Consider the following 69377-nt stretch of genomic DNA (forward strand, 5'->3'; position numbering starts at 1 on the left):
TCAGGTTTTGGAGACGTTTAATCCACGCAAGAGCCAACATAGAGAAGCCAATTACACGCCATAGATATTGCAGCTCGTGTGTCCTTTGCCCCATGAACAATCTGCGTGTAACATTTCTGAGGCCTCCACAGTGGCTGACATCAAGGGCCGCAGGAGGAAGGTGGCCAGCCGGGGCCCTGCCCTGCCCTGCCCACTGATCCTTGCAGAACTTTGCTGCCCTCGCTAGGGTGGAGGGCCGCTTTCCCCGTCAGAATAGGCTGCCACCTGCCTTCCAGGCGTGAGGGGGAGAGTGGGAGGACCCTGCCCGGAGCATCTCCCCAGGGGATGCCTGAGCCCTCCAGCCTTGCCTCAGTTTTGAGAGTTTTGTTGGCTCTGCTCAGACCAGTCGTTCAGAGAAAGAAAGAAAATCCCCGAATGTCAGGGCTGGAGGGGCCTTCAGAGGCCACCTGATAACAATCCTTTCAGTTTATGGGAGAGGAGAGACACAGGCTGCAAAGAGGTGAGAGGCCCTGCCTGGGGTGGCAGAGTGGCTGCGGATGAGCCAGAGCCAGGCCCCAGTCCCGGAACGGCCAGTTCCTTCTGCTGCGCAGATCGAGGCTGGACTCACCTGGGCTCCATTCCTCACTCTGCCGTTTCCTGGGGACGTGACTATGGATGGGCATCTTAACCTCACTGGGCCTCAGCTTCCTTATCTGTGAAATGGAGATCATTTTTTTTGGACTGTTGTGATGTTTCAGTGATATGATGCAAATAAAAAGCCTTTAGCAGTGCATCATGCAAGATTGGCCCAAATTTTGAGTATTGTTATTTTAACTTTTATATTTTAGAGACAGGGTCATGCTCTGTTGCCCAGGCTGGATTGCAGTGGCACAGCCATGGCTCACTGCAGGACTCAAGTGATCCTCCTGCCTCCGCTGTCTAAGGACATAGGATGATGGGTATGCACCACTATGGACTTTTTTGTAGAGTTGGGATCTCACTTTGTTGCCCAGGCTGATCTGGAACTCTTGGGCTCAAGGAATCCTCCTGCCCCGGCCTCCCAAAGGGCTGGGATTACAGGCATGAGCCACTGCACTTGGCCTAATTTTTTTTTTTTTTTTTTTTTTTGAGACAGAGTGTCTATCTGTCATCCAGGCTGGAGTGCAGTGGCACTATCTCCACTCACTGCAACTGCAACCTCCACCTCCTGGGTTCAAGAGATTCTTCTGCCACAGTCTCCCGAGTAGCTGGGACTACAGGTGCTCACCACCGTGCCCAGTTAATGTTTGTATTTTTAGTAGAGACGGGGTTTCACCATATTGGCCAAGCTGGTCTCGAGCTCCTGACCTCGTGATCAGCCTCCCAAAGTGTTGGGATTACAGGCATGAGCCACTGCACCCAGCCTGGCCTATTATCTTTAATAACATGGGTCTTGGGCTCTGGAAGTGGAAGTGAGGTTGCCATACTTTCTAACTCTGATTTCAGACTCATGTCTTGACGTGGTTGTGTCATGGGGCTCAGAATATTTGAATCTGGGATTGTTCCCCCCAATCCACAACATACGTAAATTGCTGTGGGAGTAGAAGGTAGGAGAGATTGATCTACTTGCCATGGGGGTGGAGTGCAGGCCTCCTAGGGGAGAGGGCATCCAAGTGAGGCCTTGAAGGCGTCCCGTAGTAGTGTCCAAGCAGAGAAGTGAATGAAGGGAACAGCAAGGGGAACAGCATCCACAAAGGCCCAGAGGCCTCGAAGAGCGTGGCATTTTCAGAAGGCTTCAAGGTGGCTGGGGTGGGAGCGGGAACGGAGGCAGGTAGAAGGAGGATACCTCGTCTCTCCTCCCTCTCCAGGCATGCCCATTTCAGCTGAGGCCAGGACTGCAGCCCTTTGCCAAGTCAACACTTCGGCAAGTCCATAGCTCACATGGACTTTTCCTCATTTCACAGATGAGGGCTTGGAAGCCCACAGAGGGAGCGGCCCCCTAGGGACACCCAGCTGGAGACGGGGAGAGCCAGGTGGGGACCCAGAGGCGCAGACTCTCCTGCTGGGGTTGGACTTTCAGGCGTGGGTGGTGGGAGCTGGGGAGGATTAACTTGGGAATGGGGAGGCGCAAGGCAGCATCTCTCTGCTGGAAGGAAGGTGCAGGGCTGGGGCCGTGAGTGCTGGCCACGGATGACAGCCTGGGGGGCGGCTGCGCGTGTTGTTTATGGCTGTTTATTTGAGAGTCCTTCAGGGCTGCTACAGTAATTGAATAAGTGAGGGTGAGCAAATGTGGGCGATCATTTAATTGTGGCAGAAAATGAAGTTGGTTGCAGCTGGGGGCTGCCAGCCCATTACCGCCGGCCCTGGTTTCTGCTGAGCTGGGCTGGCGGGGCTGGAGCTGCCATCCATCCTTGGCCTGCCCACACGCTGTCCCCTGACAGCTGGCCTGGCACCTGGGCAGGTTGATGGTCAGGGAATTTGTTCTCTGGGCAGCCCACTCCCTGTGGCCCCATCTCTGCCCCAGGAAGGCCCGGGAGGCTGCTGTGGACAGTGGAGGGGTCTGGGAAGACCCAGGAGGACAGTGAATGCTTGGAGCCTGGTGGCAAGAGCAGGGGTTCAGATCCCGACATCTGTAACAGCAACACCAGCAGACACATATAAAGCCCTTATTATTTTTTATTTATTTATTTTTAAGACAGGGTTTCACCGTATTGGCCAGGCTAGTCTTGAACTCCTGACCTCGTGATCCACCTGCCTCAGCCTCCCTAAGTGCTGGGATTACAGGCATGAGCCACCACGCCCAGCTATAAAGCCCTTATTATGTGCCAGGCCCTGTTATAACCATGAATATGCATCAACTCTGTCAATCTTCCAGTAACTTTGTGGGAAAAGTGCCATTATTATCCCTTGATTGCACAGATGAGGAAACTGAGGCACGGGCTTCTGACTTCTCACACTGGGTTGAGAATCCCCTGGGAGGCTCTGAGATTCTGGGGCACCCCTGGGAAGCTGCAGCAGCCATCAGGTGAGACATAGTGAGGCCTGGCCACGAGAGTCCACAGGGCCGTGGGGCCCTCCTGAGCCCTGGAGACCTGAAGGCCATGCAAGCATTCTCCCTCACACTGCTCTCTTATTTTTGCCTAACTGCTCCCCAGCTGCCTGCACCCCTGGTCAAGGCCAGGGCAGAAACCCAGACCCCTGGTGATCCACCAGCCCTGGCCTCCCAAAGGGCTGGGATTACAGGCGTGAGTCACCACACCCAGCCTAAGTTCTGAGGCCGCTTGCAGGCCTGGGCCTGCTCAGTCCCCAGAGCTCCTCTGGCGCAGTTTCCAGCCCCTGCAGATGCAGATAAAATTAGGCCTGGAAGGCGAGAAGCCAGTTCACCTTCCCAGACTGGGGTAGTGACAGTGGCCCCAAGGCAGTGCTGGGAAGGGCAGCTCCGAGTAGATGGGGAGCTGGGGCCAGAGGTGGGGGCCTGGGTCTAGACTGAATTGTCTAGGCTGAATTGTAGGTGACCTCAGGCAAGTCCCTGTAGTTCAGGTGGCCAGAGAGCAAATGAAATACCAGACACCCAGTTACATTTGAATTTAATCCCATGCGACTCAAATCTCAGTGGGGTCCTGTGTTTTGTGTGGCAGCCCTCCCTGCCACACAACAGCTCCAGGCCTGTTTCTTCACCTGTCAAATCGGGTGTACATGCTGCCTGCCACATTCACTGGGGGGTCCCCCCTGCTGTGAGGCTCTGGGGCGACATCACTGCATCACTCATTCCACACACACGGCTGCGCTCCCTGTCTGGGCCAGGCACAGACCTGGCTAGTGGGGTGAAGCAGGGATCAAAACCAACAAAAAACCCTTAATGGTAACTGGTAGACAGCTAAAATTTTTTATCTTTTATTTTTTGAGACGGAGTCTCACTCCTGTCACTCAGGCTGCCGTGCAATGGCGCGATCTCGGCTCTCACTGCAACCTTCGCCTCCCAGGTTCAAGCAATTCTTCCTCAGCCTCCCGGGTAGCTGGGATGACAGGCATGCACCACCACGCCCTGCTAATTTTGTATTTTTAGTAGAGAGGGGGTTTCCTCATGTTGGTCGGGCTGGTCTCGAACTCCTGACTTCAGGTGATCCACCTGCCCTGGCCTCCCAAAGTGCTGGGATTACAGGAGTGAGTCACCATGCCTGGCCTAAAAATTTTTTTTGAAAAGTAAAACAAGTAGAAGGTAGATGGTAGTGTGGTAGAGAAAAAAATACAGCAAATTAATGGTGGGGTGTGATGGGGGTTTCAGTGTTAAAGAAGCGGGTCGGGGAAGTCCTGGCTGAGGTGTCTTTTGAGCAGAGGCGTGAGGAGGTGGGATTGCCAGTGTGTAGATGTGGGAAGAGGAAACCAGAAAGAGGCGCTGTGAGTGCAAAGGCCCTGGGGCAGGAGCCAGGAGGCCAGTGTGGCTGGAGCAGAGGAAGCCACGGAAGAGAGGCAGAGAAGAGGGTCAGAAGTGTGTGTGTCTGTGTGTGTGTGTGTGTGTGTGTGTGTGTGTGTGTGTGTGTGACAGAGAAAGAGAGAGAGAGAAAGAGAGAGAGAGAAAGAGAGAGAGAGAGAGAGACTCTGGCTTCTCCTTTGAGTGGATAGGCGTTAATCCTAATCTAAACAATCTATGAAGCCCAGTGCAAAATGAAATACTAGGGCCCTTCTGAGCATGGGACTGATTTTGTGTATCATGAAGCCAGCCTTGGGTCAAGGAAGGGAACGAGGCCAGTGAGGATGTTTTGTGTTTTGTCAGGCCGGAGGTGATGGTGTGGACGGTGGAGGTAGAGAGATGTGGCTACACTATCCTCATTTTATAAATGGACAAACTGAGTCCTAAGGACCATGAGTCACTAGCCTAAGAGCGCACAGCTAGTCAGTGACCAAACCAGGAAGAAAACCCAGTTTAAGGCATGTCCCCTGCTGTGTTTGCAGCACCATTTTGGTCTCCAGTCCCACTGCCCTCTGTGGGGCACTATGGGTTCATGCTGGCTGTCCTTTCACAGTACGGGGGCCACTGGTACCCCCAGCTCGTCCTCTTCTAACTTCTCTTTCCTGGTCTTCACTGCACTGCTGCTCGCCTGCTGTGGGGTCCCTCCGGCCACTGCTCAGCCTTCACCTCTCATGTGGAGGACACCCTTTCCTCTGCACACCTGGCCTCTCTGAGGCACAGCCTTCTGCACGATCCTACCCAGCCTGTGGCAGTTCCCCTAGTGATGGGGCGACTCTGCGTCAGTCTGAGAGCCCCTCCTCCCTCACCTCTCCACCTGCTCCCTGAGCTTGGCTGCCCAGATAACCTTGTTCAGCGACTCCCTCCATCTACCAATCACCTCTTCTTGGCATTCCCGTATCTTACCCTGATCAGCAGGCCGTCTCCTTCAGGGAGCCCTCCCTGCTTGTGCAGCCGATGTACGTGCCCTCTGCTGAGTTCCAAAAGTGCCATGGTGCCACAGCCACCTACAGCACCCGCCCCACACTGAGTTCTGGCAAGCCTCTCAGCACGTTCGTTTCCCCTTCCTTCCAACCTGCATCCGCCACCCAACTGGGCTGTGAGCCTTTTGAGGGTAGAGGATTGTCTCTTTGTCATTTCTTCATTTGTTCCTTTATCCATCCATGCAGCGCCTGCTAGGTACCAGGCACCGCGCTAGGTCTCGTGGGATTTATAAGAAGAAATCAGAGACGTGCTTCCGGTTCATCCCCACTGTGAACTAAACACTGTAGCCAAGAACCCAAGTAAATGATAGCAAAGGAGGAAAAGGTGTGTGCCTGCAAGCGCAGGGAGAACCAGCCGGAGAGGACTGCAGACGAGAGAGCGCAGCGCAGCGAGGTGAAGAGTGACAGGCAGGTGGGAACTAGCTCCCCTCCAGCTTTCTCCGCTTAGGGACGGGCTGACTGTCAAGGGATCCAACAAGGAACAAGGTAAAAGTCTCTGAAACTGGAGGTTCCATGAACATCTAAGGCAGGGGGATCAACTGAAAGCTCTCAGGTAATGCCCTCCACCAAAATGAGGACAGAAGCCAAGAAAGAGAATGGCATGACGTTTGGGAGGCCGGGAGGCCGGGTGGCCGATGCTGGAGAGTGGTGGAGGGGAGTCCCAGGGCTTCAGGGCTCTGCAGGCCTACACAGTGCTCCAGGGAGGGGAGAACAAAGGAAGAACAGACTGATCAGATTACCAGAGGTATGTGACTGCCTAGAGAGGAGGTTTAAAGTCTGGTCAGAGAGTTTGAGGATAAACTGATGAAGGTGCATAGAAGTCTCAGGGGCCGAGCTTGGTGGCTCAGGACTGTAAATCCTAACACTTTGGGAGGCTAAGGTGGGAGGGTCACTTGAGCCCAGGATTTTGAGACCAGCAGCCTGGGCAATTTAAGGAGACCCATCTCTTAAAAAAAAAAAAAAAAAAAAAAAAAAAAAACAAAAACTGGCTAGGTGTGGTGGTGCGCACCTGTAGTCCCAGCTACTTGGGAGAATCTCTTGAGCCCAAGAGGTTGAGGCTATAGCAAACCATGATGGCGCCACCACACTCCAACCTGGGTGACAGAGTGAGACCCTATCTCGAAAACAGACAAACAAAAAACCTCAGGGAATAAACAACAACCAACCAAGTTAAAATTAACTTTAAGAACCATTTTTTTTTTTTTTTTTTTTTGAGATGGCGTCTCACTCTGTCACCCAGGCTGGAGTGCAATGGTGCCATCTCGGCTCACTGCAACCTCAGCCTTCTGGGTTCAAGCGATTCTCTTGCCTAAGCCTCCCGAGCAGTTGGGATTACAGGCATGTGCCACCACACCTGGCTAATTTTTTTATTTTTAGTAGAGATGAAGTTTCACCATGTTGGTCAGGCTGGTTTTGAACTCCTAACCTCGTGATCTGCCCACCTCAACCTCTCAAAGTGCTGGCATTACAGGCGTGAGCCACTGCGCCCTGCCCAGAAAGTTTTACATTAAAGGACTATAATCCTAATATGCGGTATGGTGTAGCTAGAATAATATTTACATGTTGTAACACTAATGTAAACATGGGATGCTGAGTGAATAAAAATTGTAGTGTAAGTATAGAGGCAGGATGGGGAGGGGAGGGGGCAATGGGCCAGTTAAATCCTCCTAATGGGAAGTTAAAACACAATCTTTGATAAGTCGATAGATAAAACCCAAAGTGAAAGAAGCATGAATTTGTTGTGTATGCAGGCTGCGCAGAACTCAGTCAGCCAACAGAGGCGAAAGTAGGCCTGGGGGTGGGGCTGGGACAGATGTTCTTTCTCCGCAGCCATGAGGTCCTATTTGAATTTAAAAAATTATGTCCATGTCACTTTTTTGTTTTTTGAGACAGAGTCTCCCTCTGTCACACGAGCTGAAGTGCAGTGGTGTGATCTTGGCTCAGTGCCTCCTCTGCCTCCCGCAGAGAGACTACAGGCACACACCACCATGCCTGACTAATTTTTTGTAGAGATGGGTTTTTGTCATGTTGACCTGGTCTTGAACTCCTGAGCTCAAGCAATCCACCCGCCTTGGCCTCCTAAAGTGTGGGAATTACAGGTGTGAGTCACTGCGCCCAGCCATGTGTCACTTTTATAACAAACTTACCTTTAAAAAAAGAAGGGGCCAGGAGCAGTGGCTCACCCCCGTAATCCCAGCACTTTGGGAAGCCAAGGTGGGAGGATCACGAGGTCAGAAGATCGAGACTATCCTGGCTAACACGGTGAAACCCCATCTCTACTAAAAATACAAAAAAATCAGCTGGGTGTGGCAGCATGTGCCTATAATCCCAGCTACTCAGGTGGCTGAGGCAGGAGAATTGTTTGAACCCGGGAGGCAGAGGTTGCGGTGAGCCAAGATTTTTGCCACTGCACTCCAGCCTGGACGACAGAGCGAGACTCTGTCTCAAAAAAAAGGGGGGGGAGGGGGGAGGAAAAAAGGAAGCCCCTAGTATATGGGCTCATGCACCAGTGCGGACCCCCCACCTTGCCCTGCTGAAGTGCCCAAGGATGCAGGTGGATCAGCACAGGTGGCATGGCTAAGGGCTCAGAGAGGGACCGAGCCTGTGGAGTCAGAGACAGATGCTGATGGGGTAAACTAATTCCCTCTAAGGGTTAATTGCTCCACCTCTCAGCTATCACAAGGCTCTTCAGCAGCTTCCTGACGCTCGTAAATATTCACTGGCTGGAAGCTTTGACCCTACGTTAGAAAGCAACCCCTGGACGGGATGTTGGCTCACAGCAGCCACCCCCGAGAGATATTAGGAGCATGCAGTGGAGACTCTACCCCCTCCCTTCCCCCATGGGTCATCTGGCCTCGGGGTCTTATGTTTCTTGGGTTCCATGTGAATGCATGACCTGGAGGGTGAGGGTGCAGGTTTGCATATATAGTTTCTCATATGCACGTGTGTGCACAGGTGTGCACGTTTCCGTGCATGTGAGGGCATGTGCCTGTGTGAATGGTATCTTCACTGGAGGGGCGTGAGTCTGTTCACTCCCTGCACACAGGAGCAGAACAGGGAGACTCAGAACCTCCTTCTCCGGCAGGCGTTTTTAGAGCTGGCCGTTAGCCAGAGCTGGGTAGCCCACAAGGAAGTCCTGGGAGCCCCCGCCTGCCCTCTCGCTGGGCCTCTGCCATTTTTCTTCACCACGAGGCTACGCATCCTGTCTCTTCTCTCCTTTGACAAACCTACTTATAGGTGAGGCTCTGAGAGGTTTGCATTTTTAAAAAGGACAAAGTGTTAAGCTAAAAGAGTGAATCTGTAATGGTGGGATTTCAGGCTCTTCCTCTTAGGAGAGGTTTTGTTTGTTTTGGCTCTGGCTTGGTTTTGGCAGGGAACCTTCCCTATGTCCCTGGAGCCACCCTGAAGCCCCAAGATCCCTCCTGGGCACTGTCAGCTGGGTCACTCTCCCCTTTCAGCAGAGCCTTTCCTGGGGTGGGAGTGGCGGTGGGGGACATCAGCTTCCTTTAGCTCCAAAATAGTCCACCTGCCAGGAACCCATGCCCTTTCTGCTCAGCCTTCAGCCTGCCCCCTTTCCTCCTGCCTGCCCTGCTCTGACTCAGCATCCCCCAGGGGAGGCCAGGAGGGACCTACCCCCATTCCTGAGGGGCTGGGCTGGCCAGGCCCCAGTGGGCAGAGGGCATCTCAGCCACCTCTGCGTCAGACTCCACAGATGTGAGACAGTGCCCGCTCCTACCTGGACCTAGCTTCCCTGCCTCAGTCCCTGGGGCTGCAGCTGCCCTCTCTGAATGGGAGCCTCAGAGAGTCAGATACAGTAATAAGTCCCTCATCTCCTGCTGGGACCCCCAACAGCCGGCTCCGGGGGCTTTGTACACTAGGGCAGGCGGCAGGAATAATGCGTCAGGCGCTCCCCTCCTCTCCAGAGTGGGGGACAGCCGCATGCTCTGCCTGCCACACCCCCTTCTCTCCAGGGCAGCCTGGTCTCGGGCTCCGTGCTCTGTGGCCCTGGAGGGCCAAAGAGGGAGAAGCCTGGGTGTCTCTGTTTGGCTGTGCCAGCTGGGATGAAGGTCTGGGGACAGGGTTGCATCCCTGGCCTTCCCGGGGCCCGGTCTCCTCATCCTCGTTCTCCTGGCCCCAGGAGACCCCCAGTGGAGCTGAGAGGGCTCGGTGCTGGGGGTGGGGCTCGATGGACCCTGGCAGGCTGCTCTGTGGTGCGCAGGAGGCGAAGACAATCTCAACTCTCCACACGAGGCCTGGGAGACTCAGGCACAGAGAACCTGATCAGCAGGCCCCATGTTGGCCATACAAGTGACCCTTCTGAGGGCTTGTACCAGAGCTCTGTCTTCTGGGACTCCAGCACCCCTGCTCCAGCCCCACAACCTGCCCGGAGCCCCTGTGTGTTCAGCCTGGGGCTCCTCACTGGAGGCCTCAGAGCTCCCCTCTCCCGTGGCCCCAGCCCAGCCTGGCTCCTGTCTGTGCCCTGGCCTGACCCCTGCAAGACACTTGTCAGAGCTCTCAGCCTGGGCTTAGGGCCAGTGGCTGGGGACTCTGCCCTGAAGCAAGGCAGCCTGGTCCTGGTGTCACCCCTGTCCCCAGAACTGGTGGGGAGGTTGGCCTCCCTACCCTCCTGCTGCACCACTGACCCCTGCTGGCCACCCTCGCACACCCTCCCCCACAGGCATTTCTCTACCACGACCTGGTGCTTGAATGCTCCCGGCACGGGGGGCTCAGCACCTTGCAGGGGCTGCTCCAGGCAGAGACGCTTCTGCCTCTGAGAAGTTCCTTAGCATTACCCAAAGCCTGAATATTGGTTACTTCTATCTGTTTATTCTTAGTTATTCTCTCTGCAGCCACACATTTTCTTAATAATGAGAACAGCAACAACAGATACCCTGGGGCCAGGCGTGGTCCACTCTGCCATTTAATCTATCCAACAGTTGCGAGGTTGGTGCCTGTGTCATTCCCATTATACAGATGGGAATGGGAGGCTCAGAGAAAATGTGTCATCTAAGGCCACCCAGCCAGGAAGTCAGGAAGCCGCTGAGCCTGGGACTGGAATGCAGGGCCCAGGCCTTGCCAGCTGTGCTGTAGAAGGTGCTGCCATCCGCCCCCACCACCTGCTCGTCCCTCTCTGGCTGGTTCTTATTTCCCCACCAGGCCCTGCAGCCCCACATGGACGTACTCCTTCTCCTCCAGACTCGGCAGCTGGATGGACTCCGCCTCCTGGAAGCCCTCTAGGGATAGCAAAGTGTGAGGAGTGAGCCACCTGCCCCCTCCCACCTTATCTTCTAACAGGGATGGGAAAGGAGGGCAGGGGATAATGGGGTGTGATAATATCTGTGTGTGGTGTGAGTGGGGCTTCAGTGCAGATGGGTCTGATCCCATTGCGCCCCTCCCCTCCAGATCTGAGGCCCTCACTCAGAGCCTGGCAGGGCCCCAGGAGTCTGCATTTGGGGGGCTGGTCTGGGCCTAGTCCCACACTGACCCTTGGCAGGATGGCCAGGGTTGGGGGAGTGGGGGTGACATCTTCCTACAGGTTCGTGCGCGGCCCTGCCCAGCAGATACCAAGTTCTGTTGGGTTCTCAGTAGTGCTGAGAGGCAGGGCTGGGGTTCAGACCTCATTGCCCCTCAAAGGACAAGGAGCAGGGAAGACCATGGCAGGGCTTCCTAGGTTCCAGCCTCCCTGGAGCACAAGGCCACATGCGGGGTGAGGAGCTGTGCGGGAGCATGAGGAGCGGGGACTCAGGGCCGTTCTGGTTCCCAGAGGTCTAGAGTCCCCCCTCCTTTGGTGACCCTTGGCCACACTCCAGGGTCCCAGCGCCCCACTCAAGCTCAGGAACCCCAGCCCTGGCTGCTACCTCAAACTCCTTCCATTTCTCAATTTACGGAGACCCGGCAAACAGCTCCCCAGGGAGAGGAACCACGTTCAGGAGGATCTGGATTCCTGTGGGTGAGAAGCTCGGCCCAGCTTTCATCAAAGCTTGCCTAGAACCACACCGTCTCGGCGTGGGGCAAGACCAGCACAGCCAGTTCTGTCCGCCCGTTCAGGGCTAGCATTCCTGCTCAGTGTCCATGTAGCCTCTGCTTACATACCTCCAGGGACAGAAGCCTCACTACCTCTTGGGGCAGCCCAAGGCCTTCCTCCTCCTGCAGAGCTGGGGTTTGTTTTCAGAGGCTTCGCTCACAAAGCCCAGTGCTGCCCGCTTAGGTGTCCTCAGAACCAGCCTAGCCCTCCTTCCTATGATGTTTAGAGCAAGTGACTGACTTCCTGCTGAATCTTCTTCCCAACCAGAGCCCAGAGAGAGGCCCAGTAAGAACCCCCTTGGAGCACTGGGAGGTGCCTTCCAGAAGGGAGAGAGGTCCCTAACTGCCAACCCTCAGCTGCTGCTGAAACTCCAAGCCCGGCCCTGTCAGCTTTGGTGAGAGAGTGGAGAGAGAATTCTTGCAAAACTAACCTGTTTTCCCTGCACTTTGGCAGATCTCAGAGGCCCCGGCCATACTTGCCGGGAGGGGCTGGTGGCTCCCTGGTCACAGGGAAGGAGAGACAGGGTGTGGAGGAGGCTGGGTCTCTGCCCAACAGGCCCTGGGCTTCAAACCCTGGTGCCCTGGCTCCTGAGCCCCTACTGCCCTCCCCAGCTTGGATGCTGCACCTTTATTAATATTGCAAACCAACCCCACCCCTGCCAGCCCCCAACCAGCCACTGTTGCCCATAGACCTGACCATCATCATTAAACCCCTAAGCCCACGCGGGACCCCCGCCGCCCAGCCCTCCCCACCCCAGGCCTGTGCAGTCAGGTCTGCGGCCCCCACCGCGGCGGTTCTTTCCCTTTTTATCTACTTCGAGCCTCGTTCCTCCCAATTCCTCGGGAGGCAGGACACAAATAAATAAATAAGGTGAAATCAACACGTTTGTCCCTATTAAGTTTCATTTCATGAGATTCACCCCGTCACTCCGGCCTGTCAGCTTCTCTTTAGATCCCAGCTCTGTCATCTGGAATATTTGCCATCATTCCTCCCAGCCGTGTGGCATCTGCAAATTCGATAAGGTACATGGAGCGTGTTTGTCTCAGAGGAAGCCCCCTCCCTCCACGGGGTGGCTGGAGCACAGGCGTGCACGTGCGTCTCAGCACACACACATGTGAGCACACACCCACACACGCACGCCCACACACGCACACGCACACACTTCCCTCTCTCTGGCCCAGGCTCCTCACTCCCGTCCAGTCACCTTCAAGATCCCGGTGGGGATCGTGGGCACCTGCCCCACACAGGGCCTGCACTCAGCAGCAGTGTGCTACGCTCGTGAGTCCCTGTGTGGGATGGGACCCTCTGGGGTGTCCACTCTACCTCCCTTCCGCTGACTGCCCTTTATACAGTCTCTGACTTGGTTGGGCCCTGCTGGTTTCTTCCACCAAACTTTGGTCAAGGCTGACTAGCGGGCATGGGCCCCGGCTCTCCTGGTACTGCTGTGTGGCCCTCCCCCCACTGCTACCCTGCCCATGCAGCGGCCGAATGTGCGCCTCATCCTCCTGTCCGCTGTGGCTCTGGCTGCTGCTAGTGGAGCCGGCGTGTCTGCGTGGCATGAGGACTCCTTGCCTGTGCACCTACTGTGTACCGCTTCCTTCATCTTTCTCTTCAGGGAACCCCAGACCTTGCCTAGGTGGTAACTGCACAGCAGGGGTAGTCAGCCTGGAGAGATCAGCTGCAGCACCTCACTACAGAGTCTGACAGACGCTGCCCTGGTCTCTGCACCAAAGCTTAGCAGAGCCAAAATATCCCAGGGCCTGGATAGACCTTCCAGAGCCTTCTCATCCGTTCCCCACCTTCCAGGTGCTAGATGTTGGAGGGTAAAGGACTCAGGTGTTCCCCTGCCTCCCCTACTGCAATGTGAGGGTGTGTCTTCCCCTCAGGGAAGATGGCGATGGCTATTATCTGAACCAGTCAGCACAGGCCAGCAGATGCTGCAGTGAGACCCCTGATTCTTGGTGGCTTATGTTCCAAAGCCTCAGGCCAGAACTGGCCAGTGTCCTTCTCACCGTATTCCACTGGTCAATGCAGTCATGGGGCCAATGCAGATTTGAGGGAGACGAACTAGACTCCACTTCTTGATGAAAGGAGTGGCAAGGATCGTGTGGCATCTGTTGGTTTCTCGGTCACACTGCACACTGTGGGGCAGCGGGAGCTTCTGCTCCACGTCGCTGTTGCTCTGGGACCCAGGCTGAGGGGCAGCCCCAGCTGCAGCACCACACCATGGCAGAGGAAAAGAAGGGGCTCTTGCGGGTTCTGTCTTGAAGCGCCGTTCGCCACTTCCATTCACATTTCATTGGCTAAAGCAAGTCATATGGCCACGCCTACTTTCAAAGGGGTGGGGAAGTCTGACCTTTTCTGGCGCCAGAATTTTGGCAAATGATCTCAGTGACTACTCTCCATATGAGTCGTTCTTATCCCTCAGGGCCACCCCCAGTTCCCATAGCACCTCTTGGATGCTCATTCTGGGTCCAGTGTGGAATGTCCTTCCCCTGCCACCTAGGGTCTGTGTGCCCGGGGCTTGCCCTGGCTGCTCTCCTTTGCTCTGCAATGTATGTCTCTCCTCTCTTTTTCTGGTCCCAGTGGCCAGCCCTTCCTCTGAGGGTTGCTCCTCTTCCCTGCGCCCTTGTGATTCTGACCAGTCGCCAAGCATGGTTCTGTGCCCTGACCCAACGGGATGGGGCTCTGCCCCACTCCTTGCCCCTGCCCCACCATGGTGCTTCCTCCCAGGGATTGGTTGGGAGGTGGGTCCCTTCTTCCTCTCAGATGTGTCCTCTAGAGAGGCCCTCTGCTTCCCTTGCTCCTAGGTGGAGCTGCTCTGAGGCCTGCCACCCTGACATTTCATAAAGGTGCGCGCACGCGCACACACACACACGTAAAATTGGTAACACCCAAATACAGCCTCTGCCTAAGTTAATAGGATTGTATCAAGGTCAGTTTCCTTGTTTTGATACTGTGCTGTGGTTATGTTGGATATATCACTGTGGGAAGCTAGGTGAAGGGTACACATGAACTCTCTATACTATTTTTGCATCATCTTGTGAGTCGTAAATGATTTCAAGTTACAAAGTTATAATAACAGGAATTTGGTGGCCTAAGACGCCGTCATTTACTCCTGCGTCCACCCTTTGGGCAGCATGTGGTGGGAGCAACTTCTCTGTTCACATGGTGCAGCTGGGGCTGCACTCATGCATCTGGTGTGTCAGCTGGGATGCTGGAACCGGGGGGCTGGCCCGGCATCTCTCCCCGATAGGTTTCTCCAGCAGGGCGGCTGGACCTCTTTCTGTGGAGGCTCAGGACCAAAGACGGCAAAAGGGGAGGCAGCGAGCCCTCCTGAGGCCTTGGACCAGATCTGGCCAGTGTCCTTCTCACCTTATTCCACTGGTCAATGCAGTCGTGAGGCCAGTGCAGATTTGAGGGAGATGAAGTAGACTCCACTTGCTGATGAAAGGAGTGGCAAGGAACATGTGGCATCTTCAACCCATTGCCATCGCCAAGCATGTCAGAGACCTCTGAGTCTGTCAGCTCAGATCTAGTCCAACTTTCCCAGTTTGGATGAGGAGATGGCAGCTGGAGACAGGAAGAGGGTCAGCCACAGGAAGAGTGTTGTGGACTTAGGGACAGAGCTGGACTCCCAGCCAGGGTGTATCTACCCTCACTCTGTTCAAGCCCTCGGCTCCACCGGCAGGGCGGCCTCACCAGCCTGGCGTAGCTGCCGGATTCTGTTTTGCACATGCTGGTGTTTGCAATCAAAAAGTTCAGCGGTCTTTCCAGCATGCTCAAATTAGTCCCCATGAAAACCAAATCATTTCATTTGCAGAGAAGGGCTTAATTGCAAGGGGAACGAGGCAAAGGGAATTCTGTTGCCTGTTTTCATTGAAGAAAATTACTGTACTTTCCCCTGTCTCCTTACTAAACAGAAGCAGCTTAGAAATTGCGCTGTAATCACCAGTGATACCTCCCCTACCTTTTCTTCTCAGAGCTCGTTGTTCAGTTCTTTCCCCGTTCTGAGCCTCTGCTCGGGACTGTTCCTGCTTACCTGCCCGGCCGGGGCAGCCCAGTCCTGGTCCCTTAGTGGGCAGCACTTTCACGGTTTGCAAAGTAGCCATCCATACCTGGAGTCTCGCCACACGCTTGCAATGCTGAGACAGTCACCCTGACTTCATGGAGGAGCCTCGGTGATGAACTGGGCCACACTCTTGGCAGGAAGAAACATCCCATCGCTTTCTTCAGAGACCAAGTTAAACCTGCCTCCAGTTCTCACTCATGGGTCTGGTGAGAAGTCATGTTTTGGAGGGCCTCCTGGCCAGCGTCTTATGCAAGCCCTGGGGTTTGTGTGGTTCTGTGACTGGCAGAGGGGCATCTTCCGCCCGGCCTCTAGACCATCTTCACAGCTGCTTCTCTCATGTGATGCTGGGGGTTGGGCAGGTCCTCGGTGCTCCCCTGGTTGTCCCACTCGAGGAAATGCAAGTAAACACAGCTGCTCCTGGCCGATTTGTCTGGCCAGTCTGGGAGCCTCGTCCCACATCAGACAGTCCAGCCCGGTCCCCTCTGTGGCCAGAACAAGGCTGCCTTCCCAGAGGCAGCCTGCAGGGGGGAGGTGCGTGCTGCAAGGCAGCCGGAGGGCTGGGGCTGTGGCAGATCAGTCACTCAGATTGGAAAAAGAAACATGAGCAGACAAAACCAGCCTGAAAGGAAACCAACCAGAAGAATCCAGACCTTAGAAACCCAGTGCCAGGCGGGGCATGGCGGCTCGCTTCTGCAATTCTAGCACTTTGGGAGGCCAAGGCAGGAGGACTTCTTGAGCCCCGGAGTCGAGACCAGCCTGGGAAGTGTGGTGAAACCCCGTCTCTACAAAAAGACATTAGTCAGGCAGGTGGCGTGTGCCTGTGATCCCAGCTCTCCAGGCAGCTGAGGTGGGTGGGAGGATCACTTGAGCCATGGAGTGGAGGCTGCAGTGAGCTGTGATTGCACCACTGCGCTCCAGCCTGGGCAACAGAGCGAGTCTGTCTCAGAAACAAAAGAGAAAACCTCAGTACCAGGCTCTCCTCCTTCTGGGATTGAGGTTTCCATTCATCTATTTATTGAATATTTATTGAGTGCCTCCTGTGGGCCTGTCAGTGTTCTGATTGCTGGGGGACACATCAGTGAATGAACCAAAGTCTCAAATAGTAACTTGCCTAGATACAGGGATAAAGTGGTTTGCTCAAGATCCCCAGCCACTGAAGGACAGAGCTGAGGATGCTGAGCCCCAGGCCTCCACCCCCACCCGGGTGCAGCATCACCCCTGGGAAAACATGGGGATGCCAGGTGGCACGGTGCCCACAGAGACCTCCTGCCTGCCCTCACCCCCTGCCTCTGTCCCTGAACATCATGGGACCCTCTGTTCAGACTCTGTCTCTAGAACTTTCTCTGGGGACGGGTGGAGAGGCTGGCCTGGCTGCCCAGGAGAACTGTTTTGGAACAGCTGGGTAACTTACTGTATAACCACTCTCCTGTGCCTTCCTTTTGGGGGAGGCTGACAGGATAATGGATTTGAGTCCACACACCTGCCTCAACAAAGGGATTTTTTTTTTTTTTGAGGCTCAAAGTCAATGGTGTATTAATTAAGGGGGAACAGCTGCTACCGCATTTCTTATAAGTCAGTGACAAATGGCCATGTTTACCATCTTCCTGAGTCGAGACTCCGGAAGGTGGCCGGGAGCTCCTGGGTGGATGTCCATGGCTGAGATTTGTGGGGTACAGCCTCCCCTTTCCTGGCCCTGAAGCTTCTTTATCGGTGTCCACTGTGGCCGGAGAGGGCTGTTTGTCACCTAGAAAAGACAGGTCTGCAGCCCAGGGAGCACTCAGAAGGGATCTGGGCAGAGCAACTGGGACTTCTCAGCAATTGCTCCCGCCCAAAGATGCCCTGGGAACCCCACCTGGGAAGTGCCCCGCACTGTCTCTTGTGATATAAGAGCTGCTTGAAAGGCGGACTTGGCCCTGAGAAGCTGAGGAAGGTGGGAGAGCCTGCTCTGAAATGTCTGCAGCCTGGGCGAAGCCAAGGACACACCTCGGGGCCTCTGTGCCAAGGCGCTCCGTGTTCCAGAAAGGAAGGAGCTGGGCTGGCGGGGGCCTTTTGTTATTTAGTTTATTTTGATCTCACTCCTGCTCTCCAAACAGCTTCACAGAAATCGAGTCCTGCATTAGCTCCCTTCTTGGCTTAAGACAAAACGTGGCAGAGGGCGAGTCTGCCATGAAGAACAGAAAAGGGAAAGACAGGCTCACTTTTTCCCCCGAGTTGCGCCTCCAGGTCCTTTGCTTTGACTATGGACCCAACTGTTTGACTCTAGCAATGAGGGTAACCGGCGGGTGCTCACTGTGAACGGAGAGGTGACCACCGCAGGCTGCAAGCTCTATGGGGCACGGCAGGACTGGCTGCCTTCTCGGAGTGACTCACCTTGGGGCCTCCGCAAAAGGAAGAGCAGTGGGATCCCAAAGCACACTCAGCAGCCCAGGCAAGGGAGCCCCCACATGCCTGCCAGACTGCATGGGTGGGCAACGAGGGTCTTCCCAATGGTTGGACTTCAGAGGAGACAGGATGTGGGCCTCATTAACGGATGCTACCAGCTGCTGGGAAGCCCCATCCAACCTCACCCTGCTCTTTCTTCCTCCTCCTCCCAGTGCTGGTGGTGGGTGCCCGAGGGGAACCTCTGGGTCTTGAGGGGAGGCAGAAATGGAGCCACAGGAAAAAGGCACCCACTTCTGGCCACCCACTGAGACCAGGCAGGCACCCTGCTCTGCTTGTTGCAATTCTCATAGCCACTCTGCAGGACAGGGTCATTACACCGTTACAAATGTGGAAACTGAGGCCGTGAGAGTTACGCAGCCTGCTGGAGAACTAGTCACTGAGTGGCAGAGGCCAGAGGTCTGCGAGGAACTGCAGAGCCCACGTCCTGCTGCCTCTCCCACCTTCCCTTCCGGCCATCTCTCCCAGGGCTGGTGCTTAAGCAGCCCACGCATTGCCATTCCTTCGACATAGCTTTGGGGGGGGAAGGGAAAGAACCATGGGCGAGAAACATCCATTTTTAATAAATAGTTTATTCATCCAGCAGTTTCAACCCTGATACTGAAGCCTGTTGCGGTGTTTCTTATTTTTCTGGCTGGAGCCTGATTATGAGAACATGGCCTCACCACGGGGCCAGCGCTCAGATTCCAGCCCTGCCGATCATCCAGACATCAGAGGAAATGAGAGAGTATTGCTCAAATGAGGGAGACTGGCGCTTTATTAAGGAAACAAAAAATACCAATACGACCAGAGAGGGGGTGGTTTAATGTTTCTGGAGGCAGCTGTGGCATCTCTTGTTTGCTCCCCCTCTCCTGCTTCCTGCAGATGACGACACACGGGGAAGAGACTCGCTGGAGAGGCCTCTCGCACTTAACTAAGGCCCCCCGCCGGGGTGTTTCTGGAGCCTGCCTCCCGGGGAGCGGGCTGAGGAGAGGCGGGAGGGCCGGTGGGCGGCGGTGCGGGCGCTGCTCCCGTGTGGCCGGCAGGGGGCAGCCTGCCGCCACCGCGCCTAGCCCGATCCAGGAGCTGCGGCTGGGGTAACAGAAATGCCAGCTGCGCTGCTGAAGTTCTGGTTAAGCAGCCCCGCGTGGGGGCTGTGGTCACAGTAAAGCAAGGCGATCTTCGCACACAGCACGTGGGGCTCTCGGCCCTGACGCAGGGCTCCCAAGCTCCCTGAATCGGAGTTCTGGTTGCAGACCTGGTCTAGAGTCGCAGCTTCTGTGAGAAGCAACACTGAGGCGCGCCCACCCTGGGGCTGCCCTGGAGACCGCAGCTGCACGGCTACCCGGCCCTCCTCTCGGCTCTCGGCCCGTCCACACTAAGGGCTCCTCCCAGGAGGCTGCACCAGCTGCTCACTCCTCCTGACCCGAGGGCCCTGTGTCAGGGCGCGGTGTTTCTAGGTGGTACCCCTACAGTCACTGTTGTAATTTCTAGCACCTTCCCCTTCAGGATGAAGAGGCCGGCCAGCGCACAGGCTTTCTCCCCTCACCCTTGAGCTCCCAGATAACATCCCCTGAAGGCACATGGACCAAGCTGCTCCCCATCCCCTGCCACCCAAACTGCCATCCCTGTCTGCCTCCCAGGCGACAAGCCAGGCATGGCCACGCCCCAGCCCACCAGCCCCACGCTTGTCTGCTGGGCCTGTCAGCTGCTGCTTGTTTTCTGTTCACCAAAAGCAAACCCTTCTCCCCTCTTCTGCCAGCAAAACAGGGCAGAGTCTGGGCCATCACCCTGGCTTTTCCCCTCCCTTTAAAGGAAGCCCACATTTTCCCAGCAAGCCAAGTTCCTTTAAGAGTCTAGCAGACCTTTGGAATCGTGTCAGGACGAGGCCGAAAGTCAAGGCAAGTGTGAATTCAGCACCAGCAGGCCTGGTGACCCTCTCGCATCCCTGGAGTGGACTGTCCTGGGACAGGCTGACCGGGAACAAGTCCCTGCCCGGGCTTATCGTTCTGAGTCGGAGAAGGAAGAGGGCTTAGTCCATCTCCACACCAACATGTCCTCTCCGGCCACGCGGTGGGACTCCGTCTGGATCCGGGATTCATTGGAGGCCAGGAACTCCACAGCTCGATCCCAGACACGCTTCATGCGCCTCCTGCAACAACAGGGACAGGGCTCTGCCTGTCACTGCCGAGGTAAGCCGGCCTGTGAATGCCCTTCCTACAAAGGGGACCCATTTCTAAGCTCCAGCATGCAATTTATGGAGGAGAGGAAAAGCTGGCAGGTACTAACATGACAACCGCAGAGAAAAACGTCTTGGGCCATGAAGAAATGATTCCTCAACCTTTGCTGATCCAAACACATTCAATTAAAGGGAGCTAAAGGGCCGAGGTGTCTGGAGCACCCCCAGGTCTCCAGCTGCGCAGGGCTCCTTGCCAGGCCAGTTCCACTACCCCCGCCACTGCATCTGGATGCACCAGGTGGGTTCATTAAAGAGTGAGCACTGGGCTGCTGCATCTACGCTCCACAGCACACCAGGGGATGGGATGAGCTAAGCATCACACTGGGGAGGCCAAGAAGCTGGAGCTGCTCTAGGGAACCAGAGCCACAGTGAGGGCTCCTTCAGTGGGCCAGAGTCCATTCTCTAGTGGGTCTCTAGGGCCTTGTACCCTGCTGGACAGCCTCTCCCTCATCCCTTCTTCGCTCCTTCCAGACTGGACGGGAAGGTTCCAAAGCCATGAGGGAAGGTCATTTTGATCTTTTCCCTTTGTGAAGCATAGTACCGCACAGCCCTACAACCCCACATGTGGAGAGAGTGAATGTGAGCGTGTACGCATGGAGCAGAAGGGGAGGACAAATGGAGGTGGCCAGTGAGTCAGGAGGCAGGGCAGGGCTAGGGCTTCACCAGGGGCCACGCCCTGCCATCAACCAAATCCCATGGGCCTATTCAGCAGCCCCCACTTGGCTGGTCTAGCTGAGGCCACACACTCCCTGGAGACTGAGCTCCAAGGTACTGGCTCCCTGAGCAGGTGGCCCACGCTGAGTGGGCGGTGCCTCACTCCAGCCCCTCCTTCCCAGGCCAGCTGCTCCAATCAGCTGCACGCTTTTCCCAAGGAAGCGGCTCTTCCCATTGCCCTGTCATTCCCAAGCAGGCCCTCATCTATAGGGCAGACCTGACTGGCTAGCCAATGTCTCCTGACATGGGTAGCTTGACCTGGATCGACTGGGTGGCTTGGGAGGTGAGTCAAGAGACACAGCAAGCAGGGCGTGGATGTCTGGGGTTCACGGGGCTCCGACGCTGAGAGCCAGCTACTTGAGTGGCAGCAGCTCTGGGCATCTATGCTAATGCACAAAGGCCTGGGTGGTGGCTCCGGCTGCAGGCAAGCTGCAATGCCGTCTCCTGCTCTTATTTAAGCGAATGTGTATGTGGAATATCATTTAAGCCCAAGCCATAATGGATGCCCTTGGATGATGCCCACGTGCTAGACATTGACTTTTTTTTTTTTTTTTTTTTTGAGACAGTGTTTCACTCGTTACCCAGGCTGGAGTGCAATGGCGCGATCTCGGCTCACCGCAACCTCCGCCTCCTGGGTTCGGGCAATTCTCCTGTCTCAGCCTCCTGAGTAGCTGGGATTACAGGCACGCGCCACCATGCCCAGCTAATTTTTTGTATTTTTAGTAGAGACGGGGTTTCACCATGTTGACCAGGATGGTCTCGATCTCTTGACCTCGTGATCCACCCGCCTTGGCCTCCCAAAGTGCTGGGATTACAGGCTTGAGCCACCACGCCCGGCTGACTTTTTTTTTTTTTTTTTTTTTGAGACAGGGTCTCACTCTGTCACCAGGCTGGAATGCAATGGCACGATCTCGGCTCACTACCTCTGCCTCCCGGGTTCAAGTGATTCTTATGTCTTGGCCTCCCAAGTAGCTAGGATTACGGGCACATACCACCATGCCTGGCTAATTTTTGTATTTTTAGTAAAGACGGGGTTTCGCCATGTTTCCCAGGCTGGTCTTGAACTCCTAGCCTCATGTGATCTACCCATCTTGGCCTCCCAAAGTACTGGGATTACAGATGTGAGCCACCGCACCCGGCTGCTAGGCACTGACTTAATGAACTTTGAGGCCATCTCCCTGGTACCAACCCTCCTTCCCTTAGGGCTTGTCACTACCTAATATCACATCTTTTCCTTATGCATCTAGTCATCTGTCTTCCTTCCTGAGAACAAATGATCCAGCTGGGCAGGGATTTTTGTTTCTTCCACTTCCTGCTGTCTCCCTGTGACCTAGTAGAATATCTGGCATGTAGCAGGTGCTCAATAAACATTTGTGGAGAAAGTGAATGAATGAATAACAGTCTCTTCATCACAGCCCTCTGCAAGGCAGCAGGATCACCTGCATCTTAGAATGAGAAAACTGTGGCACAGGGTGACTAAGATGCTCATGATCACATGATACTCCTCCCAGGTCCAGGAATTAGGTGGGAGTTCTAGTACCGTAAGTGGCCTTTCCTGGGAGACAGAAGAGCTGGGACCAATAGCAAGCACTCCTCAGAGCAAGCACAGCCCACACTGCTGGGAGTCTGCTCGCCCTACACTTCCTGCCTGCCACCTTTCCAGGGGTGGGGTGAGCATGACAGGCACCAAGCACCTTCATGTCCAAAATGGACCCTTTTTATTTTTGTAAGAGATAGGGTCTTGCTCTGTTGTCCAGGCTGATATACAGTAGCACAGTTACACCTCACTGTAGCCTTGACCTCCTGGGTTCAAGTGATCCTCCTGCCTCGGCCTCCTGAGTAGCTGAGACTACAGGCATGTGTCACCATGCTCCACTAAACTTTTACTTTTTGTAGCGATGGGGTTTCACTATGTTGTCCAGGCTGGTCTTGAACTCCTGGGCTCAAGCAATCCTCTGACCTTGGCCTCCCACAGTGCTGGGATTACATGCATGAGCCTCTGTGCCTGACTTAACATGGACTGCTAACGGCTGTATTTTTCTGACCTCGTGGGTTGCAGGTAGGGATGATGTTGACAGTAGAGCCTGGTGGTGGAACCACAGAAACACCGCTAGCCATGGGACTCCTGAGCACGTTCTTTCACTTCCCTGTGCCTCAGTTTCCTTATATATCAAATGGGGGCACTCCTGTTATGTGCGTGAGCCATGGTGAGGACCTCATGAGTCCTCACCATGTGGAGTCCTGCACCCGTGGAGAGCTCCGAGCAGTGCCTGGCCCCCAGCGAGCACTCAGCAAGGGTGAGCTCTCAGCATCACCCAGCAGATGACAGCATCTGGCCAGAAAACAGCAGAGTCTGCTGGGGAGGGACCCCAACCAGAGCTAACACGAGGGGCCCTGCTGGCTATCTCCTGCAACTCTGTCCCCTTCTCCAACCTGGTTTTGTCAGACCCCAGTGTATAACTCTGGCAGTCACAGCTCCTGTGGAAGGTGCCCTGCAGCTAAGCTTCCTTCTGTAGAGCTCACTGGGGTCAGACCCCGCCTCCCCCCATGCCCAGTGCCCCAGCCAGGGACTCACCGGCTCTGTGGAGGGATCAAGGTGTCACGCACATGCAGGATGCCTACATATGGGTAGCGCTCCATGTCCTGCTCCCAGTCCACATAATGGTCCTGGACCACGTCTGCAGGAGAGAGCACACCGTTTAGGGCAAGGACCTTCCAGCTGGCACTGGCAGCCCTTTTCTCACCAGGAGGCCACACACCTATAATCTTCTTCACCATCTCATACATGGCCTGTTCCTCTTCTTCCAACTTCCGCCACCGATATTTCAGGAGAATCAGGAGTCCCCACAAAAAAGCCAAGCCTGTGGGGGAACAAAACACCATTACTCCCTCACCTCCTTTGGAAGTGGGTCTCACCACGGACAAGACGCTGTGATGGAGGCCATCGGGGATCCGCCACATGGGTTTGGGTGCCTACTACGTGTCAGGCTCAGGGCCAGCATGCAGGAAACAAAGGACGCAGAAATGCAGAAGGAGGACAGACTATTAAGTGATCATCTTCCTTCCGACGGCTGTCACCACAGCGGCATCCCCAGCCATCCAGATCTCGGCTCCTCCCAGCCTCATTCCGGAGCTTTCATCTCCTCCCTTGTGAACCAGAACAGGGTGTTTCATACATATATACATGCCGGGGCCCTTTGTATTCCGAGATGCTGCTGCCGATAATGATTTCTGTGCCTGATGGCGTGGGGGAGGGAGCTGTGTGTACACTGAGGCGGTCTGTGATTTGCAGCTCCGACTAGCTCTGGAGAGCAGTGGTTTCTGTGACTTGGCCTTTCGCCTTCAGAGACGCCCTGAGGTCTCTGCTCAAAGGCGGCCCCTGATGTCAGGAGATAAGACTGGTGCTCTCCTTTCAGCTCAGCACCCGGAGTCCTTCTTGCTTTCATCAGGTATCTGTAGCTCTCCAGGAGATGTTTACGTTTTTCAAGGAGTAAAATTAGGCCAAGCCCCAACTGTGCGTCCTGCTGGAAGCTGGTTCACACTGGGATTCCTGCAGAGCCCAGAAGGGGTGGGGGCCCCGCTCCTGCCCAGGCCTGGCTCCCACTCAGGAAATCTGACAGTCCCCTGCCCTGAATCAAGGACATTTTCTACTTATCCTCACGTTCCTGCCACCAATCTCCAAAGGTAAAGACAACCCAGGGCAGAGGCTGACTTGTTCATCTCCTCTGTTTTATGAGACAGACCTCAGGTTCACTAGACAGAAATGAACCCTCCGGGCCTGGAATTTCTATAGCTCATCACTCATGCCCAGGAGTGCACCTGACTGCACAGAAGGGGAGGGAAAGCGACCGGAGACTTACACCAGAAGAAGATGAGCACATTGGTAACAGCAGTGAGCAGGGCGCGGCTCAGGCGGCAGCCGACACCCATGCGGGGACGGGCAGATTCCAGGCAGACCACCTTGTCCACGGTCGTCACCAATTCAGACTGGTCTTCTCCTTTCAACCTGCAAAGGACACAGGATTCTAAACATGTTCAAAAGCTCCAAAGAGAAGCGCTTCAAACAGGAGGAATGGAAGGAAGGAGGGGACGCAAGGCCTCTACTTGCTTATAGAATAGTCTTGGTATCCTGGCTGCACTCTTTCCAGAAATTTCCCACACTGGCTACTTAGAATGAATAAAACTTTAAAGACGGCAGCAGGTTTGAACCCCTACCACTAAAGCGACGTCACCCTCTGTGGGGTCTTTGACAGCCTCTCTCAGCGTGCAGGAGATTAAACTGTAAATTGGATTCCCACCTCCCAGCATAGAGAAATGGAAATGTTTACTGAATCGCTAGCTTTGCAATTGCATGGCAAGAACTGAAAGAATCTGGGAGGTTGCGCTTTTCCTCCGTGACGAGGAGGCACAGAAGCTGTTTAAGCGTAAAGATCACGGGGCATCCGTGAGGCTCATGGGGAATGAAAACCACCGGGCTCTCCGAGGCCAGACTCCAGCCACAGCGCCACCATGGTCTCCGGCCAGGTGGTGTCAGGCCCTGCAGAGATGTGGACACCAGAGCCTTCTTCCAGCTAGGTGGCCCAGGGTGAGAATATCATGCTCTTGATGTTGCACGCTGGAAGGGCTGGCATCCCAAGTGTCCTGATTTCTCGGGACCCACTTTCGACATGGTCATCCTGAGCGGCTCAGCCGCCCTCCAGGCTGCCTTTCCCAACATGAAAAGGCGAGTGTCATCATTCTTCTGTGTTAGCAGCTTCAGTGAGCACTGCTGCTGAGGATAAAATCCGTATTCTTCTCCACCTTTTCTAACACAGGAAAATTGCTCAGCTACTCAGGGCAGCTTTTTTTTTTTTAAAGTCAACGAACTTTAATCATGCCATGCATCCAGTTATCCAGCTTGAGGCTGAGCTGCCCGAGGGGCTTCTGCTGGATGCAGTGCTGATGGAATTAGTAATTTGGGTGGATTAGATAGGAAGAGAACAAAACTCTAGAGAGCGTTTTTAACACCAAGAGTTGAAACCTAAACAGAGATCCCACAAACACAGAGTGGGAATCGGGTAGGTGACACAGCTCTTCCAGCAGGGGATGGGTCTCTTGAGGCTGCCCAGCTATTTGGCTGGCACGTCCCTCCCCCTGGGCTGAGCTGCCAGATAAGAGCCTTCAGCCTCACGAAAGGGTTTGCTATCTTTCCTAACAGCGCTCACCAGTGGTAAAAATGAAGCAGAAACTGCCTGGTCAGAATAAAATCCAGTATTTCCTTATGCGATTTCCATAGCGAATAAAACCAACATATAGGAAGAATCACTTCATCTACAAATAACAACTAGCTCCTGAGGAGGAGAAGTGCAGAAAAATGCCTTCCCCAGCAAATCATGTGGGGTTGGTGAATGAGAAAGGCACAGACTGAGTTACTTGAGACAGGATTTAGCTGGAACACCAGGCTAACACCCTAACACCTGGATTTTGGTCTCATCTTGAAGCTACTCCTGACACTTCATTCCAAATGCTGCTTGCTTCTGTTGCCCCACTTCCATCCGAGCCCACACAACTCAGCTGGGAGACCCAGCTTTCAGCTTCAGACCTGAGACAGCTCTGTCGGAGCACAGGTGTCAGCTGATGAGCAAGGACAGTGGCTGCAGGCACCCATGCTGCGCCACCACCCGGCCCACACTCACCAGATGCCCACGTCCTTGTTACTGCTCAGTATCCAGGTCAGTGCAGCTTCAAACTTGGCGGAGGAGCTGCTGGTCACATTCTGTGGGAGAGTGCGGGAGAAGATTAGTTATGTGTCTGGGCAGAGCAGCTGCAACATTATTCTGCTGCTGGATTAAGGAAGCCCTCTCCCGTGTCCTCCACAGCCTGAAAACCCTGTTCTGCTAAAACCACAGCAGACTGGCAAGAAGGAAATTTGGGGTTGGTGAAAGCCAAGGAAGAGGCTATAACCAGAGGAGGTGATATGGAAGCACACACAGGAAAACAGTTCTGGTCTGAGGCGGCCAAAAGAATATGATTCTCTTGAGGACAGAAGCATAAGGCCAGAGAGCTGGCAGCTCATCTTGGGGTAAAGTGAATAAAACGGTTTTGGGGGTGGGGGTGGGTAAGCCCAGTGGCCGGTGCAACCTGTCTGACCTCAGGCAAGTCCCTGAACCTCTCCAGGCCTCAGTTTCTTCATCTGTGAACTGCAAATGGAACCAGATGACCTCTAAGTTCCTGGACAGGCAGGCGACCTGGAATGCCAGCTCCATGGATCTATAATCTACCATCCTGAGCCACACAGGAAATCAAACGGCCCCTGGGCAGTCTGAATGGTAATCATAAGGCAGAGAACGGACAGCATGTTTCTCCCGAAAGGAGAGGGCAAGGGGAGCAACGCGAACCAAGGGAGAAGCAGGTAACAGGCCCACCTACAGTGCAGCAGGAGTGAGCCGCCCCCTGCGCATGGCGGCCTGGCTCTGGGGCAGTCACTACCACAGCTGCCTTAACTTAAGGCACAAAAAGCCATAAAGCAAACCTTAACTTAAGGTAGCCTAGTAAAAAAGCCACAAAGCAAGCAAAAAACAAAAACCCCTGCAGGGCTTGAAAGAGCAATAGGAAAGCACCAGGCCCCCCTAGGAATGGATAAGCACTGAAGCCTACTTACGGCTATATATTCCTGGGCTTCCATAACAGGAATGCATTTGCTTTTTAGCTTCTCTGGATTTCCACACTCAAAATTACCTAGGAAAAAAAAAAAAAAAAAAACCCACACATTCAAACACAAAGAGGTGAAAAAAAAATCACTCTGAAACAGACTAAAAAATGCAGCAAGAATCAAGCCATCAGCTCTAATAAGGAGCATGTGGCCCGGCGGCTCCTGGCTTCTGTGGGGCATCTTCACTCTGCAGCAAGATCAAAAGCCACTTAGCTTGGATCGATTCCAGATCATTAAAACCTGACCTGCAAAGCAGTGTGGCGATTTGCATTAAATGACTAAAAAGCTGCCCAATACCAAGGTCTCTTTGCAATTGATCCCTAAAAGGATCAGACGGATAGCTTCGGAAGGTACTGGAATGGGACTATAAATAAACAGAGCCTGAGAAAAAAGAAAGGCAGGGAGGGTGTGGGCACCACAGGGATTCTGACTCATGACACGGGCAGGCAACCTAGAACGCCAGGCCTATTGTCTTGAGGGGCCCCTTGGAGGAAGAGGACGTCTGTGTGCTGGGCAGTGGGGCCTCAGCGTGGCACGCCAAGGGGCAGCTCCCCTAAGCGGCTTTGGAGGCCTGCTCCCATAGGATGGGGCTGGCAGCCTCCTGCTTAGTCCTGCCCAACCTCTCCGGTCCAGTCCAGGGGTCATTTCCTCCGGGAAGCCCTCAGCCCTTGGGGGCCTTTCGTTTAGTGAAATGACCCCAGACATGGTGGCCTGCCACAGCCCTCAGCCCTCGCTCCTGTGCTGTGGTTTGCCTGACTCCCCGAGAGCAGGGAGGGCACAGGGCCAAGCACACACACACTCCTTAACACGTGTGTGGCCTGACTGCCTTGACCCAGCACAGCCTGGGGGGCTCCGGGTGACAAGTGTCTGTGTATCTGCATGCTGGGGGCAGTGAGCAGCTGAAAGTCGTATTTTAAAATCCTGAAACTGAACTGAACCTGTCCCCCACCTGCAAGACAGCCAAATCCTCCTACTTCAAAGTTGATCTTGACCCCAGGGGTCCCCGGAGACGGAGTTGTCGTCTAGCATCCTCCTGTTCCCACCAGGACTCTTCCTGCCCTTGCCAGGCCTGCCTGGACCACCTAGATGGCTTCCCAATTCGGTTCCTCCTCTCCCCTTTCCAATCCAGTTGCTTTGTCAGTAACGCTTGAAAGTGATTCTGCTTAAATGACACGGCACCACTCAAGCTGCCGCCGCATCTGCCTTCCTGGCATCTGGCTCTCAGCAGGGACACGCCCTCGCTCAAAGCCTCTCCGGCCCTCCCTGCCTGCCAGATCAAGCTCTGATGGCCTGGCATCCAAGGCCTTCTATGGGGAGGTGCAACCAACACTTCCAAACTTCATTCCCTCATTGTCCCCTTCCTCCATGAAGGTGCTGCTTCCCACGCGACATGCCTTCACGCATTCCCTGCTGCTTTGGCTTGCCCTTCCCCACATACACATAACCAGTCTTACCTGCGCTTCAGGGCCTGGCACAGATGCTACCTCCCCTGTGACGCTCTCCTGACTGCTCCAGCTAAAAGGCGTTGTGCCTCTTAGAACTTCCGGCCTCTTGGTTCTTGTCTAATTACATTTTAAGTTACCTAGTGGTCAGGGAAGTAGGTAGCCTGTCTCTTCTTCTAGACCCCAAGCACCTTGCAGGCAGGACCTGGAGCTGAGTTATCTCACATCCTGTAAGGGTGAGCACATTGCCCAGCCCACGGCGGATCCTTACAGGAGAGGCGGGGAGGGGCTGAAGACTACTAGAGAGCCTCTGCCAGGCATGGCACACTCCTGTCTCAGTGAGATATGTACCTCCAAGGCGGCCCCCCAGCCTTGTCAGAGGGCAACAGGTGGCAGCGCTCTTGAGGGCATAAGGCAGGACCACATAGGGAGGGTGGGATGGAAGAGAAATATATACTAGGACCCAATTTCGAGCAGAGCTTCTCAACTTTAAGGCGCACTCAAATCCCCTGGGGATCTGAAGATACAGACTCTGATTCACTGGGTTTGGCATGAGACCTGAGATTCTGAATTTCCAGTGAGTTCCCACGTGATGCAGATGCTCTGAGGTCCTTGGACCACAATTGAGACACAAAGGTTTGGAATACCCTCTTAGGCCAGAATTGACATCCCCAGCACCTGAGCCATATAGAGGAAGTCCTATGATGACTGTGATGCTACCAGCAGGAGCCCCAGTACCTGTCTCTCCTCCAGGTGCTCACGGATGCCTCCCCTACCATCTCAATCTCCCACTTTCAAGAGAGAGGAGGCAGAAGAGCTGATGCTCATGAGATTGACCCTGAGGACTGAGGGCCCAGGTCAAGTCTACCCGACCCCAGTTTCCCAGTGAAACCTTAGACAAGGGTTGACCTCACAATCCTAAGACCTGTCCTCTTACCCCACAGGTAAGAGGTGCCTCTTGAATACCCCTTAAGATGGAACTGCTCTGTCTGGTTCTTCTGTCCAGCATATGTAACACAAGGCGCACGCGCTGATGTTCACCTATGTCAGCTGCGAGTGATCCTGAGCGCCTCCTGGATGCCAGGTGTTGGGGAGGACACTATAATGCAGGTGACGTCTCTGGCCTCAAGGAGTAAGTTCACCAAATAAAACAGTAGGGGATGCATCTTCAGGGGCATTTCAAAGAGGTGCTAAGAATGTCCTCCTTTAGAGGTCAGCACTTGACTCTCATTTGTAGAGAACAGATAGACCCAAGAGCCCTTGGTGGGACAGGGAAACAAAGACCCTGAGAGGACCAGGGACTCTGTCCAAGGTCCCACAGCCAGATGGTTGTCAGGATCAGATGTGACACCAGGGCCCACCACACAGACTGACTGCTATCTGCACAGGCAAGAGGCCTTTCCCTGGCCCAGCCAACCATCTGGTTCAGAGGGTCCCTCTAGGGTGGAAGATACAGATTCTGACAACACCTGGGGCCTGGCCGCTTCCAATGCCAAACAGACCTCCCAAAGCATTAGGTACTGGGCATCTGCAGGAAGGCCTGTGTACGTGCCAGGACCTCCCTTAAAGAGGAGCAAGAATCAAAACTGTTTTGTTCAAACGCAAGGCTGATAAAAGATGTGCCTGAGTGGAGAGGCGAGAAGGTGAGACTCAGCTTCTGAATATGCCTTCTGGGAGACAACCAGGGAGTGTCTTCCCAGCCAGCCTCAGTGTAGCTAATCAGCCTGGCGAACCAGGACAGCAGCCCATAGCTCTTGCAAGAGGAATCTCAGGACTTACGTGACTTACTCACCGGCTTGGATGGCCAGGAAGTTGTAGAGTTCGTGCAGCAGCTCCAGCAAGGCTGCCTTCTGCTTGGCCTGACAGAACTGAAAAGGCACGGGACAAGTGGTCAACAAGGAGGGGTGGGTGGGAGGGGTCGGTCTTTACCTCTCCAGCCACACTGTCAAATACTGAGCAGCAAGGAACGTCTGCTACTTTTACAAAACAGAAACAAATTCTGCCAAGTGCTAAGGCCAGGGAGAGAGTTGATAAACATTGGGTCAACTGTCTGAGAAAGACCCTGGAGAAGCAGAGGCAGAGCTGAAAAGCAGACACTGTAACCAAGGAGCTGCATCCCAGAGGCTCCTGGCTCCTGCCTTCCCCTTGGAACGATGACCAGCAAGAGGACTGAGCAGAAGCAACGTGGTGGGGGGATGATGCAGTCGCTCGGCTGCCTGAGATGGAGGAGCAACTGCTGAGCTGGGCGGGGACAGGGCAGAATGTCAGCAGCTGCCATTTCGCTTCCCTTTAGGTGGAATCTCAGGGCCCTCATCTGAGTAAGGATTGTGGAAGGATTCAGTGAGAACTCAAACCACTCAGCAGAGGCTGCTACCACCTAAAGGAAACAGGAGGACAGACGGTACCAGACAACTAGACGGCCTGATGAAGACAACACACCCACTCCCAGCCTGTCCCCACGTTTTCGACAGCATAAAGGCAGAAAGAAAAACACAAAGTGTCACAGTCTTCAACGGCCCAAAAGGGAAAGAACACGAATCTGAAATTCAAATGCCCGTCTGCAATCTCCGTGAGCCTGGAGCTATGCAAAGAATAAAACTTTCAGCAAGAGCCTCACCAAAGCCAAGAAACACATCCCAACCTGCTTGTTCTTGTGTCCACCCTCCAGAAAGGTGCCCCATGAAATCTCAGCTCCACAAAGCCTGCATTGAGATGGCCCAGCCCCTGCTTTTTGATGCTCTGATGAGGATTTGAATGGTTACAAATATGGAATATCTGCATCTGAAGCAGGTGCGGAATGCCGTCTGCCCACGGAGCACATCTGTCGCGAGGACCGAGAGGGTGCCTGTCTGGGCTCACTCAAGTGGGGTGTGAGTGTGTCCAGATCAGAGGCGGCCAGGGAACAAATGTGCCATTCACTTGTGGTTCTGAACCATTTAGAGATGTGAAGGACCAAGAAATAGAAACCATGGAACCTTTTCTTCGTTAAAAGACAAACAAAACTAACAGCATTGAGAAGTCTTACAGAAAGGTATTTTTTCCTGTTTTTGTTTTAAGTCTTCAAATTCCAGCTTCCCTCTGGCTGTCTGTGTTTCTGGGCCACTTCCTCTCATCATCAACTAGAGTTTTTATGATAGAAGGCTGATTAAACTTGTTATGATTCTGTTTTTACAAAACAATTGGGAAGCAAAGATATTTGGTGGATGAATGCAATAAATGAATGTAATAAAACACCCCCAACTATGACACACCAGAAGCCAAAGAGAAATAAAAGCGGTATCTGCACCAGGATGCCCCTCATTAACATGGGTAAGACAGTCATTGCAGGAGTGGCCAGAGGACCATGCGTCATTTTCTTTCCCAGCCCCTGGGCTTCCAGAGATGTTAACTAAGGACTCGGGAGGCCGGGTATTGCTCTCTTAATAATTAGACTACTAAGTCATGCCCTCTGGCAGCACGAGACTCCTCCTGGTAAGATTTATGACCTGAAAATTTATTGCCCCGTATCTTCCCCAGACTGTCACCAGAACCAGCATCCCAGCTCCTTGATAATGCTGCTTTCATGATTCATAAATGAATGGGGCTGCTTGCCTTCCCCAAATATTATTTGTAGGGAATATCAGAGCTTCATAAAACAAATCTAAATGTAGACTAAGAGGGCTAATTCCACTAAAGATGCGTTTCAAACAAACTCCCTATGTTTCACATCAGAACAGCATTTTCAGAGCCACAGCTGCACCACCAGAGAGAATGTGGAATTGAGAACGTGGCCTCCTGATGCTTAGAAATGCTAGCCGTTCCTCCCAGCGCCAGGGAGCTTGAGAGGTCCTTAACAAGAACCTACTACATCCCCCTAGATTGACTCAGGCAGAAGATCAAAGTCCCTGACGCTACATTTGATGGGAAAGCGTCCATAACAAGCCCAGGGTTGGATTTTGGGAGCTCAGTTCTATTTCAAGTATCCTTCACTGCCACGACTGAGCCTGACACAAACATCACAGAACACAATGTGATTCTGGTACCTTACAGGAAGCACTCCCTGAAAATGGTCCTATTCTTTTTCTGGGGAAGTTTACCTCCTGATGGAGGCTAATATCCTCAGGAGGAATAATAAAAGCCAGAGAAACTCAAACTCACCTCATCTGTTTTTCTCTCACAGTCCACTGGCAATAACTTCACTGAGACCAAGAAAAGAAACAAAGGAAATTAAGTGTGAGTTGAGAAAGGAATACAAAAAGAGACTACTTAAAACATGCAGGGGGTGGGAAGCATCACCAAGCCAAGGGTGGGGATTAGAAAGATGCCATCTAAGGCAGGCACTTTTAAAATGCAGACAGTAAAATGTAAGGGTATCTCTAAATCCTGGATGAAGAATTAAGATAGCGGGGTCCTTGTCCCAGCTGAAAATGACCAGCTAAAGGTTCTTGGGCAACTCAGCCACTCTGAACCTCTGTTTCCTCACCTGTAAAATGGGATCAAATGGGACTTCCCGGCTTAACTCAGGGAGGTAGGCCCAAACAAAACAAAATACAGGACAATGATATATTAAACAGAGATGAACACCATAACGGGAGGGGATGTCCAGGTAAATACCAGCATATATTCTAGCCCTGTTGACTTTAAAGCATCTCAGCAGTGAGTAGCTGCGTGATACTGTTTGACATCACCCTTGTAGTTACCGTACCATGACACCCCCAAGTCTGCTTAATTTCTCTAGCAGGTTGACAGACTATTCACATAGTTGATAAACTGCTCTGGTAGTGGGGAAATCATCTGGGTGTCTGCACACAAGTCTGTGATACCCTCGCCCACAGACCCGCACACTCCCAAACATCCGTGTGCCACACCAGCTAAGACATACTGTAGCTTTTTCCTGTATTTCAGCAGTTCCTGCTAGGCATGGAAGGATGTGGTCTTGGCTGGAAGCTGGGAACAGTATGAGTCACATTCATGCTTTGCAAAGAGTATTAAAAGTTGGCCGGGCCTGGTGGCTCATGCCTGTATTCCCAGCACTTTAGGAGGCCGAGGCGGGCGCATCACGAGGTCAGGAGTTTGAGACCAGCCTGACCAACATGGTGAAACTCTGTCTCTACTAAAAATACAAAAAATTAGCTGGGCGTGTTGGCATGCACCTGTAATCCCAGCTACCCAGGAGGCTGAGGCAGAAGAATCACTGGAATCCAGGAGACAGATGTTGCAGTGAGCCGAGATTGTGCCACTGCATTCCAGCCTGGCTGACAGAGCAAGACTCCGTGGCAAAAAAAAAAAAAAAAAAAAAGTATTAAAAGTTGGTGAACTACGGTGGCCCTTTATACCTAAATGTATAATGAAATGATCTCTACGTTTCATTTCAAGAAACAATCCTCAGCTATTCCGAGCCTGTATCCTGCAGACCTCTCACTGGCATGGCTAATCATGTAACTTAAGCAGGGACAGAAGGATGGCGGTGAGCATCCTTAAGTCAGTCTCTCTTCACACACTTCATGAGGGTGCTACAAGCAACGGTAAGCGCCTCCTGCTACTATCAGTTGACAAAGGGGGTCCCTGTGGTTCAAAGAAGTGGAGAGTGGACTTTTTTGGTGCTGCAAAGCTGGCACCCCCAACCAGATCCCGTCCGTGGGCCAGTGAACTCTGGAGTGCCTTCCAATATGCACTAAATGTGTGAGTAAGCCAGAGATCAAAAGGGAAGAACCCAAAAGGATGAAGTGAATCTGTTAGAGGGGGGTGTTGCTTCCTCTCCACGGAGAAAACCAGAGGCTGGGGAGCAGTGACTACAAACGAGGACTGCGCCCAGCTTGTGACTCAAAGGGAGGCGTTAGAAGGGAGGGCTGGGGCAGAAAAGGGGAACAGGAGAAAGTGAAGGCAGAAATGATTGCAGATGCAGAGAAGCCTTGGCCCTCTCTTCCCGCAGCTGGAAAAAGGCAGGCCTGGAAATGAGAAGACAGAGGCAGCTGACAAGGCGGGGAGCGCGCGGCCTGGCGCCGACAGGAACGGGTGGTCGTCTGGCAGACACACGCGCCCCCAGGGCCCTCCCCTGCGCCGGCCCGGGACGTACTGTTGTCCTCCGCCTCCTGCGGCGCCGAGGGCTTGCCCATCTTCACCCAGAGGATGCCCAGAAAGACGAGCAGCAGCCCCAGGCTGGCCCAGAGCAGCAGCCGAGACAGCCAGCGCTCCAGCCGGCGCCCCACCTCGGGCCGGGCCCGCGCCGCGCCAGCAGGGCCCGCTCGAGTAGCCCTCAGGCCCGGGCGCGGGTCGGGGCCGAGGAGGGCGGAAGGCAGCCGCGCCGGGGCGGGAGACGCTGCCCACCAGCGGCGGGCCGCGAGACCCGGGCCCTGCGCGGCCCTGTCGGGCGTCCGGGCGTCCTCGTCCTCCTCGGAGCTGCCCCGGACCGAGGCGCGGCGCCTGAGCTGCGCCGGGCGGGCAGGATAGGCGAGGCCGCGGCTCCCTACCCAGGAAGCCGCGGAGGGCCGGATATCGCCGTAGGCCCCAGGAGTCGCGTAGGCCGAGCCGGAGGTCGGCTGGGAGAGCCAGGGCTCCGCCCGCAGAGAGGCCGTGGCGGGCCGGGCGCGCAGCGGCCCATCCTCGCGTAGCCTGGTCTCTTCCCGCAGCCGGGCCTCTTCCCGCAGCCGGGCCTCTTCCCGCGGCCGCTCCTCGCCCCGCGGCCGGGCCTCCTCCCGCAGCCGCTCCTCGTCGCGCAGCCGGGCCTCGCCCCGCAAGCGGCGCAGCTTATTGCGGTAGACATCCCGGGTGGTGTCGGTGATGGGTCCTGGCTGGAAGCCCAGGGCCTGCAGCTCCCGCCGCAGTTCCAGGTCCGACAGGCCGGCCATGGCCAGGACGCCGCCCCCCGCCCGCCCCCGTCGCGCACCGCACCCGGAACTGCTCCCTCCCGCAGCCGCGGCGGGGCGGGCGGGGCCCCGCGCCATCTTGGGAAGGTCGGTCGCCATGTTGGGGAGGTCGGTTCTGTCCGTGTGTCGGCCATGATAAGGAGGTCTGACGTGGCTTTCGGAGCCGCCATGGTGGGAAGGTCTAAGAAGGATTAAATTTTTGTTTTGTTTTGGTTTTCCCTCTCCGCTCTCCCACTTCCCTTTGTTTGTTAGATCAAGCAGTATTAATCTTGGAGCCCTCCGACCCTAGCTTTGCCTAAAGTCGTGTTGATTTAATGGATGAATTGCTTAATGGTGAAAGAAGCCACTGGGAGAGACAGGATCATGCGCCTCTCTGTGGGCTTGGAGACTGATGTGCGATTCGGTTTTATTTGGGCCGTAGAGTACACTCCAGGAATGCTCCGAGACCCTATCCCGACTTTGGGTGTGTTAACTGGGCGACACTGAGCACCAAGTAGGTGCGATCCCTGCCTTACGACAGACACTCGTCTCTGAGGCGTGCCAGCCTGGAGAGGACGAAGCTTCCGCGGTGGAGGCGGAGGAGCCAAATGCCCTTGGGCTCGAGTGGGCAGTTGAGGCTTCTCTGCGGAGGCCTGTGTCTGCGTAATGAGATTTTCACAAGGAGACGTGGGTGGTAGAAGACTCCAGAGATCCACGGTTTTGTAGCCTCACTGATGGTTTAGGATGTGGGTTTTGGAGCCAGACACTTTGATTTCAAATCCCTCCTCACAACTATTAGATGTGTGAGCATACTGTTAACATTGCTACCTGTTTTCCGGTAAACCTGTGAGTCGCTGTGAGGATTAGAACAGGTAGTTTGGCTAAGGTGCTTGGGATAGTGCCTGGCACACGCTCGTGAGTGTTTATACTGAACCCACATCTTTGCAGTCTCCCGTGTTGTGTAGAGCCTCCCACAGGGCAGGTGATTTGGGTACATGAAGGCTCTTAGCAGGAATCCCCTAAGGGAAGCAAGGGAAGCTGTGGCAACTGGAAATAGAGCCAGTTTATAATCTTCCTTCCACATCCCTCAACTCCCATTCCCAAACATTTATTGCTGGCCCAATAGGCTCCATCCATTTCTACCCCTGCGGTTCCATTCTCCCTTTCCCCCAGGCCCCTCCTCCCTGGAATCCCCTTAGCTGTCCCAACAGCCCCCTTGTCCACTCCCCACTAGATCCCTCCCCTCCCTGGCACCTGGGCACCGCTGTGCTCCTCTGTCCAGGTTTTGCATTCCTGCCACTTGCTCCACTTCAAGGGTATTCAACACCGGCCACAATTGCTGGGAAAATTACAGCCTTGGCTTGGTCAGCTTCTGCTGTTAGCCCCCCCATCTCCCCCGACTTAGCTGCTCCCATGTGGTGTGATTTCTCTCACCAAGTGTTGTTTTCCTTTTCTCTGCCTGTGTTTGCACGGAATGCCATGAATTTGATATAGTGATTGCCTAACACATATACCACATAATAGTATTTTCTTTCTTTCTGAAGCACTGTTTGCATGACAAATGAGTTGGTAACATTTGTGCAACTCCTGGCAGCTGTGCAGTTCAATATATAAAGAATGAGCCTTTCGGCATCAGTACTGGCCCCATGTATTCTAAGAGGGCTTGAAACTAATGCTTAAACAAAGTTACCGTTACAGCATTTCCCAGAGTTATGGTCTATTTCATCACAATGGATTTCAGGGTGATTTAAAAATACGGACTGAGCCGGAGCCACCCCCAGTGGTGGCATGCCATGTGGGCTTCGTCAGCTTCCTTGTGTTTGGGGACACTGCTGTCACTCCACACATCCAGGGTCAGGTGGCCTACAGTCCCTCCCCCAGAACGCTGTTGTCTTCCCTCCGGTGCAGAACCACTGTGCTTGCAGTTGTGAACCTTGGCCACCCATGACCAGCTCTCCTACCTCCATGGTGTCTTCTGGCTGTCAATGGCCTTGTCTGGCAGGATCTTACAGGCAGAAGTTTGGGCGTGCACCAAGGGGCACCCAGGGGCCACTTAACAGCCAATTTGTTGATCAGTGCTTCCCTTCCCCGCCCTCTCTGAGAAGGAACCTCGCAAGTTAGCCAGGTGTTCCTCCCAGTTCATCCTGAACTCGCAGCTCCAGTCACGTTCCTGCTCAGATTTATAGTCTCTTTGGTTCAGTGACGTTGGCGTGTTGCTTTTTGCTTTCCTCCGCACAACCATCCACACGCTCCCCTCCGCTTGGAAGGGCTCGACCTCGGCTCTTCTTTTGAAGAAGAAGAGCTTTGCCACCACTGCCCCTTCAGGAGCTGCCCACGAAGCCTGCCAGGGCTTCTAGGAGCCAGCCTTTCTGTGCCTTCAGCCTGGCTCTCCCGCTGGGCCTGTCCACCACTGGAAGGCATATTGTAAAGAAAAGGGCAGTATTGCAAAGTCAGAGGCTGCTCTGCATGCCCTCCTTTCTCGTCATTTTGCTGTGGGGTGTTTTTTTTTTAAGGTGAGCAGCAGCTCAGGCTGTGGTCGGTCTTCCCGATGTATTAAAGACAGAGGAGGAAAAACAAGCTCCAATGTCTAAATCTACTTAGTAACCACATCCACACATTTAGCAGAGGTGAAGGGCTGCTCGGAGCACGCTCTGGATTCCCGGAGGGCTGCTACGCTCCCTTCCGTCCCGCTGACCTCTCTCTGTCTTGGCAGAGCCTTATAATAATCACAACTATAAATCTTTTAGTGGGTTCCATTCTCCTCCTCCTGCAAAAAGCCCTGCACACATTTATCAGGTCCTCAGAGATACTCAGGGACCAGGGATTCGTCCTTGATCCACCTCATCCAGGGCCTCATATATCGCCTCAGCTACTCCAGGCTTCCTTCAAACTACATCACAGGTGGCATTATGGTGGGGGCAGGGCGCTGGGAGACTGGGGCCATCTGGGTCTCAGATTTGGACTGGAATGACCCCAGGAGCACCCAGCTTCTTGTTGCTCCATCTCAGTGCCTTATGGAAGAGGAGGGTACTCTTTTTGTCTCTCTCTAGGTCTGGGGGTGTGTCAGCTAAGGGGGAAAATGGAGTCACAGAGCACTGCCAGAATGGTATTTCATACACTGCTGAAAATTAAACAAATCTCTCACGCTTCTGACTGCTCTCACACTTTGATATCCATGAGTAAGAGTTCCTTTAAAGGCATGGAATACATTACCCAATGTCAATAACAAATTGTGTATGAAGAAAAATGTAATGCTTTGAGAATATTTTCTTTGGGGCTTTGTCCATGATTAGATTACACTAAATTACAGCATACAGATAGCAGGCAATTACTCTTTGCTTTTTTTTTTACTTTTTTTTTTTCTTTAGATGGAGTTTCATTCTTTGTTGCCCAGGCTGGAGTACAGTGGAGCAATCTCAGTTCACTGCAACCTCCGCCTCCCCAGTTCAAGCGATTCTCCTGTCTCAGCCTCCTGAGTAGCTGGGATTACAGACATGAGCCCCTAGACCTGGCTAATTTTTGTATTTTTAGTAGAGAAAGGGTTTCATCATGTTGGCCAGGCTGGTCTCGAACTCCTGACCTCAGGTGATCCGCCTGCCTCAGCCTCCCAAAGTGCTGGGATAACAGACATGAGCCACAGTGCCCAGCTTACTCTTTGCTTTTAACTATTCAATTTCATGGCAAATCCACATAGCTCAGCAATGCTAAAATTACACTCATGTGGTTACCCAGAAAATACCTCATCATCTCCATTTTGTGAAGCTAGGTTTAAGTTGTGCTGTCTTGACCCGTGGTCCTGTCAAGTGTAAGGAACATTCCAGATGAACACAGACTAATCCCTGCCTCCCTGTAATTGCCAGGTATCCGGAGAGATTCTTGCAGATGTTGCTGGAGAAGCCTGAGTGAGGTGTGAAGAGGAATGGCATCCTTGCCCCCCTGGTTATTCTGGGTACCCTCCCTGTCTCTGATCCTGGCCGGTCTCCAGTCCTACTTATTCTCTTGTTTTAACCAGGAGCATGTCTCTGCTTCTGTTTTCTGAAAACATGGTCATTTTCTTTTCACTCAGCTCACAGAATCCTCCCCAATCTACTCGCAGTTTTAATTTCTTCCAAGGCTGTGGACATCCCATAAGCAATCGAGTCGGCTGTCCTGGAAACTGGAGGGCTTGTTGGTGAAAAAAGAATTATTTGAGCCGATTGCGAGCAATCGAACAGTGGCAGGAGGTGGAAAAGGAGAGAAGAAAGGAGCCGACACATCTAAACAAGCGGCCAGGGCACTGTGCATACAGATGTAGGTGATAGCGGGGTTCCTGTTGCGGCTCATTACCAAGAAACACATCAGAGGCTGCTGAGTGAGGGTTGGGGCTGTTGGGAGGCAGCGCTGAGCTCTGAACGGGGCTTTTCTGCAGAAAGGACAGTACCCTCTCCCTTCCCTGGTGCTGCAGCTGTGGAACCAGTTCCCACCTAAACAGTGCAGACCGCCTGGGCAGAGTCTCCTGGGGGCTCCATGTCCCTCCGTGGTGGGTGTCTGTTTCAACGAGAGGCTCTTCCACACCCAGAATCTCAGAGAAAATTTCCCAGCCAGTGTTGGGGCTCCGCCCCAGAAATGGGCACCCCCTGCTGGTGATGGGGGCAGGCGGTCTTGCTACAGGGACAGATTCCAGCCGAGGGTGAGGTTTTTCTCAGGGAAAGGGGCCACCATGAGCATCTCGTTTCTCTGCGTCTTGGAGTGTGTTACGGAAAACGGGGTGAACTGGCATGGTGGAGCTCGGAAAGACAGGGAGGAGTGTTGGATCCAGAACTTCCCGGCAGCAGGCTCTAAAGATTTCCGTGTCTCCCCCGCCGTCCCCTGCGTGCCCTCCTACCGCAGCCCTCTCTCTCTCTCTCTCTCTCTCTCTCTCTCTCTCTCTCTCTCTCTCTCTATTACAGGGCGTCTTGGCAGCATTTCCTGGGAACGGGCGGCTGCTCCGGGGTTGATTAGGATATGTGCAGGAAGTGTGTGCGAATGTGCAGCGTGACCAGGGTGGGAGCCCATGCAAAGTTTGGGTGTTTCTCAGGAGAATTCAGAGTACCTCAAATGAGGGTCCCTTGTTTAGCATTGGAGTTCTTCTTCTGGTAACTACTTTCTGTGGCTAAGCCCGGGTGGAAATGCAGAATGGACACCGTGTCTAATTGCTGATAACCTATGGATGGAGGGAGCTGCAGTTCTGATGTGGCCCCAGTTTATAAATAAATGAACATTCATTAATGTAAAATTAAATTAGAATGAAATTTCCCATCCAGTTTTGTTGAGAAGGCAGAAATAAGTGGGTCGGCTGTGTAATTTTGCTGTGGATGCTGGAGCTGCTAGTCACAAGGTGATAATAATAATAGGAATTTGCTCTTTGCTCGTGCCTCCGTCCCAGATCTCAAGGCAGATATTAACACCTTGGTTTTTCACAGGCTCATTGAGGTTAAAGCGCCGGCTGGAAGTTACCCAGCAAGGGGTTGAGTGCAGAGGCCCTAAAATTCTCTGACCCATTAGACCTTGAATGTGTCAGTAAACCACAAATGGAACGAGACCTGGGAGACCTGAATTCCAGTCCTCGCTCTGTCACTGACTCCATGTGTGGGCAAAAAAGGATGTTTCCTCACCTGTCATGGAAGGGCCGGTGAGAATCTTCCAGTGGTTTGGATCTGAGTTAATATCTGAACTTAGAACTCACAAAAGGCACAGAATGCTGATGCAAAGCATCATTTACGGCCAGCTTTCTCCGAGCTTTACTTTTCCCCCCTTTTTCTCGAGACCTGAGTTTGCCCTTTGGAAATTAAAATATTAAATAAGAGTCGTTTCTGTCTATTTCATGCTTTATTTGCTGGAGGGGGATTTGCTTTGGAAAGGGTGTTTTCCTTCCAAGCCCAGCTGGCAGGCCGTGCAAATTCCCAGGGCCTCACTCAGGTGGGAGGGGCCTCCCAAATCTGTCCACCTTCTTCCCGGCGTGGCCGTCACTTGGTTGCTGGGGAAGAGCAGAGGTTTGCAGCTCAGTACCATCAGCAGGTCTGCTTATGAAACCGCCCTCTAAAACCTGGCTGCAGGTTGGAGGGAGGAGGGGGCACCAGGGCAGGCTGGGCAGGAAGGTGGGAGGTTTTGCAGGGAGCCTGGAAGCTGTCTGTAGCCTGGGGCAAGTCATTTAACCTCCCAGTTTCTCCATCTCTAACAGCACTTCCTCGAGTCTCTCCTCGCCTCCTGGGGACTATGAGAAGTAATTAGTGGCTGTTTGTCAGAGGAGATCTAGCTTTGCTCAAGTAACTCGGGCAGCCCTTGAACTGGGCAAGGCCAAATGGGGCCCAGGACTTTAATTCACAGAACGAATGGGCAGGGGGAACCCCGCACCAAGGTTTCCTTCGGAGCAATCACCCTGTGCTGGTATTTTGGGAGGGAGTGAAAACATCTGGAGCAGGGAGTGGTGTGGGTTAATGGGAACCCCGCCTGAGAACCCCCTCCCTGGAGAACTGGGACTCCACAGCCACCAGCAGGTATCCCAGCAGAGCCCAGGGAGAAGACAGCTTCACATTCTCAAGTGCAAAGCAGCCAAACAAATCCTGCCCTGAAACCCTGCCTCTGGAGTATTAATGCCAGGGTGGGTGGAAGCCAGCCTACCCGCAGAGACGCCCGCCCTCCCTGTACTGTGCTGGGGCCGCTTCTCGCTCAGCAGCCCTTCCAGGGTGGCCCGGTACTTTTCCAGCTGCCTGGAGTTCATCCTTATTCCAATTTCCACAGGAGCAGTCAGCTGTGAAATAAGGCAGTGTTAACAAGGGAGAGGTGTGGAGAGGGCCCTGAACCCCTGGGTGTCCTACAGGTGGCAGGAGGGACCCATGGGAGCCACACCACCCTGTGGACCCCCTCTAGGGATGGCTGGGAGTTCTGCCACCTTCCCCTAATTCTAATCCTGAAGGTCGCTGAGTCCTGCTGAGAGGATCATCACACCTTCCCTAATGGGGAAGTTGGGACAGGAGGGTTGGGGTCAGCAGGAATCCCGGCAGGCTTTTCTCAGGGGGAGGGAATTCACTCTCCCCTCAACAATAATAGCCAACATCATGGAGCCTCACCCATCTGCCATTCTAAGCGCTTTATATATATTAACCTCTCAGTAGCTCTGTGGGGCAGGGATGGTTAGGGTTCCCATTTTGCAGATGAGGAAACTGAGGACAATGAGGTTGAGTGATGTGCTCAAGGCCACACAAGTGGTAAGGAGCAGAGGATGAAGACGTTACGCCCAAGGGGCCTGGCTCCAGGGTCTGTGCCCAGGATCTCCAGCTCCCTTTCCTCGTGCTGTCTGGAGGCTCTCCACCAAAGGGGCAGTTGCAGCTTCAAGGCAGAGCCTACGGTGCTGATGGATCTCCCCACAGCCCCCCAGAACTTCCTGGGTCAATGGCTTTGCTGCACAAGGTAGCCGGCAGACTGGAAGACTTCTGGCCTCTCCGGAGAGTTCCCCTGCCTCCTGCCCCCAACTGGGCTCCCTGGGGTGGAGGAATTGGCCTCCTAGACCCTTGGGGGCTCGGGGTGCCTAACGGGCATCTATTTTTTATTTATTTATTATTTTTTTGAGACTGAGTTTCACTCTTGTTACCCAGGCTGGAGTGCAATGGCGCGATCTCGGCTCACCGCAACCTCCGCCTCCTGGGTTCAGGCAATTCTCCTGCCTCAGCCTCCCGAGTAGCTGGGATTACAGGCACGCGCCACCACGCCCAGCTAGTTTTTTGTATTTTCAGTAGAGTCGGGGTTTCACTATGTTGACCAGGATGGTCTCGATCCCTTGACCTCGTGATCCACCCGCCTCGGCCTCCCAAAGTGCTGGGATTACAGGCGTGAGCCACCGCGCCCGGCCTAACGGGCATCTAAAGGGCTCTCGTGGGTCCTGCCTGTGCCGTCCCTGGCTGTGGTTCTGCCTCTCCCTCTAGACTCTCTCACAGGGTCCTCACTTGAACATGAGGAGCCTGGACTGGGCAGTCCCAAAGGGCCCTCCCAGTTCTGTATGTCGTGATTCTGGGAGATGGAAAGAGCTGAGAGGTGCCTCGCCCAAGCCCCCCAGGAAGTCTTCATGGACATACCATATCTCTGGGCAACCTGGGCGTTAGTGCCTCAGACTCTGACTCAGGTGCAGGAGGCGATCTGAGTGTGCTGCCTGCCCAACAGCCGCTGGACCCCCGCCCGGCTCCCTCCGCGGGAGCCCAAGGAGTTGGGAGTGGATGTGGGGAAAGGAGCCCCACCTCACTGAGTGCGGAGGGTGGTGATAGCACCAGGTTGTTTTCTGGGCCCGACGGCACCTGGAAAGGTCACTGGCCTGTGTCCGGTAGGAGGTGGGAGTCCAGCTGGGTTCTGCCCTGACTCCTGTGTGGCGGTGACAAGACCCCTGCTCTCTGGATCTCAGTCTTCTCCCCCCTCAGGCCCCTTTATGTGGAAGCAACGCACCCTCAGGCCTGGGTCTCTCCTCCTCCATCCACACCTAGCTTGAAATGCCCTCTAGCCATGGCTGACTCCTACACTGTGTGCCTCCAGCCCTCACCTCGCTGCTCCTGAACTGCAAACTTGGATGTCCCCTTGCCCGGGCAGTGTCGCTGCTTGGATGCCCGAGAGCTTCTCAGAGTTTTCAGGCTCGATCTGACTTCCTGACCTTCCTCCTGCCATCCTGCAGCCAACGGCAGGCTTCACTGTCTCTGTGACTGGCAAATCTGCCTTTCAGGTATTCTGGCCCAAACCCTTGAAGTCGGTTTTCACTTTTTCTTTACATCCTAGATCTATTCTTTCAGCAAATCGTGTGGGCTTCTGCCTCTAAAATATTTCTAAAACCCAGCCGGGCACAGTGACTCACGCCTGTAATCTCAGTACTTTGGGAGGTGGAGGCAGGCGGATCACCTGAGGTCAGGAGTTCAAAACCAGCCAAACCAACAGGAAGAAACCCCATCTCTACTAAAAATACAAAATTAGCCGGGTGTGGTGGTGCATGCCTATAATCCCAGCTACTAGGGGGGCTGAGGCAGGAGAATCGCTTGAACCCAGGAGGCAGAGGTGTCGGTGAGCAGAGGTTGTGCCATTGCTCCAGCCTGGCAACAACAGTAAAAAACTCTGTCTCCAAAAAAAAAAAAAAAAAAAATTCCAAAATCCAACCTCTTTGCCCTGCCTTCACCTAGACCACCTGAGGCCGAACTCTCCCTCTCTCTTTCGCTATAGCAGCCTCCTCAGCGGCCTCCCTAATTCTGCCTTTGTCTTGTCCCTTCAGCCTATTCGCCCGCAGCTGGAGAGACCCCTTTAAAATGTAAATCAGATCCCATCCCTCCTCTGCTCCAAAGCCCCCCAGGGCTCCCACTTCAGCAGAGTGAATGGAGGCTCCAGTGGCCTGTGAAGTCCACAGCCGTCCCCCCCACCTCCCGCACCAGTTTCTCTGGCCTCCTCACTCTTCCTTAGTGCACCAGGCCCTTTTCTGCCTCAGGACCTTTGCACTGGCTGCTCCTTCCGCCCGGAAGGGCTCTTCCCCCAGAAACCCCTGTGGCCACGGCCTTGCTCTCTTCCGTCTTTGTGCTGCTCCTCTCTCCTAAGAAGCCTGCTGCTGCTCGGGGACTCATAACCCGCTGCGTCTCCTGGCGCCTCTGTTTCCCTCCGTGGCACGTGTCGCTGCCTGCCACGCTCCCGAGTTGGCTTGCTCTCTTTACCTTGTTTGTGGTCTGTTTCAGTCGTCCTAGGATCTTGTTTCTGCTTCCCTATGGGGTGTGAGTTCCAAAGGGCGGAGATTTTGTCTGTTCACTCCCCTGTCGCCAGTGCCTGGAACGGTGCCTCAAACCTAGCAGGGGCTCATTTCTTGATCACCCACATAAACGAGTCTGAAATAAAATAGCTCACAGGACAAACTCAGCAGCCCCCACAGTTGGCCCTGGGTGTTGAGGCCCGGGGTTGGCTCCTGGGTTTCCGTCTGGGAGGGGAGGAACTGGCGCCCTCATCACCTCTCTCCCAAGGACTGTAGCGCCTCCTGCTGGCCTCCGGCCTCCACTTGTGCTGCCCTGGCTCTAAGTGGGCTCGGGTGACTTCCCTGCGTTGAATCCCCAGTGGCGCTGCATGCAGGCCCTGCTTGAGGGGGCTGCGCTGCCCTCTGGCCCTCTCGGCTCACCCCTGCCACAAGGCCTTGGAGCCCACCAGCGCTCCTCCGCCTTTGCATTCGCTGTCCCTTCTTCTGGGAGGCCCTTGCTCCGGCTCTTTGCACAAGTGGCTCCTTCCCTTCATTCAGGTTTCAAATCAAATGTCACCTCCTCCAGGAGGCCTTCCCTGACCCATCTTGGGGACAAAGCAGCCCCCCAAACCCTACTCAGTCACTCTCCCTCCTGCTTCCTTATCTGGTGCCTAAAGTGGTTGATTTATCTCATTCAGTTTTTGGAGTCCGTCTCTCCCTATGAAGATGGACGTCTTGTTCACTGCTGCGTCCTGGGACATTCCGTGGCTCACTGTGGCTCATGGGCCCTGCCTCCTCGCCAGGCGGGGGAAGGCATGCCTGCTCTGAGCTTCTCTCCATCATCCGCATTGTCTGCTCACCTTGATCATTTTGTTTTCTTCTTCCTTGATGGGCTCCGTAGGGTCTACAGGACCTTCCTCCCCAGACCTCTGCCATATACTCAGGGATTTCTTTTGCTCTTTATTCCGTTCCCTTTCCTAGGGTCAGAGCAGAAAATTGCACAAAACCACCCTCCCTCAATCCACCCTGATGGCCCCTCCCCTGTCTCCTTCTGCCCAGGGTGCTAACTGCCCCAGGCCCCTACAGATGGAAAGAACCCCTTGCCCCAGGAGCGTCCTGCATGAGGAATCTCAGATACTGACTAGGTGGCTCATGGATGGCCCTTGGGGTTGTCCACCCACAGGTCAACTTGAAGAGGAATCCATTCCTTTGTAGTTAAAACATTGCACCCAGATTGTTACTGTTAATTAACTTAAAAAGCTGGAAATAATGGCTGCCCTCCATGCATATTAAGTGGGAAAATGTGTCTTTCTTAGCAGAGAGCCTATAAAAAAGGTAGCGAGACAGCCTAGCCTGGGAGGGCGCCGTGGGGTGGCCCAGGAACTCAGAGTCCCTGGGAGGTGATTTATAAGAGGCAAGGCAGGGTATAAATCATGGAGGAGGGAGTTTGCAGCTTCTTCATAAAATCCTGGTGCCTGACAATTATGAGGAGAAAAACCAGGGAGCAGATTAATGCACGGTGTCCTTTGTTGCCATTTTGCTACTTTATGTTCCACTGGGTTTGACTGTTCCTGTCCAGCCCCCAGTCCTGCCCATCGTACTGCTGGCCGGCTCCCCAAGTGCTGACATCTGCATTCCTTGGCTTTCTCTAATGACACTCTCGGGACTCTGCTGTTGGCCTGCCCTGAGATGTGGTGATTCTAGAACACAGGGTCATCCTGGGGAGAGTGTGCCTGCGTAGCGGAAGGTGTGTTGGGGCCTGCTGCTGCACCTACCAGTTTCCCATGTCTGCTTGAAGAGGGGGCTGGATTCAGCCTTGCCTCTGAAAAGAGCCCTGTCTACTGGGAATGTGGATCCCCCGACACCTCCCCCCACACCTCCCCCCTCACCTCCTCCATACCTCCCACTCACCTCCCCCCACACCACCCCCACACCTCCCCCCACACCTCCCCCCACACCTCCCCCCTCACCTCCTCCATACCTCCCACTCACCTCCCCCCACACCTCCCCCCACACCTCCCCCACACCTCCCCCCTCACCTCCTCCATACCTCCCACTCACCTCCCCCCACACCTCCCCCTCACCACACCTCCCTGCACAGAATGTGCAGTTGCAGACAGGCTGTGCCCCAGAGCCTCAAGACCCCTCTGGGCACTGACTCCTGTATTCATCCCTATTGGAGTCTCAGTCTCAGACAGGGTGGAGCATGAAAGTCCTCTCTTCATCTCCTTGGGTTAAAGGAACCAAATGTCTGCATAGACACTCAGCATCCTCAGAGGTCTAAAGTAAAGGCAGCAGGGAGGCAGAGCCAGCAGTTCCGTTTTCCTTAGGCTCCACTGCCTGAGTTCCATGAGGCCTGCCTGGCTCTCTTCTGGGCCCTAAAGAGGAGGAGGCTTTGACCACTGCTACACGGACCGAAGCCATGCTTCCCACCTCTGGGCGCCGGCTCCCATTGGTCCCTCGCTCCTGATCTCTCAAAGCCCCCTGCTGAGTTCCACCTTTTCCCTGCAGGCTTCCAAGCACACTGCAGCTCTCGGTGATTCTCCCTCCTCTGAATCTGAGCACTTAGCATCAGCACTGCTGATGGGCAAGTCACCATGTCCTGCCTGTGACATCTCTCTTTTGTCTTCCACTGTTAGTTAATTTTTCATATGTTCATGTCTTGGCACCCCAGCCTGCTCCCTGGAGACGGGGAGGTGCTGAGATTCTTTTGCATGCTCGGGCCCATTGCCCAGGGTGGCCTCTTGTACCGCAGAGCAGCTCAGTAAATATTTATTGGCTTGTTAATTTAAAATTTCCTCCAAAGGACAGGCAGGGGTGGGAAAGATGTTGCTCATTCGAGCCACTGACATCTCTGAGTGATGCCAGCGCAGGCACGAAGGTGGCCAGAGAGGCGGCTGGGACTGGGGGTTATCTTGGGTTCTGATCCTGCACACTTTCCTTGGTATCGCTGGCATAGATCATGGGGCGTGGTTTACCAGAAGAGCACAGTGCTTCAGAGAGACTAGCACCACGTCAGGGCTGGGCAGGGCTGCAAGCGACCTCAGCCTTGCTAGCAAGGCGGGCAGCAGGGGGCTCTTACCTGCATCCTCTGGAGTTCACCATAGGTGAAGATGGGGACAAAGGCTTCCGTCTGGGTGGCCAGCATGGCAGCTGCGTGTACCACCAGCAGAGCAGCCACAGCCTTACGGGATACCATCTTGGAGCTGAACAATGACAAGGAGCTCTTGTCACCAAGTTTGGGGTGCAGTGGCAGACTGCATCCGAGGCAGGGGCCCTCAGTTCTGGCCCATGCTCTACCTCTAGCTGTGTGAACTTGAGCCAGAGCTCAGCCTCTCTGGATGTGGGCCTGGTAGCAGAGCTTTAGCAGATGAGCTCTGAGCACCTTTCTGCCCCAGAGCGGGGGCAGCTGACCAAGCTCGGGGGAAAGGCCATCCAGCCCCCTGCCACCCACGAGGGAGGAATCATTTCATCTGTCCACTCTTCTCTTTGTTACAGGTGAGGGCTTCTGGCGTCAGCTGGGCTCACAGGGCAGGAGGAACCTCATCTTTCAGAGAAGGAACTCCTAGATTATCAGCAGAACTGTGCCCCAAGACCCAGGGATACCTCCCTGCTCCAGTGCCTATTAGAATGACAAAAGAAGTGGACCCACGAGCCCGACAATTGCTGACTGGGGAAGCGGGAAGGTGCGGAATGACTGGCAGGACGTTGGGCTGTGGTGGGCTTTTGGAGCTCAGGTCCTGCCGGGGAGCAGGTGGGACATGGTGACTGCAGGGGTGCGGAGCCTTGAGAAAGGTCCACTGGGCAGACTTCAGGCAGGGACAGGGTGGTCCTGGGGTGGGGGTGGTGCAGCCTGGCTGAGTGCCAGCCTCAGTTGACTCATTCGAAGGCAGCTGGGGCTGGAACATTGGCCTTTTGAAGCCCAGTGCTTTTCCCAATACCCCATCCACGTCGCCTCTGCCCATAAGAAGGCAGAGGAAGGCACAGGGGCAGGCCTGGGGAATGAATTGTGGGCACTACTTTCCTGCGCTGGGTGGACTGCCGAGTGCAGGGACCAAGCCTCCGAGCGGGGAGGGGAGAGCGGGACAGCCCCTGCAGCAGTAGGGGCAGGGGCAGAAGTGGTTACAAGGTTTCTGATAAAGTGCTCCCCTAGTCCTTGGGCAGCCTGGCTTCTGTCGGCAGGACAGAGTCTGCTCCAGAAAGGCCTCCGGGCGCTTTGGCAGGTGTCAGCCTGGCTCCCACTTTGAAAAGAACCTTCCAAGGCTCTGGGCTTGCCTCCTGCCTCTCAGCCAGGACCTGTCTCCTCAGTCATCTGAAACCACCCCTACCAAGCCGGACGATCCCTTTGCCTTCCTGCTGTTTCTGCCCTCTCTGCCTCCCACTTCCTATTTTCTCTTCATTTTGTTCAATCATGAACAAGAACAAGAGAGCTCAGACGGCCAAAGCCTCCCACCCCAGCTGTATGCAAATTCTCAGCAGGCTGAAAGGACCACGCACCCACTCAAGACCACCTCCCAGGAAGCAGAGGCCCTGTGCGGAGCCCCAGAGGAGCTTGAGCTGAACAGAGAATGGGTGGGGGTGGGTGGGGTGGGCCCCATCCCTTTTCCTCCCTTCTCGTTCCTGTCCTTTCCCTGAAGAGTCTCCGGGGCCCACTCTTCCCCCCAGCGGAGATGGATGTGTCACATTTATGGCGTCCCATTTCCTTCACAGAGATGCTATGGATCCTGTTTCATTCTGTTGTTTGTATGTAATTCACTCCATAGGAATCAATAAAAACTTTAAATAAAAAAAGGCAAAATCCAATTGCTGCTCATTTTCTTGATCCACCTGGCAGTCGGCATGTCACCTACATTCTCATGTGTTCTGGTGAGCTGGGGGTGGGAGGGGAAGCTTATCATTGCATGGTGAGAAGCTGACTTTCCTTTCCCATTATTAGAGATGGGAGCTTCAGCCTTCAAGTGCTCAGCTCTGCAGGAGGCTGTGCCTGGCCACCCTCCCCTGCAGCAGTCCTGGTTGGACTAGCCTGGCCTCCCCATGTGCTCTCCCTTGGGACCAGCTTTTTCTTACCTTTCCAGAACAAAGCCGCCATGCCAAGAAGGGTCCTATGCCCATGATGAGCTCTCGCTTGGGTTCTCGGCCCGCCGTGGATGTACCAGACCCACTCACAACAGTCTCTGCCTTGCCAGGAGTTGCACCCACCTGCTTCCCTCCAGCCTCCGTGCTTCGGCCCTGTCTCTGCTCACTGAGGTTCTGGGAATCAGCTTGGGCACTCAGTGTGAAGCCCAGCTGGGCATTGGAAGGCGGCAGGAGGGCCCTGAACCAGGCTGGCTCCGGCTAGCCCCACCATTCTGCTTTAGGGCTGATGCTGACCACTCCCCGCCCACTTTCTCCGAGGGCTACTTACGGCGTGCACGTGGTCTGAGTGGGTCTGGAGGAGTCTCTCTCTGCTTGTCTTCTGGTGTCGGGGCTGGTCTGACAGGCTCTTATATACCTTGCAACCCTGGGAGCTAGCCTTGGAGCCCATTAACCTTTGACCACAGCTTTGGGGGCCCTCGGGGGGGAGCCTGGATTCTTGAAGCTCGTGGAAACCCCAGGCAGGGCCGGCCACGCTAAGGGTTTCCAGGGCTTTCCTGGAAGGAACGGGGACAGCCGGAGTTCAGTGGAAGCCGGCCCCCACCCAGGTGGCATTCTCCCGTCCGCTGACCACTCAGCTGTCTCTCAGAGGTCATTTTAACAAAAGCCTTTTCTTTTTTCGTGCCTTAAATATATTACATTGGTGAGCGTCTGCAGGCCAACGCTCTAGCGATCAGATTTTCTGCTGGCCTGTCAGAACTCTGTATTAGAAAGATAACTTCTCTTCAGTCTTCCCCCTGAAGCCCCTCGTGAAAGAAAGTGTGCAGGAGTTTGTGACAGCATTTCAGTGGATTAATGAAAAGAAAACGACTGAGTCCAGACCCAGGGCTGTGTGGGGCCAGACGCCGCGAAGGAGCCGAGGAAATGCCTAGGGGTGATGGTGTGGAAGGTCTGGACGCTAGAGCCTAAATGGGGAGATGGACACCCACTGGGCAATGTTTCATGGGAATCATGCAATTCCAACAGTACCTATGACGATTCAAAGCGGGAAGAGGGAAGAGGTGACTAGGATCTGGGATCAGACCTGGCTTGCTGCTGCTGGGGCTGGCCGGGGCCATTTCCGGAGTGCGACATTACTCAGAAAATGCTTGACATGAGCGTTCTGATTAAACGCAGCAACCCCGTGAGGTGGGTGTGTTTATTTCCCCCATTCAGTAGATAAGGAAACCGAGGCACTGTTAGATAGCTCATCTGTGACTCCCCTGCAAGGTTTCTTCATACGAGGGGCAAGGCCAGACGTGGCCAGGTGCAGCAGAGGGCAGGAGTGAGGGCCTCTGGGGATCTGGGGCATGCACAGGCTTAGAATGGTGCGGTCGTGTCACAGGAGGTCCCCTGTGAGGCTGGGAGCTGCTCGGTTAGGTCTGAGTGTGAGGGCCCTTAGCAACCAAGCAGAAGGATTTAGATTTGATGGAGGGAATGGAGTATTGGGGGTCCTCATGCTACTGTGAATGGAGTATTGGGGGTCCTCATGATACCTTGAAAACATCACTCTGGAAGACCTCTACTTTTCTGGGTACCTGCGCTGGACCAGGCAGCGGCTGAGGTGGGGTACAGTCTTGGTGTGGAATCCCGAGGGTCTGGGTGGGCAGTGGCCATTTCCCCAGGAGACCTACACTGGCCAGTAGTGCCTTGCAGAGAGGCTGCTCCACACCTCCAGAGGGGCACTGCTTCTTGTCCAGGAGCCCCTGCGCAGCTGGTCCTTGGGTCTGCTCTGGGTCTTCCACTCAGAAACAAATGTTTGCAGTGCTTTAAACTTGACATAGATAACTTCTACCTTCCCCGCTCAGCGAGGGTTAATGAAAACAGATGGCAGCTGGTGTCCTGACCTCCTCGCTTCCCGCCAGCAGGGCCTCTCTGTGCAGTAGTCCACTCTGCACCCACGGTTAGAACTCAGCACATTGGACCAGTGGCTGCTGTGAGATGCACGGTGTGGCTCTGAAGTCTGAGACTTATCTCAGGAATGAGAGCTCCAAATGCCGGAGTTTGCAAAGGAGTTGCCGGCCCTTAGCCCCGGGCCTTGTTGGAGTCTTACCCTCCCTGTTTCAAGAGGGGCTTTTAGGAAGAGGTCACTGGGCCAGGCGAGGCAGCTGACACCCGTAATCCCAGCGTCTGGGAGGCTGAGGCAGGAGGATTGCTTGAAGCCCAGGAGTTCAAGACCAATTTGGAAAACATAGCAAGACCTCATCTCTACAAGAAATAAAAACAATTAGCTAGATATAGTGGCATGCACTGTGGTCTCAGCTACTCGGCAGGCTGAGGTGGAAAGATCATTTGAGCCTGGAAGGTGGAAGATAGAGTGAGCCACGATTATCCCACTGCTCTCCAGCATGGTCTACAGAGTGAGACTCTGTCTCTTAACAAAACAAAACCAAACCAAACCGAAAGACAAAGTCACAGACCTTGGTGGGGGCAGAGTAGTCCCTTGAGGATCTGGAAGTAATCTGTCAGCTTCTCAGGCTCGGGGATGCCCTGGGGGGCTCCGTCCATAAGCATGGGCTGCTGTGGTGACGTCACACCTGCCTCTCTAGACCAGGATAGGCAGAATAAAGCTCACGGGCCAAACCAGCCTGCCATTCATTTTTTTTTTTTTTCTTTAAAGCCTGTGAGCTAAAAACAGTTTTCACATTTTAAATTTATTTTTATTAATTTTTTTTTTTTTTTTTGAGACAGAGTTTCTCTCTTGTTGCCCAGGCTGGAGTGCAATGGTGCTATCTGAGCTCACTGCAACCTCCACCTCCTGGGTTCAAGCAATTCTCCTGCCTCAGCCTCTCAAGTAGTTGGGATTATAGGCATGCGCCAGCAGGCCCAGCTAATTTTGTATTTTTAGTAGAGATGGGGTTTCTCCATGTTGGTGGTCAGGCTGGTCTTGAACTCCCAACCTCGGGTGATCTGCCCACCTCCGCCTCCCAAAGTGCTGGGATTACAGGCGTGAGCCACCACGCCTGGCACATTTTTTAATAATTAAAATATCAGAAAAAGGATATTTAGTGATATGTGAATCTCATTTCCATGCTCATAAATACAGTTTTATTGGAACAGAGCCATTATTCATTTATGTGTTACCTATGGCTGCTTTTGGGCTATAACAGCAGAGTTGAAGTAGCTGTGGCAGAGACCTACGGCTCACAAAGCTGAACATATTTATTATATGGACGTTTATAGAAAGTGTTTGCTGGTGCCTGACCTCGACAGTGTCTGGAGCATGTGATAAATAGCAGCCAGATGTTACACATATCTGCTTTTTTAAACCTCATACAGCCCTGAGGTTGGTGTGGTTATTATCCCAAACTACAGATGGGGAAAACTGAGGTGGAACAACGGACCCAAGGTCACACAGCTATTCAAATGGCCAGGCCAGGATTCAAATGCAGGGAGTCTGGCTTCAGAATCAAGCTTGGTTTTGTTTTTATGTTTGTTGATTTATTGATTTTCTTACGTTGCTGTGCTCTGCTGGCCCTCGTTGTTTGGTGGGTACACATAAGGATGTTGATAGCCAGGGAAGACACGAAACAGTGGCCTGTTGCAGCTCTGCAGACCTGCCAGTCTCTCCTCCGCCGTCCCCATGAGGTCTCTGAGCACAGTGCAGCCTGAGCTGACTATTGTGATTGTGTGTTCTTGGGTTTGGAGAGGCCAGGCCTGGGCTGGGAGGAGGACTGCAGATGGCAGTCCACTGAGCACAAGGAGACATCTGAGGCCACTTCCCTAGGGCCCCTCCACAGTAGGGCTCTGAGATCTGTGCCCTGCCTCTGCAGGGCCAGTCTGGGCTCTGGTCCAGAGATGCCTCCAAGACATTCTGTCTGAGAAATGATTAGGAGCCTCCAAGCCCGAGACAGGCCTGTAGTGAGAGATGGGGAGAAGGGAAGTGCTGGGGACAGTAAATAACCCGGGATCAATTTTCTGGGTGTGAATAGCACTAAACTGGATCTCTCCCATGATTCAGTGTTTCTGACCCAAGTAATTTGCAGTATTACAGTGTGACATGTGCGGTTTGGTGTGGAAGGCAAACCAGGGTTCACGACGAACTACGCCTGCTGATGCCCAAGGGGAATGTAGACTCACAGGGGGCTCCGGGGCTCCCTTGGGGTCTCAAGCTGCTAGGAGGCAGTGGCCTCCCCACACACTCCTCTGGGCTGCAGACCATGTGGGCCAGCCCTTTGGGAACTGTCTCGCCCGGAATATGCCTTCTCTCCCTTTTGTGCGTTGGTCCTCACTGGGCATTTTCCACTGCCGCGGTTAGTGCTTTGGAAATGGAGCTGGGTGGATAACAAGCCTAATAAGCACGACTTTGTCTTTACCATGTACCTTGGCTCTCCCTACAAATGCTCAATTAGTGGCTGTTTCTTTCCTGCTAGAAACTGGACAAAAATAAAAGGAAGGCGTGATCTGATGTTCTTCATTTTCCAAGTGGGAATTGCCAGGGATATGCAGCAACCCAGGCAGAGGGGAGGCATAGAAACCTAACCCAAGTCTGGGAAAGGAAGCTGACAAAACTCAGAGGAAATGGCTCAAACCACATGTGAGCACTTGATTGCCTTTTTCTCCCACAGTGGGCAGAGGTATTAGCAGTTTAGCTCTCCTCTCCTTGTGACCTTGAAAATATTGTTTGCCGGGTACTGCCGTAACATCTTCATTAACGGTCTGGAACAGGGAAGCAACGGCATGTTAATTAAATTTGCAGATGATACTAAATTGGGAGATGTAGCAAACATCAGGGAGGACAGGGATCTAATACCAGAAGACGTCGGCAGTTAGAACTGCGTGCTGGAGAGGGCCCAGTGGGCTGCGGCACACATGTCACCAAGGCCCTGAGGACACAGGATGGAGGATATGGGTGAGAGGGAGGGACCAGCCAAGAAGAAAAGGTGCTTCTGGGGATTCCTGGGGGCTCCTGGGGGCGCGGCAGCTTGAACACTGCCTTGTTCTCCAGGTGGGTTCCTCAGAGAGCCAGAGGACAGTGGCCAGACCAAGGCAGAGTTCAGAGGAGCTGACACAGCCTAAGGATTGCAGGAGTGCCAAAGCTGAAGGAATAATAATGAAAAATGAAAGGTTTCAAAAGGTTGGCTTGCCCAGAATGCTGGTAAAAATTAAATGTGCATCGTTCATGTTAAGCAAAGACCAAGGCAAGGCAAAGAACCCAGGTGCGGGAGGGAGGGCAGGAGGAGAGAGAGTTGCTGTCCAGCCTGCGCATCTAAAGTCCTGGATGTCCCTTACAGAGCCAGAGGTGTGCGACTGGACTCGCAAGCAAAAATACGAGTGGACGGTGACGACGTTTAAAACCGGGCCAAGCAAAACACTGAAAGATGAATTTTGGGCAACAACCTGTGCCCTGACCCAAGGGACACAGGCCTTGGTGACCTGCAGGGTATTTTTATTCTTTTCCTTCTGGCTCAGGGTCTTTTGTTCAGAACTCACAAATGATTTACTGAGAAATGATACACAACAGAAACCATATGCCAAAAACCCCATGATACAGACACAGTGCAAGCGGAGAGGAAAACACTGACACAGAGAGGGTCTGGCCAGAATTAATTTCCAATGTGCCGAGCTTCTTGTTTGTGTGCTACATCTGCTACTTGAATTAACATTCCTGCATCTCCAATTTCCTGTTGAGTCCATTCAATGCGCACTGACGACCTGGACCCGAAACAATCCAATAAAATGCTTTTCTTTTCGGTTCAGCCTCATGGACTATTGACAGTGTGCAGACAACTTGGGGATTCAGCCGGGTTTTATAATAGCATCCCTGCTGATTTCCTGGTCAATATTTCTCCGGGGGGTTAAAATACTCCTAGAAATGTCCCCATCACCAACTTGCTTCTGGGTTTCCTTTCTATTTATGGGGGTTTATTGCCAAAGCTGCTGCTATAAAACTTCAAGAAGAGCTCACATAACTTTTTCTCTATGGACGGGGTGTGGGTGCTAAGGGCAGAGTCTATGCTGTGGACTTCTGTGGGATTTGTTTTTTTTCCTGTTTCTTCTGTGAATTGAGCTTGTGGTACCAGATCTCCTTTTAATCGAGTTTTAAATATATATACTTATATTTTCATGGCAATGATAGATGTGTGTGAAGAGAAAGCAGATCACTTTGGAAGTGATGAATTAATTCTAAGGAAGGGTTGGCCTCTCGTAAGCCAAAGCCTCTTCTTTCTCTTCAACCCCTGCAGGGCAGGCAGCTCCTGGCTCTCTGACCTGAGGGTACTAGGTGCTAGAACCGGGGACAGGGACAACTGACACATTTTCATAAATGATTAAGGGAGTCTGAAGTCTGTGGCTGAGAAAAGTCTGCACGTTCACATTTAAGAAGGAAAGAAGTCTTGGTAGAGGTTTTATGCCACGGGCACAGGAGCCAAAGTTGCTTCCAATGTCAGCCTTATTCAGGGTGGATTCAGGTAAAAGACGCAAACTGTCCAGTTTTTGTTTCTTCCATTGCATCAGCAAACCTCAGCTGTTGACTTCCCCACATCTGCAGGGCTGATGGCTTTTGGATTTGGGGAGCTGCCAGCGGCTGCAAATGGAACCAGCAGGCCACATGCAGCCTCTGCCATTGACAGCTGTGGGTAGCAGTCACACGGGTCTCCTTCCACCAGTCCACTCTGGAGTGGCAGGAGAAAGGGGAGGATTCTGTTTTCTCTGGGTTCCAGGGATAGGGCTGGGTGGCTGGGTGAGATCTGAGCAAGTGTGAGAGTCTGGTGGAGGAGGGTGAGTTCACCCAGGAATTGAGTGGGAAATTGTTTGCTGGTCAGATCTGGTGTAAGGGGCCAGTCACACCTTCCATTCCCTGGGGAGCTCAGGCCCCAGGCCCTTCACAGATGTCTGGCTAAGTAGAGACCAGGTCCGCCACCATAAATGACCACAATCCTCCGTTCCTCATCCCTGTGGTCTCTGGTGTGCCACATCTAACTAAGATACACACCAAATGCGCAGGTCCCGAAATCTCAGGCAGGATAGTAGGGTGAGCCAGAGGCATGATCCTGCGTTCACACGTCAGTGTCCAGGACGCAGGCAGGATGAACTTGGAGAGGGCAGTTTAGATAGTGGCAAGCCTCAGCTCCTCTTACCTAGATCTAGAATGCGAAAGAGCTGCCCAAAGCAGTTGTGAAGACAGGGGGCATGAAAGCTCACCCTTCCCTCCCCTGACAGCAGCCATCCCTTTTCTTCCTTTTCCACTCCTTAGAATAAGATTTTTCTTGAAGGAGCAACCAAGTTATTAGGAAATTACAGCCAAAAACACTGCAGGACTTTGAGAGAATATCCCCAGCTCTCAAGCAAGACTCCATCACTGAGATCATTCATTTAATCATTATTCACCCAGGGCCTATCTCATGAATGTTTGACTGTCAGAACTGAAATCCACCCGAAAGTAAAGCTCTCCTCAGAGAAGATTTGAGTGGTTCTTTGTAAAAAGGAGAGAAAAAAGGGGGAGTTTATTTAAAATAGACACGTGTAAGCCCTCAAGGGACAGAAGGCATAAATTGCAAGAACAGCTCCAATCAAACCTGAATCCTCCTGCTTTCAGGTTTTACTAGGGAGGATGGAAAATGAAAGGGAATGGAGTATCCCTACTCACTTCTAAGTCACATCAAGGCAGTCAGCTTGTGACAGGAAGATTACCTGCAGGAGGGCTTTATTTGATGTGAAAAGAGTTAACATCATCTTAGTATATTAAGAATTCTCTGGCTCTCTCAGGAGGAGAAGTGAATTCAGAGGTTTTACGTGAAGGAATGTGCATGAACCCTTTCTAGACACTGGAAATGAAAGGGGAAAATGGCCATATTCGCTTCGTGTTTCACACACAGACTTGTGAGAACCACAAGTTTTATTATTTTCATTTGAGGGATGGCCTTGCTGGGTTGCAGAGAGGTAATGTGGAGTGGGGTAGGACTGTGTTCAGTTCAGAGTCATACGTAAAAGGCGCAGCAGTGGACCCACTGGTGAGTGGTGAGTAATTACTACCTAGTGTTGAGCTCTGTGCTTGGCACTGGGTGGGGATGTGCACACGGATGATGTAAGCACAGCTCAGCCCTGCAGGAACACTTGTTCTGCTCAAGAAGGAAAGATGAACAGCTAGGAATCAATGCTGAATATCAGGAGATGGCACTTAGCATGGGCAGCCAACTCTGAAGGACCCCAGAGAAGAGAATATTCTTAAGGCCAGAGTCATCAAAAAGGGCTCTTAAGAAGAGGTGGATGAGCAGACTTCAGCTGTGTGGTGGGAAGGGGTGCAGCCTCAGGAACTTCCATGCCCATGCCATCCCCTTCTCCCCTTCCACCTCTCTCTTCCCTTGCTGTCGCATCCCTCTGCCCTCAGCCTCTCTCACACCCCACCTCCACCCTCCCCAGAGACTAGGGACACATTTCAGGCCAGCCGTGTTATTAGATTTTAAATGATGCGATGGCTTTTTAATTCTTGCCTTAATTGCCTTTCCATGCAGGGCACTGAGAATGGTTGATTACCAGGCAACTGGGCCCGGCGGTGACATTCCTTATCCGATGTCCCTTCAAGCTGCAGTCAAAGGGACATGTTCTCAGGGCCTTGAGAGTGAGGTTTTCTTAGGTCTAGAAGCCAGCCCCTCCCCAGCTGGTGGCCACCTGGGCCTGAGTGCGCTGTCCGTGGTGCTGATGGCCCTGGCCACTCTTCAAGCAGCTTTGAAACGAGGAGGGCTGCATAATTTAAACAAATAGACTTGGACATATTTCTCTTTTCCCTGAGGGCAGACAAACATCGCCTGCTGAGTCTCTGGAATGATTACCCCTCATTCAAGGGTACTCAGGAAAACAAGAGATTCAGGAAGCTAGAGAGAGGAGTGTGGGCGGGCTCAGCCTCCTGGCAGTGAGTGAGGGCTTGCTATTAGCTCCCTAGGGAGAAGGGCTCTGAAAAGGCAAACCAGCCCTCCCCTCAGCCACTGGCCTTGTCAGGTTGGTACAGGGGTCTGGTTTGTTCCCCCAGTATTTTTCCAAAAAGCTCATGATGACAGGGCCAAGGACTCCCAAAAGACCCCCAGCTGGCTTAGTGTGTGGAAGCTCCCACAGAGGTTGGCTCCACACAGAATCCCATGGATCAATGCTGCATGGGGAGGAGATGGCTCATTGGAGGACTGAACAGCCTGGGCATGGCAGTAACCACGCGGAGTGGGCAGCAGGGCTTCCCTTCACCCTCCCGCCCCCAAGCTGCCCTCCCTGAGGTTCTGTATGCTCTCTTCAGGCCTGGGCCCAGCTCAGGTACCAGGGAGGGGCCCTGGCCTCCTCTTCTTCCCATGGCTCCTGCTCTATCTTAGTGCTGCCTCCCTGGTTGCTGTTCTCCTCTCCAAGTGTCCTTTGCTCTCCTTCACACCCCATCACACAGCCTGGTACTGAGTGCCTACCCCGATGGGCCCTCTTCGAAGACCCGAGCCACCTTTTCCTTCCTCACTGCCCGCTGTGTGCTTCACTCAGAACCCTCCTGTGTCCAGCAGGTCCAAGGTCTGAAGGTGCTGACCAGGGTGCTGAGCATCGGTGGGTGCCCAGGAAACAGGAATGCAGTCCCCTCCTCAAGGACTAACTCTTGGAGCGGGGGGAGGGGGGGTGGGGGGGTGGAGAGCAACAAGGCCACTTCCCCTCAGGAGGTGCAGCCTGAGGGGCCAATTCTGGGGGGCCAAGAAGGCCAAACTCACTGAGGCCACCAGGAGGGAGCGCTCTTCTCCATGATGGGCCGGGCAGGGGACTTGAGTATACTTTAGCAATGGGAGAAGCTGAAGCAAGAGTGTTCTCCTTAAACCACACAGTACTGCTGGAAGGGGAGAGACTATGAGAGCCCAGGGGCCAGAGAGAGCCAAAGGGGTGCCACGGGGTATGAACTCTGGGGCCTCAGCCTGTCCTGCTGGAGGCCCCTTCCCCAGCTGCACCCCACCCCACCACCACCCACCCACTGGCTCGGGTGTAACAGGCTCCCCTGGCCTTCCTGCTTTTATGTCGGCATTTCAATTCGCTGATTTAACATTTCCTCAGAAGGCAGGATTGGATTTTTCCCCCACTTGATTTCCTAGGGTTTGTCTCCTCATTGTTTTTCTTCTTAAAAGAACAAAGGCAAAGACAAGCACCTGTTTCTTATGCTCTCTGCTGAAATTCTGCTGTTGTTGATGGTAAAGGAGGTTGGGGGAGGCGGGAGAGGATGTGTTTGGGAGATGGGACACACAAGGACAGGGTTTTCACGCCCAGTGAGGTGAGCCCTGCTCTGGGAGAAGCCCCCTGACCACAGATCCCAGGCTTGGGGGGATGGTGGCTGGCACCAGAGGACACTCCGTTGATGGGGGCAGTCGGAGCCCTAAGCTGCCCTGACAACACTGAGGGTTCTCATGTGTGCTGGCCTGAAGGCTGCATCAGGGTCAACCCACCCAGCCAACTGCAGCAAGGCCTGCCCCTTCCACTCTCCCCACTGCTCTCTCCAGCAGAGACAGTGGAGTGAGCAAGAGGACTGTGGGCAGCCAGGGCCACGGACCCCACTCCTCCACCAGGAGCAGCCCTGCTGGGAAGCTACAGGCAGGAAAGAGCTTGGCCGCATTCTAGAAACTGACATTCTGTGTGGTGTGGAGTGGGCCCGGGGTGGGTGTGGGGTCGGTGGATGAGCTGTAGAGAGGAGAGAGAGAAGTGATCCCACAAGGCCCCAAGGGCCACATGAGGACGCTTATCATGCCCCGACTGTCTTCAGCCTCCCTTCCTCCCAGCTAGGGGGAGAAGGAGAGAGCCGGAGAGGCTGGACTCATCCTTTTTCTCTCTCTCAGGTAGGATTTGCCATATAACCTGGTTTGGACGACTGCTCACTGCTGCCCTGGACTTTTGAGTCTCAAACGGTCAAAGATGGGAAAAAAGTCAGGTTCCTTCTCAGTGGTAACGGGGGAGACTTTGGGGGTATTCTGCTTAGGCTGTTCCCACCAATAAATGCCTCTTAACTGTTTTCCAAATCTAAAGTCACCTGTCATCACTTCCGAGCCCCCCGCCCCAACCAATTTCTTTCCTTAAGATAGCCAGGAGCAGGGGGTGTTCCACAGGGGGCACACATCCTGATTAACCCTGAATAGTTTGAAGGGGATGCCACTCGGACATTAGATGGGGAGGAGAGGACATGGTCTGGGTTGGGGTACCATGTGGAAAGCAGATTGTGGGAGGAAACAAGAGAAGCTGGGGCCCCCGTCGGGAGGCTGTAGGCCAGGGGAGGGAGGATGGTGATGATGGAAACCCAAGATTTAGAATATAACTTGGAAGCAGATTTGGTAATGAAAGAATCAAGGGTGATGTTTAGGTTTCTACTTGAGTGTGGTGTGGATGGTGGCGGTGTTTACTGAGCTGGAGAAAATGGAGGAAGAGACACGTGTTAGGGGAGGTAGCATCAACAGTTCCGTGATAAATTTTTTTTTTTTTTTGAGACAGTTTCGCTCTTGTTACCCAGGCTGGAGTGCAATGGCGCGATCTCGGCTCACCGCATCCTCCGCCTCCTGGGTTCAGGCAATTCTCCTGCCTCAGCCTCCTGAGTAGCTGGGATTACAGGCACGCGCCACCACGCCCAGCTAGTTTTTTGTATTTTCAGTAGAGACGGGGTTTCACTATGTTGACCAGGATGGTCTCGATCTCTTGACCTTGTGATCCACCCGCCTCGGCCTCCCAAAGTGCTGGGATTACAGGCTTGAGCCACCGCGCCTGGCCCATGATGAATATTTTAATGGTGAGAAGCTCTATCAGTGACAGTCCAAGAAGGAAAACAGAGCTTTCACCAGGCAGTTCAACCAGGGAACATAGTATGTGAAAAGAATTACAGAGGTGCTGGAGGAGCTGAGCAGGAGATGGGAAGGACCTGAAGATTGCTAATGGCAGCAACCTGTTCCACCCAAGGTTGGAGGAACAGGGATGGCCTGGGAGCTGGGCTGCCCAGTGGGAGCTGGAACGTAGAGAAGGGGCTGCCCAGGGGCCTCCCAGAGTGGAACTGGAACTGGAACTGTGGAGGGACAAACTCTGAAAGCCAGTAAACAGCCACTGGCAGAGATACCACAGACCAGAGGAGTGGGGAAGAAATATCCTGGCTTCTGCTCTTCTCCCTCCCACCAGCCTCCAGCCTGTGGCTTCTATTGGTCTAATGTGACAGAAAGCCAGCAGGCAGGGAGTCTGGGAAATGTAGTTTGTGGGGGCAGTGCACCTGTGATCCGTTGCAGAGCAGTGAAGCGAGCAAGGACACAGGATCCGCACAGGGGCCACCAGAAATCATTCTAAGTTTGATGAGTCTCCCTCCAGGAGTATCTGTAATTTTTATTTTTATTTCTAAGACAGGTCCAGCTCTGTCAAACAGGCTGAAGTGCAGTGGCACAATCTCGGCTCACTGCAACCTCCACCTCCTTGGGTTCAAGTGATTCTCCTGCCTCAGCCTGCCGAGTAGCTGGGACTACAGGTGTGTGCTACCATACCCGGCTAATTTTTGTATTTTTAGTGGAGATGGGGGTTTCACCATGTTGGCCAGGCTGGTTTTGAACTCCTGACCTCAGGTAAATCTGCCTACCTCAGCCTCCCAAAGTGCTGGGGTTACAGGCGTGAGCCACCGCGCCTGGCCCCAAAATAGCTGTATTTCTAACAATCCCTATTCAAAAGGATAAATCTATAATGAGGAGATTCAGGTATCAGGAACAAGCAAGTTTGGGGACCATGGGGTCATGAGGGTCCCTCCTAGTTCCTCTGCAGGATGTGACTTTTGTTCCATCCAGGCTGAGTCGGCCTTGGAAATCAGAGCTGGACTTGTTCATATTCTAAGGAAGCCACCCCAAGACCTGCGACCTCCATCCCCACCTTTTCAGGCTCCATCTCCAACAACCTTCTAATTTTTTTTTTTTTTTTTTTTTTTTTTTTTTTTTTTTCAGGGAACGGAAACAGGACTTGTCAGAAACCTGCCTCCAGGATGAAGAGAGGAAGGAGAAATGTGATTAGGAGGGCTGTGAAGTGGTGATGACAGCAGCTGCTTAATATGGAAAAAAGACGCCTAATTATTGCTTGGACAGGCAGGGAAGTAAAAAGTCAGTCGGAGCCAAGGTGGAGGGCAAACACACGTGTCAGGGCGGGCTGCCCCGCTAAGAACTTCATGCCTTCCTTTGGTGGAGGAGCCTCTGATTGAGAGGCAAGGAGATGGTGACCAAGGGAACTGGGCTAACCAGCCACTCAGCCTGGGGGAAACTGGTTCTCCTGAGGAACTGTCAGTGTTGAGGCAGGAGAGCTGCCTTCTCATTCCAGCCAAAAGATCGAGGGCTTTGGGAGAGTCTTGGGCAATGCATCGGGCCTCAGGGGCCTCAGTTTTCTCATCAGTAGTGACCCAGTTGTGTCCAGGATCTCCAGTCTCTGGGGGCTTTGATTTTCAGTGCGATGATACTCTGAGCCCCTCCCATGACTGCTGTGTGGCAAGTCCAGTCTTTTCCAGGTTCCTTTCCAAAGCAGTTCTGGGGATCCCCAAGGAATTCTTGCACGTCTCCCAAAATCCATGGTGGCAGCTCTGCCAGCATCTTGCTCCCACTGACAGCTGCTCCTGGTCTCTGTCTGCCACCTCTTCACTGTGGGCATTTTCAGGTCAATTCCTTCCTCCTCAACCCCTTCCTTCCATGCTGGGACACAGCCTAACTCCCTTAATTTGGAAAGCCTGGCAAAGACCAGGGCCTGGGATTTAAACAAGCTTTGCTTAGGGCTTAGTCAGTGTCAAGAAAAGTTGGCTGGCAGGTGCCCTAATCCTGCCTCAATAGGCACCTCTCCAACCCTTCTCCTGCTGGGTGGCTCTCACCTTGGGTTGGACCGATACCAAGGGGCCACTTACACCTGTAGTGAGAGTGCCTTTGGCCCTAACCCTGTGAGCCAGGGTCCAGATCCCCAACCTCTGCTGAGCTGAGAGAGAGAGAGAGAGAGAGGCCACATTGCCTTCAAAATCATGTGCTTCTCATCAAATCCACCCTCTCCAGTCCAAAAGAGGAATTTAGCTGCACGTTTACACCAAAAAATCTGCTAAATTATTTTTCTCAGAACAGAAGAGCTGTCTTTCCACAAAACGAATCAGAGAAGTGCTGACAGCTTTGACACAGAAGTTCGTTCCCATTTCTGGCCAATGAGGTTGCAAAACTATTAGGACTCGGCTTGGCAGGAGCCCCTTTTCATGTAGATCATGGGGCCAAGGTCTGCCTTGCTGGGGCACAATGAGCATTAAATAAACAATGGATGCCAAGAGGCCGGTGTGTCTAGTAGGTGCTCAATTCATGCTGAGGCATTCCCCCCACCCTTTTTTTTTGAGACGGAATTTTACTCTTGTTGCTCAGGCTGGAGTGCAATGGTATGATCTCGGCTCACCACAACCTCCGCCTCCCGGGTTCCAGCGATTCTCCTGCCTCAGACTCCCGAGTAGCTGGGATTATAGGCATGTGCCACCACGCCCAGCTAAGTTTGTATGTTACATAGAGATGGGGTTTCTCCATGTTGGTCAGGCTGGTCTTGAACTTCCAACCTTAGGTGATCCATTCCCCATCTTGACTCAGTTACCTCAACTGTAATATTAATATAAGGAAGGGGTAGGCCATGCTGGGAGCTTTGGAGGCCCCTCCCAACTCTCTTAGCACCAGATACAGGGAGGAGGGAGTTTTCTGAGTGATGACAAAGGGCTTGAGAGGGGACCAGACCAAGCATTGTGGACGTGGGGTCTCCTGGAGGCCAGCTTCGTGGACCCTGAAATATGTTGAAGCTGGATTCAGGTCCAGGAGCTCTCCCTCCCTGTGGCGCTGTGTGCCCCTTGGACAAGGCACAACCTTTCTGTGTATCACTTCCATCTTCTGATGACTGGGCATGTTAGTCTCGCCCAATCCCTCACTTCCTGGGTTAACCTGAGAATTGAGTGAGACATGGATGTGAAAATCTTTCTTCAGCCTAAATGTCATCTCCACAAAGGATGGGACCACAGGTCCGATTCAGGTTTGAGTTGCCAACACCTGGATGGGAAGCAGAGCCAGGCCTGGGGTTGTGTGAATCCAGGGTTTACAGGACCCAATCCATGTGCGGAGGGTCTGGAGAAGCTGCCTACACCCATACCTACACGTGCGTATCGCTGTTCATATCACCACACCCCTGTTGGCCTCACCGACAGTGGAGTGACTGCGTAGCCCTGCACCTGGGACACAATGATCCGTAATAAGAACTTACAAAATAAACGGATTTGGGGGTGAGAAGCTCTGGCTTGAAAAGGAAGAAAATGATCAAAGGGGTAGAAAAAAAATCAATAAGGGTAGAAATACCTCAGCAAGGAAGACACATCCCCAGGTACAAAGATGGTCTGCTGTTTGTTCAGCTGTAAGCAGTTGCTGAGAGCTTTCCATGGGGAATATGGAGGCGGACAAGGCACTGTCCCTGCCCTTCAGGGGCTCGTAGTTACAACAGAGGGGAAGCAAATGATTCACAACCTCAGTAAAGGGTGGGCCAGATAGTCCAGAGGCCACAGAAAATAAAGGTCAGTGGGCCTTTCATGGTAGATGGGCTCCAGGAGGGCTTCCTAGAGGAGGTGGTATTTATATGCAGAGTGGAGAGGAGGGTGTTTAGGCACAGCTTTTCACAGAACCTGATGGGGTGGCACAGAGGTCAGGCAGGCAAAGACCTTCTGCAGCATAGCTGGGGCTGTGGGCTTTGTTATGGACAGTTAGAGGGGAAAGCTGACTGCCTCCATCCCCGGGCTGGACCTGGACCCTCTCTCCCTGTGCGTCTGCTCCTGCTGGGGGTGGGATGCTCACTGCTGTCCATTATGCTCTGGGCTGAGGCCTTCGATCAACACCTGTGTTGCAGCATCAAAGTGCAGCTCGATTAGACGGAACATGTTTATGGAACAGCCCTGTGGAACCCACAGCAGCGGCCCTGACTCGCATCTCTCCTGGGGGTTTGGAAGGGAAGAGGATTCTGACCCGGATTCTGGCCCAAGATTGTTCCTACACCCCATGATGGGAGAAGGCTGGGTGAGGAATCAGAGGCAGGCACAGTTACAACCAAATGAGAGGGACACACAGGCCAGTGGTTCCCACCTTTTCAAGCATGAAGATCCATGGTTGACAAAAAAGTCTCAACTGCTTTGAACACTGACTGGATGTGAAAGAAGTACTATTAAGCATTTTTTTTTTTTGAAGTGGGATAACGGTATTTTGACTCTGTTTAAAAATAAAGTCCTGGCCAGGTGCGATAGCTCACCTTGGGAAGTAATCCAAAGTAATACCAGCACTTTGGGAAGCCTAAGTGGGTGGATCACCTGAGGTCAGGCGTTCAAGACCAGCCTGACCAACATGGAGAAACCCCGTCTCTACCAAAAATACAAAAATTAGCCAGACGTGGTGGCCCATGTCCTAATCCCAGCTACTCGGGAGGCTAAGGCAGGAGAATCACTTAAAACCCGGGAGGCGGAGGTTGTGGTGAGCTGTGATCATGCCATTGCACTCCAGCCTGGGCAACAAGAGTGAAACTCCATCTAAAAATAATAATAAATAAAGTCTTATCCTTTAGAGATGTACAGTAGAAGACTGAAATAGGAAATGATATGGTGTCCAGGGTTTGCTTCAAAATAACCAGGGAGGGGATGTGGCTGGGGTGTAGAGCCCAGCCGGGAGCTGAGGGCTGCTGATGCTGGGTAAGGGGTATCTGGGGCTCCCCGGTTCTCCGCACTTGTGTGTGCGTGTGTGTGTTTAAATTCTCCAAAATAAAAACGTTAAAAAGCAAACCAAAGAAGAATAAAATCCAGCATCACTTTGTTGGAAAGTAAAAACTTTGAACTGCGCTTTCAGTACCAGTCACGGTGCAGGAAATTCACAATAACAAAAATCCACTATGGGTTCAGCAACGTTTCGGATGCATTTGCGTTTATTAATCACAAGAGCATTTTTAGACATCTGAAAAATGGCAGTGCGAGTGTGTGGGACAGTATGTTCAGTCTGCAGGCCACGTTCAGCTGGCGTGCCACATAGGGGATCTTTGACAGTTTCTGAGCTGAGCTGGCTGGGGCTGGGCATGCCAGCTGAGAGCAGCCCTTGGGGAATGAACAGCAGTGGTCTCAGGCTCCCCAGGATGGGGACGATGTGGTGACAGGGATCGTGGGCCGGTTCCCGCCGCAGTCTTGCCACATCTGCTTGCTGTGCCTGGTGGGGAATGGCTTCATGGACGCCTTGTAACCCCATTCCACCTGCTGTGCCCCATTAGGCAGGTGATACATATTCTTCAGGCTCAAGGGAGAGCCACGGGTGTAGAGGAAGGTGGCTCTCCTGGATCCCTGCCCCTGCCAGAATGGGGCTCTGGGCACTTCTTGGGTTGAAATTCGGGGTCAGCCAAATTTTCCCCCTGCCCATCCCCACCTCTTCCTGCGGGCAGGTGCTGATGCCTTCTCCGCTTCCCAGCCTCCCCTTTCTTTTTTCTAGCGTCTTCTCCTATCGCTGCAGTCCCAAAACACGGCTCAAGAGGCCACATGGGAGAATGGAGGGAGATGTTCCTCATCTCCCCATTTTGCATTCTCATTTGTGTCCTTCCCGGGAAGTTACTGAAACAACCTGAGGACTTCCCCAGGGGGACTTACAAAGAGGACAGGGCGGGAGGGCAATGCTTACCCCAAAGGAAAAACACATCCATGGGGGAGGGGGGAGGGGCAGGGAAGCAGGGGAACTGAGGGAGGTGGGAGAGAGGTGTGAGGACGAGAAAAGAAAGGATGGAGTGTGTGGTGGGAAGGAGAACAGGGTTTGGTACAGAGGGAGGCAGGAAACAGAGGAGCTGGAGTTTCCCGCTGTGATCCGGGCCCTGAGTGGGTTGGTCCTGAGCTAGGGAGACTCCAGCTGTAGGGGCATCTGTGTCCTCCGCTGCAGCATGCTCCCATGCGTCTGCACCCCACTGCATCACCCCATGCATCAGATGAGGTCCCTGTCACCGCTGTCACTTCCACTGTGACAGGGCCGTGGCTCCCTGCCACCAAGGAGCGGTCTACAGGCACCGGCCTGGCACGAGCAGAGCCTCTTTTCTCGCCACTTTCCCTCTTTCCCCATGTTTCTGGACAGTTTGTGCCTGGCACTCCGGAAGGAGGATTTAGAGAACACCCCCGCCCGCCCCCAGGCCAGACGAGGGGTAGCTGGAAGTGGGAGCGGGAAGGTTGTCCGAGGCCGTGAGATTGCTGTGCCACTAACCTCCTGACCCCCACCCCAGGCTGGAGCGGAAAGGGTTTCTAGGAGGGACACACCAGCAGTGCCGGGCTTCTCAGACTCGGTGCCCATGGAAGTCCACACGGGGCTCTGAGTCAGCGTTTCTGGGCCAGCCAGTCCTCTGTGTCCCACATAGCCTGGGAGATTTTGCCACATGGAGGTCTGCCCAGCCTGGCCACCTCCCCAGGACAAAGAGGCCTGAATGTGGGGTCCTGCAGGACCACTAACTGGCTGTGTGACCTGAGGCGAGTTGCTGCTTGCTAGGGTTTGAATGTGTCCCCCAAAGTTCATGTGTTGGAAACTTAATCACCAAAGTAACAGTGTTGAAAGGTGGGGCCTTTAAGAGGTGCTTAGGCCGTGAAGGCTCTGCCCGCGTGAATGGATGAATGTCATTATCGAAGGAGGGGTATCGTTATTCTGGGAGTGGGCTTGTCATAAAGGCAGCCCCCTCTTACTCTGCTCTCTAGTGCCCTCTTGTCCTTCCGTCTTCGGCTATGGGATGACGCAGCATGGAGACCC

At 53.7% G+C, this 69377-nt stretch overlaps 2 protein-coding genes across 2 annotated transcripts; both read right to left on the reverse strand.

The window, feature by feature from the left end:
• Nucleotides 1–18497: 18497 nt before the first annotated feature.
• Nucleotides 18498–35888, reverse strand: LEMD2 (LEM domain nuclear envelope protein 2). Its single transcript, XM_003923320.4, has 9 exons — nucleotides 35066–35888; nucleotides 33148–33188; nucleotides 30803–30878; nucleotides 27518–27594; nucleotides 26553–26632; nucleotides 24738–24883; nucleotides 23637–23738; nucleotides 23453–23555; nucleotides 18498–20076 (listed from the first exon to the last, which is right to left on the reverse strand). Exons 1-9 carry the CDS (start codon nucleotides 35835–35837, stop codon nucleotides 19926–19928), a joined length of 1548 nt encoding a protein of 515 aa, XP_003923369.2. The 5' UTR covers nucleotides 35838–35888; the 3' UTR covers nucleotides 18498–19925.
• Nucleotides 35889–41673: 5785 nt separating this feature from the next.
• MLN (motilin) lies at nucleotides 41674–50991 on the reverse strand. Its single transcript, XM_074397916.1, has 5 exons — nucleotides 50939–50991; nucleotides 48617–48740; nucleotides 46395–46511; nucleotides 42474–42603; nucleotides 41674–41829 (listed from the first exon to the last, which is right to left on the reverse strand). The coding sequence occupies exons 2-5, from the start codon at nucleotides 48731–48733 to the stop codon at nucleotides 41819–41821; spliced, it is 375 nt and encodes a 124-aa protein (XP_074254017.1). The 5' UTR covers nucleotides 48734–48740; nucleotides 50939–50991; the 3' UTR covers nucleotides 41674–41818.
• Nucleotides 50992–69377: the final 18386 nt, after the last annotated feature.

The sequence above is a fragment of the Saimiri boliviensis genome, chromosome 4, assembly GCF_048565385.1.
Source record: "Saimiri boliviensis isolate mSaiBol1 chromosome 4, mSaiBol1.pri, whole genome shotgun sequence".
Classification (NCBI taxonomy): domain Eukaryota; kingdom Metazoa; phylum Chordata; class Mammalia; order Primates; family Cebidae; genus Saimiri; species Saimiri boliviensis.

What these genes read in the sequence shown, in the direction of transcription:
- LEMD2 (XM_003923320.4), bottom strand. Translation starts at nt 35,837, where the DNA reads ATGGCCGGCCTGTCGGACCTGGAACTGCGGCGGGAGCTGCAGGCCCTG. An exon ending in CTTCCTGGCCATCCAAGCCG is followed by an intron (nt 27,595 to 30,802) that starts GTGAGTAAGTCA and finishes TTTTTTTCCTAG; the next exon opens with GTAATTTTGAGTGTGGAAAT. An exon ending in AAGCCCAGGAATATATAGCC is followed by an intron (nt 26,633 to 27,517) that starts GTAAGTAGGCTT and finishes ACTCTCCCACAG; the next exon opens with AATGTGACCAGCAGCTCCTC.
- MLN (XM_074397916.1), bottom strand. Translation starts at nt 48,733, where the DNA reads ATGGTATCCCGTAAGGCTGTGGCTGCTCTGCTGGTGGTACACGCAGCT. An exon ending in GTGAACTCCAGAGGATGCAG is followed by an intron (nt 46,512 to 48,616) that starts GTAAGAGCCCCC and finishes CTCTGACCCTAG; the next exon opens with GAAAGGGAACGGAATAAAGA. An exon ending in AAGAAAACAAAATGATCAAG is followed by an intron (nt 42,604 to 46,394) that starts GTGAGCAGACAA and finishes CTTATTTCACAG; the next exon opens with CTGACTGCTCCTGTGGAAAT.